Source organism: Sardina pilchardus, chromosome 21 (genome assembly GCF_963854185.1).
Source record: "Sardina pilchardus chromosome 21, fSarPil1.1, whole genome shotgun sequence".
NCBI lineage: Eukaryota > Metazoa > Chordata > Actinopteri > Clupeiformes > Clupeidae > Sardina > Sardina pilchardus.
The window spans coordinates 16550818-16622906 of record NC_085014.1 but is presented as its reverse complement, the minus strand read 5'-3'; the positions used below and the strand labels follow the sequence as shown (position 1 = coordinate 16622906).

The window sequence follows — 72089 nt, the reverse complement described above, 5'->3', positions numbered from 1 at the left end:
TAGTGTGGAGACACACACACACACACACACACACACACACACACACTCCCTCTTTCAGTGTCTCTACTTCTCTCCCCCCCCCCCCCCCACACACACACAGACACACACAGATACACACACACACACACACACACTCGCTCCCTCTTTCTGTGTCTCTACCTCTCTCTCCCCCTCCCCCCGCCCCCCCCCCCCACACACACACAGACACACACAAACACAACCATGCAAAAGTTTCCTTTTAATTTGGATCAGCTCACGCTTGATTGCACAGCTAATTGCCTGCCCTTTACGTGCCGTTTTCATCGGCGGCTGCACAAGACGGAAATCTCTCCCAGGGTCTGGCTTTAGAGAAGTCCAGTGTTTCTTTTTCAGCCCTGTGATTTCCTCCACTGAGATATGATTCAAAGAAGGTTGAATCTGTAAGAAACCTAATTCTCCCGGAAAGGTTTATTTTTCGAGCTGCCAAGTGAGACCGCATGGCTTTGTGCATAATGCAAAGCTTTTTTTTTTTTTTTTTTTCTTGCTTTCCCTCACTAACAAAAGGCTTTCTACCTCAGATGTTCACTCGACAGCTTTGTCCAATCTGAGCGCTAAGTAGCTCTGTGATGGCATATGGTCCGGGCCGTCTCTTAGCAACTCAAAACTCACGGTGCCATACACAGAGAGTCCGTAAAGTTGATATTCTGGCCGGTGGCTCGGGCCTTTTCTCTCTGGTTCAAAATAAAGGTCTCCTTGTCTCAGAAATTCCAACCGCTGGACTAGACTGACTCACTTGGCCCTGCGGTGTGGTGTTTCTGATGCAACGCTGCCTTTTTCCACTTTTATTTGCTGCAATATCTCTCTTAAAATGCTTTCATCTATTGGTCTTGGTGACATGACTTACAGTACTTTACCTCGTGTTAATACATCAGTTTAATTGTGCACATTACAGTATGTTAGGCTAAATCTGAATCGGCCTCATGGCAGCCATCCAGGTCTTTTGAAATGAATTTTAATGCTTGCAGCAAACTGCAGATATGAAATCCATACTCCGAGATATTCAGCCCCGTTCATTATCACCCTTTTGAGGCTCGGTCTTTGGATAAGTTGAGGTGAACTGTAGCTGACTTAAAGGAGAATTCCGGTGTGAAATTGAGCTTAACTGTACCGAAACATGTTAAGGTGTACTCACACGTGTTTTAGACGCACTTTCACTCACCCCCAGCATTCCGAACTCCTCCGTTTTCAGCCTAGCTTACAGTAGGCTTGAATCTATTAGATTGGGCATTACGTAGCCTATGCAGCTAAATCGCTATTTTTAAACCATTAAAAAGGTTCCAAGTAACTCCACACTGCATTGGTTGACTTCTGAGGGTCCTGACATTTAAAACGAGATACTTAGAACTTTGGAAGTGCACAGGAAGTTTATTAAAAAAGACTGTTTATTCAAGCAGTGCCTTCATAGAATCTCTCCGCTGGGCGCCATCTTGTGGTGAAGTCGCGATAAGTCGACTGACGAGCACAAACGAACAGGAAAGACAGGGGGACATATTGCAAACATTTTGAGCTTTGTTACTCATCATGCTCATGTAGACAGTATAACTATATATTTCCTATGGAATTACTTTAGCAATATGTTCCCCTGTCCTTCCTGTTCGTTCGTGCTCGTCAGTCGGCTTATCGCGACTTGATTCCAAGATGGCGCCCAGCGGAGAGATTCTATGAAGGCACTGCTTGTAAACAGTCTTTTTTTAATAAACTTCCTGTGCATTTCCAAAGTTCTCAGTATCTCGTTTTAAATGTCAGGACCCTCAGAAGTCTACCAATGCAGTGTGGAGTTACTTGGAACCTTTTTAATGGTTTAAAAATAGCGATTTAGCTGCATAGGCTACGTAATGCCCAATCTAATAGATTCAAGCCTACTGTAAGCTAGGCTGAAAACGGAGGAGTTCGGAATGCTGGGGGTGAGTGAAAGTGCGTCTAAAACACGTGTGAGTACACCTTAACATGTTTCGGTACAGTTAAGCTCAATTTCACACCGGAATTCTCCTTTAAGAGTGCAGCGAAAGTTCTCGTTTCTGAGCTGTGGTTCTTTCTGGTTGACACCTCCTGTTGTCTTCGAGAGATACAAATGTCTAAAATAGGTTTCATTTCCAAACATGGCCTGTCCTCGTGGTCCCTTTCAGAGCATGTTGGAGTAAGAAGAGACAACTTGGGTCTAAAGAGACGACCAGCGGTCCAAACGCTAACACGCCTGCCAAGCTTTCAAACAATGTGCAGGGAAAACAAAGAGACTTTAGTGGGTCAAGCATGCAGATTTATAGAGGCTTTTTTTCCCCCCTCCGCGAGACAGATATTTCACTGGCTGTCAGCCGGGCTATGCGGGTCTTTCCGTGCGCAACCGGTCTCAGATCCTTTAGGAGCCCAAACACTTTTTTTAACGGGTTATTTCTGCCATCTTTCCTCGGCTAAGCTCGAGGCTCGAGTGCCTCAATAGGACCGAGGCCGCTAAAGCACGGTCTTAAAGAATAATGTCACCGCGAGTTTAATTGGGTGAAGGGAGCCTGTCTGTGGCAAAGATTTACGGAGGAGAGGGCGATATATACAGTTATACACCAGGGAGGAGGATGTCTCGTGGAGGGGTCTGCAGTGTGTGCTGTCGACTTGTGGACTCATTCCTCTGTAATGAATGGGTGCTGTTGCCAAGCGCCCAGGGGGGGTTTGCTGCACCAAAGGTGTGAACTGAAATCTGCAGTGGGAGTTGAGAGGTGAAAGAGTAATGGAGTCTCATCCAACCGCCACCCTCTTATGCCACACACACACACACACACACACACACACGCACACACACACACACACACACACACGCACTCAGACACACGCACACACACACACACACACACACGCACACAGACACACGCACACACACACACACACACACGCACACACACACACACAGATACAAACGCAGACACACAGATTGTTCTCTCTCTCTCTCTCTCTCTCTCTCTCTCTGGCCTTCATTCTCACTTCATCTGTGCGTTCTTGGACACTTTTCACAAAAGCCCCATGTTGACTGGGTGGGGTATCACATGGGCTTAGCCTTTGTCAAAAGGTATGTGATAATAAATGACATTGCATCAATCAAACACTGTCATGAAGCGGAACTTAATTCCCTGGGTGAGTGACACCTTAATTGCCGTAAAAAGTGTCATTAGTGGCTTGATGATATATTAGCTGACAGCCAAAATGATCTGAGGCATATTTTGGGATGGATTAATTTCATGTGTCCCTTGGTTGCTCGGAGGGTCTAAACCAGGTGGGTGTCCCCATAAGACTCCATTTTGTGAGATTATTAATATGCACCTCTGTCATCTAATATGGCTACTAAACTGGCATAATGACCCATAACAGCAGAACAGTCCAAGAGTTATTGGGGAATTTTCTTTTTTTAACTTTTTTATATCTTTTTTATACAGACCACAATATATATCTCCCATCACCAATTATGGTGATTTAGATATGCCATGTATAACTGCAGGGCTGTAATTATGATATACTTTGATATACTCCCAATATTCAAAAATCCTCAAAACGCAATACCTTCTTTCTCCACCATTTGCCTCCTGTTGTATTTGATCAGCACTCTTTTTAAGTTGAACTAGGGTAGTGTTTAAGAACTAGCTACTAAAAAGTATAGTTAACTATTGTCTTATGTCATGGGGCAGGTCATATGTGATATTACAGTATGTGATCATAATATCACATATGACCTGTGTAAGCATAAACAGACTCCAATAGAATGGTAGGAACTGATTTCACCCACCATGTACATTTGGTCCCATCCAGTGTTCAGCCTTGCATGGCTGAAAGAGGGTGTTTTTTGTTCATTTTTTAGTTTTGACTTTTGCTTCAATTTTTTCCAAGTTAATATTTGTTATCGTTTTGATTGGTTAACATTTAAGCCAGAATCTCAAAATGCATTTGCATGAATGTTCAGGCTTCAATCACCCTTATCTGAAAACAGTGAGTTTGGAGTTCTGCCTGGTTTCGCCGTGATGGGTCACGAATACTCTTTTGGGGGTTTCTGTTACATGTCTGAATAGCAGGATTCCTATGCAGGGAAAATACTTACATTGGCCCCATGTATTCCTCAAGCAATGCTGCTCTATGCATTAACTATATGAGCAGCTTGCCAGGCTAACTAAAGGGGCTCTTGTCATTCACTCTGCATGCTCTGTCGGTCACACACGTCTTGTGATGAATGAACGCGTCCAACTAGGACGCCGATATTAATAGTCGCGCTTAACAGGCCCACCTGACGGTCGACTCATATTTTCACACTTCTTGTCTCTGCTGCTTCCAATCAACACATTGACCCACATTAGGGCTGGCACCCTTAAGGCCTTGAAATAGACACGAGATGATATCCTGCTCCCTCCGAGGAGGATGGGTGTCTGTGGGTCACAGATGTTCGATGAAGACAAGGCTATGCAACCCAAGCTACAGCAGCAGTACTGTCATTATACAGTGTTAAAGTGTATAAGAAATTTCAGATGAAGACATACTGGCAAATTGGAGCAGGAGGTTCCACAGCAGAATCGTTTGAGGTGATCTTATCGTTTTGGGAGCAGGATACGGCACCTGATCCGCATTATCAAGACACTGGTTTCATTAAGCACTTGTTTCGAGTTCATGGCCCCCGGTAGTGATTCACAGTTCCCCATCTCCTCCTTAATGGCCGTTCACATGAATTTACAGGTTTCCCTGGGGGTCAGCCCTCTTGGGTTTCCCCCCTGCAGAAACCCCCTCCTGCCCCGTGTCCGCTCTAGATACCCCCGGAACATCTGGAATTGCCATCTTGAGCCTTTTTTTTTTGTCTTTTCTTTTTCTGCAGGGGCAGTTTTCGCCTCCATGGCCTCTATGGGTTCTCCCTCTCTCCCTCTCCCTCGCTCTCTCTCTCTCTTTCTCTCTCTCTCTCTCTTTCTCTCTCCCTCTCTAACTTTATGACTGCGTTCTTGGTCAGGCTTTGATCAAAGCGGTAGTCACTGCACCCCATCTGAGCCGACCCTCCCGCTTTCATCAGATCCCGTAGACGAGTGCACCTCCGCTAGATCCCCCCCCCCGTCCCCCGTCCCCCCACCCCACACCACCAGAGTCGACGATTAAAGCGCAGCACTCGCCCACCCTCGCTGGAGAAAAGGGCAAAAAAAGAAGAAGAAAAAGAAACGTCATGGCGGGTTAAATATAGCTCAAAGGAACCTGATGCACCTCTGGCTTCACATCTTTGGCTTTCAGAAGTTTCTAAAGTGATGATGAAGATGTGTCCTCTCCGTGTTTGAGGATATTCAGATGTGAAAACCTGAATTTGCACTTTTGCACTGAATTTGCAGATCAGAACAACACTCGCCCCTCATTCATCTTCAAGTTTCAACTTGGGTGTCTTTGATTTTGTTTAATGCCAACTTTGGACTAATGTCGCTAGTCGAAATATCATTCTTTCTTGACACTAAGTATGAGGGAGAGCTATCTTTTAAAATCTTTGAGATTTATCAGCGGAAAGTGAAGTGTGAGGAAGATTAGTTTTCAGCATTAGCCTATGATTTACTTTGACATAGAGCCATTATGTTTCATTGTAATAGTGACCCATAATGTTCCCCAGTGCCAGCTATGCTTTTGGGAGGTTTGTAGCTCTAACACTCAAGACAAGGTGAATGAGTGCAGTGTGCAGCCAATGGGTGAGCTGTGGATGGGCCCTGCGTTTATGGTCTGACTCAGGCCAGCCAAAGCTCTGAAGCTGCTCGCCGATGCCATCACCCCCTCATTCATCGCCGCATCACTGCACCATTGCACCCAGAAGCCCAGAGACACTTTGAATCTCTCTCTCTCTCTTTCTTTTTCTCCTTCTCTTTCTACCTCTCTCTTCCATTGTTCTCTCTTGTGCTCTACTTGATTTTTTCTTTTTGCTGTTCTCCTCCACCAACTCTTTTTTTTATCCCCCCACCCCCCCACTCAGGGCCTTTGAAAAATGGGCCTTGGTTCAAGCTAGCTGCTTTCCCTGAACGCTGTCGAGTGACATAAGACAGAGGACCACAAATCCACTCCTTAACCTCCTTTCAAGAAGAGAGAGTGAGTTTTTACCATCCAAGCCAGAGAGCTTAGAAGTCATGGCTTTGAGATAGCACTCACTGGCAGAGGCAGCTACTAACTAGCATGTCGTCAACTGTGCATTACAGTACTTACAGTATATGTCACGTGACGTGGACAGTGCTATTATACTGCTCATAGAGTCAGATGAAAGGAGCCCACATGATAATATGGGTCATAGATTCATTTATAAACACATTTCAGAAAATAAATATGGACACATATCCAAGGAGAAGTGTTTCAATTGTATACTAGTACTTATAATAATCATTCATTATCATTATTATACTACTGAAACAATAAAGCTGGTCATGGTCAAATACAGCCATGATGATTAAGATCAAGATAAAGAGTTCTGCACATGCAGAATGGACAGCTTGGAGATTTGCCAGAAGTGTGTTAGATTTTGACTAATCAGACTGAATCTTTAAACAACCGCAGAGCTATCCGGAGAGAGAAAAATAACTCTACTGATCCTAAAAAAAAAAAAAGAAAAGCCCTGCTCATCAGCCAGTCATCCCTGTCTCATATGCTGTGTGCAATGCTGATGTAAATTCTCCCAGCCCACGCTCCCTGAGACTCATCAGCTCATACCTAAGCTGGCCTTCGTCGGCAACACAGTGTGGCCTGTCAGCATGCTCCGAGAAGAGTAGTGTTGACTCACGATCTGTAATGAGTGCGATCGGAGCCCTTGCGTTTATCTTTCCCCCCGTGAGAAGGAGATAGCGCCGAAGCTGCAGGCCTTTTAGTAATGGTTAATAGGTCAATGTTTCACCCCCCCCACACCAGATAATGAGCGCTTTCTCCTGATGATGCATGCTATACGAAATGCAAAGCCTTTACTGACAATTTTATCAGTCAAAGGGATAGATAGCACGTGTGTGTATGGCACATGAACATTTTTCGACTCGCTGTAGGGCAGTGAGTGGCAATTCCATTAGCTTCAGCTGTGCCGCTGCAGTTTTCGAGAGTTGCGCCGGAGAAACCTTTTGACTCCATGTGTGGTGTGCTGGGAGTGGTAATCAAGAAGATTAAACCAGCAAATGACGTGGGGGGGATACGATCTTCCCAAATGGGTAGACTCACAGCAGAAGAGTTGGTATCAGATGATTTTAATTGGCACTGAAACTGCTTATGGTGTACAACGACAAAAGACACCTAAACGAAGTTGGCTTGGCTAGTTGGTGCAGGGGTTTACCCAGGGCATAAATTATCAAATGAAACGACTTGGCATCGACACTAAAAGATGAGTGTGTCCCTGCAAATAGCACCTTACATAACCTCTCATTAACACCGATACGCTTTCCCCCGGTGTGATCGTTAGTAGGTAGCGGAGCTTCCCTCTGTCTTTTCACAAAACAGCACGACTCCCAGGGCGCTTGTCTTGAAATAGAACCCTCGACGACGTGAGAACCTGAGAACTGTTGCCGACGCCTCTCACTCTCAAATCCCTTCCTCCAGGTAGAGCTTGCCGCGGTAACTGAAACCTCCGGCTGCATTGTGCCGCCGTCGTGACTAAAAGGAGCGACAGGAACACTCTCTCCTCTCCTCGTGTGTGTGTGTGTGTGTGTGTGTGTGTGTAATGATAATAAAAAACGAGGTCCTCGAATAGAAGGTCCTGTAATTAATAGAGGGCCCGACATGTGAAAGAGAGGAAGTGGACACAAAGACTAGGCAGGAAGTGAGTGATCAGTCTGGGCTTATCCCATGACAACTGTCTGCTCTTCATATGGAGGTGTCTCAGTGCACAAGGGGTACTATCACTTGACCCCAGCACAGACGAGCTGCTGACTGACTTACTGTAATCTGGCTGGTGTTGATTTGGCGACACAGCTTGAAACAGAGTTGTTTCAAATGTGGCTCGGCTTTTTGTCAGAACACAGTTTGAATCCTCTTCTAATGTCATGGATGATTACCGCACTCACTTCTAAATCAACCTTAATAAAGCAACACTAGTTCTAATCCTGTGAGTTAGAAGTTAATGGAGACATTAAATATGAGTCTTGTAATTGCGACACATCAATGTAATCTATTATCTCTTGACTGTAATTTTTAATGATGCTCCACTGAGCATAATTGCTCTAGTTAGGCAAAAAAAAAAATTGGTGGGGGAACGAAAGGTTGCGCGGCATTCGAAGCGCTCCGAAAATGATCAGTTAACGCTAGAATTAACGGCTTGACCTTTGACCTTACGTCGGCGGCACTGGGAACAGTTCTCAAGATGATGAGATCGCAGAGCGTCAGAGTCGGCGCCTTTTACACATGGGGGGGGGAGGGGAGCGGAGGGGGAGGGACACACGACGAAGATGAGGCGAACAGTGAGCCATGTGTTAGAAATGGCAGGTGGGTGTAGAATGTTCTGGCAACGGTCACATGGCTAATTGGCTTTTCATGGCGCATCTATGTAGACCTCAGCAGCCATTACGAGAAGCTACGCAAAGCCATGCAGTGCAGTGTTTTTTTTTTGTCTTTCTTTTTTAATGGTTTTCTTCCCTTGTGCCTGCTGCTGGTTCTCTGTAGTCTAGAGTGTAACAGGCAGGGAGATGTGGAGGCAGACAGAGAGATAGAGGCAGCACCAGAAGGCAGACTGTGGCCTGGGGAGACAGACAGGAGGAGAGAAGAGAAAGGGTTTATCAACATCAGGTTAGATGAAGTTCCACATCGCAGACAGGTTAGCCTGATGTCCTCTTTATGTGTGTGTGTGTTTAAAGTCTCCTTTAAATCGCTGAATTATCAAGATTCATTTCAGTCAAAAGTCGCTGATGCAATACAGCTGGCGACTTGAAAGTAAAGTCCTCTCCTTTGAAGTGGATCGGCATATTTAGAGCTTGAAAACCCCATTTCAGATCGACTGAGAGGAGATATGACTTGTACAACAAGAGGGATATTCTCTGAGACGAAGGAACATTAGGACATGAAGTGCATCCGCCTGGAACTAGTCCAAGAAATGCATTAACAAACAATTATCACTTTGTCAGTGAATTACATTAAAGCGGAGATGGCGTGTCAAGATGGCCGCGTGTCTCCGCGACTGCGTTTTAGACTCTCTCAGTGTTTCTAGGGCTCCTCCATGCGTTATAATGGAAGGTGGTACTCGAATGAAATAACAGGGTTGCACAATGGATCCAGGAGAAAATGTTCCATGCACGGTTTCACGTCATGAATAAGGTAAGAAGGGAAGGAAGTGTACAAAATGAGCCAGCCAGAAAGGAGAAGATGGAAAGGAGTGAAAAAAAAACAGAAAAAAACATGACGTATCTCAATTTAGCAACCTATATAGAGGGATTAATGTGCAAATGTTTTTAGTTACAAAATGATGTTTATAAAATGATCCCAGTGCAGGTGTGCTTTTGAAAGACGAGTGAGTGTGCTCTTTAGCAAATGATTCAGTGTCACTCCAGGACATAGCCCTCAGCACTGCGGCGTTGCCCACATAAAACCTCCCCGACCAGGGGAGCAGGGAGCAGAGAGCCCAGGGGCTGTAGGTACTTAGCATGGGTGCACCACTCTGGTTACAAGGGTGGGCCTTTGCTAAGCTGAGGTTTCATTTCATTACAGGAAGTGTTTTTTTAGAGAGGCAGACACTCAACTTTAAATGACCTTTTATGTAACAACAAAAATCAGCTACTTTGCTTACTAACACTGTTCAGCGAAGGTGCTCTGTTTCATAGACCTTATATCATATAGTATTATAGTAGTATGTATATGAAATTATACCATATAATACCAACAATACGATTCTGTATACATGGCCATATAAGGTTTGCAGCTGATTGGTAAAATCACAGCAGTGCCTGTTGACAAACATTTCTAGTTAACATTCAAATATGAAGGCCAAAAATCCAAATCATGAAATCATAGAAAGCCTCTCCCAAGTCCATCTTGTGAAACATCTGGCTTTGAATGCAACGCCTAGATGGCGCATTACAACAGGCCTTTCTAGGTCTCGTTATTCATGGTCAGTAATTTGACATCCTGATGTTACATGTTACATAATTACAGATATCCAACCATAGCCCAAATGCTGGGTTTTTGGTTACGGGGGTTACGGTTTACCACACAAAGTAGCAAACAAACTGACTCCGAGCTTCCTGTAGTGTGAGCAATGACCCGCCTCCCTAACACAACCCCCCCCCCCCACACACACACACACACACACACCCCAAACACACAAACACACCACCACCACCCACCCACCCCCATGTCCTAATTGCAGTCAATGCACTCAGGAACCGAATTGTCCCCATCTGCAGTGGTCTTGACATGTTCCATATGAGCTTGGCTATTGTGCGGAGCTTTGTGCTCTCCACTAATGGGGTGGGGTGGAGCGGAGGGGCATCTTCAGTGTCTCCGGCACATGAATAGCCTGACCTCCACCCTGGAAAAAACTTAGCCAAACACTCAACACAGTCTGGAGCTTTTCAAGGCCAATTGTTAGTCTTTCTTTCTCTCTCTTTGCTCTCTCTCTCTCTCTCTCTCCCCCACTCTCTCTCACTCCCCCTCTCTCGCTCGCTCGCTCACTGAGCACATTTGTTGTATGGAGCAGCGAAGCACATAGACAGTGGGAGGCTTCACTCGAGACAGACAGACAGACAGACACACACACAAACACACACACACACACACACACACACACACACACACACACACACACACACACACACACACACTCATACACACACACAGGGAGCAGGGAGGCAGGAAGGAAGGCAGGTGGCCGGGTGTGGGGTGTGTTTGTATGGTGTGTCAGAGAGAGATTGTCTAAACACACTCACGTGTGCAAAGCGGTTCCGTAAACATGGCCAGTGTTGGTGAGTATCCCTTGAGCGCACGCAAACGGAACAGCACACCAAGCACAGTCACACAAGCGAATAGGAGAAGGCGACGTGAAGAAGACATGTAGCTCGACATGTAGTGCACAGATGTACAGTGTTCGCACACACTGAACTGTATACACACTCCCCCTCAGTCTCTGTCTTCTTTGCTGTCTCTCTTTCTCTCACACACTCACAAACAAACTCACGCATATTTTAATACTTGCCTATAACACCTAATTCATGTAAAGACATGCCCCCCCCCCCCCCACACACACACACACACACCTGGCATAGACAAAATACACCCATGCCGATATAAACACACACACACACACACACACACACACACACACACACACACACACACACACACACACACACAAAGCTAAACCCCACAGGAGGAGGGCTAGGCTGACATGGCCTGGGGACAAGCTCGCACCCTGCTGCGGTCCACCCCCTCCCTCAGCAAAGCTAATTTACACCAAACGCTAACAAGTCAAGTCTCTCCTTTCATCCCCCTCCCTCTTCATCCCTCTCTTCCTCCCTCCCTCCCTCTCTTCTCTTCTCTTCTCTCATCCAGAGGGGGAGTGAGTGAGTGAGTGAGTGAGTGAGTGAGTTGGGGGCAGGGTGCAGGAGAGAGTCTGTCTGTACGCCCACAGATGTCCATGAAATATGTATGGGAGCGCTGCTCTGGCCAGACCCCCCCCCCCCCCCCCCCCCCCACCCCCACACACACCCCCCCACACACACACCCCTCAAATTGATCAGCAGGGCGGTTTTTGTAACAGAGGTTAGAAAAAAAAGCACAAGATTGGGCAGCACCTGAGAAGCCGTCCATCCACCTCATTACCTCAGCACCCCTCCCCCTCCCCCTCTGCCTCAACCCCCACCTCCCACCTCCCTTACTCCCTCCCCCACCAGGACAATCAAACAACAACCACACCTTGCAAGCACTATTGTGCGGGCCAGGATTTTGGTAGGTCGGAAAAGACCAGTGAATACTGTAGGTAGCAAGACAGCTACATCTTAGATTGATAGATGATGATTATTATTATTATTATTATTATTATTATTATTAAAGTTAATGTTTTTAAAGTTTTGCTAATTGGTGGAGACATGATGTGTCAGTTTTGAGTGAAACTGGTTGGTGTGATTTCGGATCACTGAAGTGTTTGCACAAGGGACTTGATAATGTAGTGACATTTAGCACATCTATATGCACAAAGTCGATCCACCCAGTTTTAATGGCATATGTGATGACTAGTCTTGAAGCACTCAAGAGGAATAGATAACTCTAAAAGAGTCGGTCCTCAGGAGTCAGAATGTCAGTGTTTTAATTAATTTCATGCATTTTCACTCTACCTTGATAAGAGCAGGTCTATTAAATGACTTCATAATTCTCATCGGAAAGGCTCGTAATTGGGGGAAGAGTTCTATGGGGTCAGACTGCGTTCTATGTGCTCCATTGTCTGTCTTGGGGGGTTGATGGTAATCCGTCTCGACGTCTGAATTAGGTGAAATTCCCCAGAAGATGCTGACCCCCCCAACACACACCCCCACTGCCCCAGCCTTTTCCATGCACAATCAATGAGTTACAGCTGCGGTTTGAAGCAAGCACCAGGATATTTTCCTCTAAAGTAACAGGACACAGGAGGTTGATTATCGATCCACTTCAGACCACATTATGGACAAACCACTGCAGGCAAACGGCATCAGACGGTGACAAAAAGCAAAACATTATCGCTTGCCTATTGGTAATAAACCATGAAAATGACAACTCCTCTTCCCAAGTGATATAAGCCATCGTTGTGGTGATTCAGGGTAATCATCTAACCTCATCATTCACAGCAAATTCTATTTCCTGTGCCCAGCAGCTCATCACTCGACTGGTCCTCGAGCTCTTGAGAAGCTTGCTCCTGTTCTGTCGAATGTCCTTGAACAGCATTCTCGGTAGTTATTGCTCTGATTGCAAATTGATTGCAGGTCCTCTCTCTCTCCGGATTAAAGGTTATCACCCCCTGGCAAGCTGTGCTAATGTAAATATGCTGTCAAAATGTGTCTTGGAAAGGTTAGCAGGTTGCCCTTTGTTGCTTGTTAATTTAGAAGGACAAAGGGAAGCAGGAAGTAATTAGTTCATTTATTCAATGTAGTTTTTGCAAAAAACGAACAAATTCACGTTGCTGTTTGTTTATTTTTTTATTTTTTTTAATGATTTAGCAATTGGTTTTGAAATAATTGTTCAATCACCAACACATACGGCAGAATAACAACAATACACAGCTTCCTGAGAGCTTTGCTCTCCCACTGTGAGAAGCAGCCTTCTGGTGACTGACATTACTGCAGCCGACCTTGGCTCTAATCTGGCCCAGTGTTGTTTCTGCTGTCTGTTTGTGTATGTGTGTGTGTGTGTGTGTGTGTGTGTGTGTGTGTGTGTGTGTGTGTGTGCACGACCTGTGGGCCTGCATAAAAAGAATGAAACACAAAGAGAGAGTTCCGTGTGTGTGTGTGGGGGGAGTCTGTTCCGTCGCGTTTTGGCCAAGATTCCAATATTTCAAAAGGCTTTGAAACCGCGACATTCTATCAAGGATTCCGACTCAGAATGAGGCCTTGACATGATAAATTGAATTTCTCTGGCAGCTCACAGGAAGTAGAACACTCCCCATTGTAAATGCTAGTTTCCTGTTCTTTAGAAAAAAAGGAGCGGAAGGGAAGAAAGAAAACAAATATATGAGTGTACAAATAAGCGGCGAGGAAATATGAATTAAATAGCCATGATATGGACTTCAGCCGTGTGACTGTTACACAACTAGCCCAAAAACACCAGGGGGTGGGGGGGTTGGAGCCACTCACATCTTCATTTCATGCACGCAAATGGGTTGGCGTATAAAATCCATATAAAACAGCTCCTTTCATGCTTCCAAACATGGGTGACAGCTTGTAAAAAGCAGAAAGAGAGAGAGGGAAAGAGAGAGAGAGAAAGAAAGAAAGAAAGAGAGAGGGAGATGCCTGTGAAATGGCATCTCTCTCTCTCACACACACACACACATTGGTGGTTATTTCTGTAGCGGCGTATTTATGCCCTGTCTAACTGCAGCTGCCTGTGCTCATCGCTTTGAACAGGAGACCAAATCCCTGCTGCAAATGGGTGAGCCGAGCGGAGGCTCCTGGAAAACAAACACGACGGCAGACCCCACACCGGATCAGCCCTGTGAATGTCTACAATGGGGGAGCCTGTTAATGAAGTCGTCGACATGTTTATTTATTTGCGTTCTCTTTTTCAAAACCAAAATTTGAGATACATTGACCTCGAGAATGACACCGTGGCCCTCATCACACTCTCTGAATGACTTGGCTAGGTAGGTTGGCAGGCACTGACTGTACCTTTGACTAAAACCCAATCGGCCAATTACAAGCCCTGATGGTGAATTTGCGATGTCCTTAACCATGAGTAGAATCCCTGAGCTTTATACACCATGAGTTGCCTCACACAGAATATCTCATCCACTCGCATGGCCTTCACGCTGGCAGAAGAGGATGTGAGTGTTTTTTATCTTCTCTTTCTGCTCTCTGTCATCACTCTGTGCATCGTTCCGAGTCATCCAAGGTTCTCATCACAGTCTTGTGCCTCTTTTAAACTCCATTCTTGAGCAGACCAGCGAGGCCACGCTGTGCTGTGCTGTGTCATTGTGAAGGCGTGCTCAAGCTAGAGTAAGAGAGCAGTACCTGAATAGATAGAGAGTGTGTGTGTGTATATGTGAGACAGACAGACAGGGGTCTGCAGACAGGAAGAAAGAGGGCATGCTGACTTCCAAGCTCTCTGAGATTATTCTATTCAGAAGTACCAGACCCACGCAACGGAAGTGCTCTCAGAATTTGATTTCTTGTGCATGGCTGACCGTTAGGAGCACTTAGCGAACAATCGAGAGAGCTGCCCAGGACGCCTCGCGTGGGGATCAGCATTAGCTAGCGCTTGGCGTGAGCCTGCCTATTGCCAAGGTTACTGTTACCTCCCTTCACTTCTTTTTTTTTTGACTGTCGTTTCTATCCATCAGGGTTAATGGGAATGTTATTATTTCACTTGAATGGATACCCCTGAACATGATGGTTTCATTTATTTAAGAGAAGAAAGGAAGACAGCCCATTTCTTTATTACGAGCACATGCGAAAGAGAAATTAGACCTGCCAACGCATTTGGGGCATTCTGTTAACAGCGGCGCCGATTGTGACGCTAACACATAATGAAGCCATCACTTATACCTTTTCATTTCCCATGATTCATTTGTGCCCATTGTACCAGGCTTTTTTGCTTTCTTTTTTTTTTTTTTTTTTGCCCGCCAGGCACATCACAATTTGTGATTAACAGCCCAAGTAAACACAGGTGAATCGACAGGGCATGAGATGAAAGCTTAATGAAGAGCAGAGAAAGGTACAAAAAAAAGAATGGGGATTTTTGAGATGAAAAGCACGTCATTCAGTGATTGAAACAAAAGTTGCTCAGTAACTTCTCTGGGGGAGGAGTAAAAAGCCATTCATTTTCCCCCCCCAATGTTTACACATTCTCCATTGTTTTGAAACTCATACCCACTGGTTGTGGCTTTTACTAGTGTGTTTGTGTGTGTGTGTGTGTGTGTGTGTGTGTGTGTGTGTGTGTGTGTGTGTGTGTGTGTGTGTGTGTGTGTGTGTGTGTGTGTGTGTGTGTGTGTGTGTGTGTGTGTGTGTGTGTGTGTGTGTACATACATGGCATCTCAGTACGTGATGCTTTCATGATAACGGTTTCTTTGGGGCAAGTCGAAACAAGTGGCAGGCCGCAACCACACGGGCTAAGATCACAGAGAGGAGGACCGGATTCATTTGGGCTTGAAATGACTTCTCAGCAAACATGAGATGCATTCTTTTGGGGAGCGCTCACCTGTTCCCGTGCTGAGATCACGATCCAGACGTTTCATGTGGCTCTCTCCGCAGATGGTCAACACGACTCCAAAAGTGCGGTGCATTTCCTAGGGAAGGAATTTGACCAGTGCAATTTGTGTATGCTGTAGCACATGCCTGCTGTGGAGTCCTACCGTTGGAATTGTCATTCGAAACAGGGCATTAGATTATGTTGCGTGAGATGGAAACTGAAATTTCGACAAAGTGTACAGTATATGCATACTGGTCTGCTCACACCTGAAGTAAAAGAATCCACAAGCATCTAATTTTGCACTAAAATGGCCAGCCAAACTGGGTATCACATGCCTTGATGTCCAGTGGTTTGAATTGCTTGTTCCACTTATGAAATCTTGCGGCCTTGCAATAAAATTGGCTTAATTTAATAATAATAGTAATAATAACAATAATAAATGATGAAAAAAAGCATTTAGATTATTATGCACGGAATAGAATGATCAACAACCATCAGATCAGAGGTGTGTCCCTCAAAACACAACACAGTAACCTGGCAATAATCAGACGACTGGCAGGAAAACAGCAAAGCCATTCCCAATTATTTTTTTTATTTGTTCTCAACATGCAGTTTCTGAAGGCGTTGGGAATCCTGTCTCAATCCAAACACACACAACAGACTGGACATGGCAAGGTCCTCATGTGTTTTTGCTAGATTAGGTCGTCCAGGCTGGGAAGCCTCACCCCGAACAGCTGCAGGGATCATCACATCCAAGCCAAGTTTACACAACACATATTTCCACAGAACACACAAGCAGTTGCAGTCCACTGTGTGCTTGTAATGTTTGAATTTAGTTAAGTTAAACAAAACTTCTGTCAGTTTGGTCATGCAAGTAGCATGCACAGGATGTATGGCTATATCGACTTCCCTCAGCCAATGCTACTATGCTCAGACAGACAGATAGACAGATGGATAGACGGGACAGATAGACAGATAGATAGATAGATAGATAGATAGATAGATATCAGACAGATAGATAGATAGATAGATAGATAGATGGATAGATAGATTGATCCACAAGGGGAAATTCATGGTCCCAGCAGCTTAAGACACTACACAACATAGAGTTTTCTATACTATTTTACTGCAGTAAGATGAGTTTGCTATTTAAGTATACTATTTTACTGCAGTAAGATGAGTTTGCTATTTAAGTATGCTATTTTACTGCAGTAAGATGAGTTTTGCTATTTGAGTATACTATTTTACTGCCGTAAGATGAGTGTGTTATACATACAGCAGGTGCTAAATTCTGCCATTAATTGTCATAATCACTAGTCCATGTTGATTGAGTGTTGATGCAATGTCATGTTGACAACGCTAGTTATGATGTCAGGTCTCACTATGTTATGCATGCTATGGTCGCATACCAGCGTGTAATACGACGATAGTACAGCACTATTTAGTACTCATGGCAGTTGTCCAAATAGTGGTATATTCTCACACATAGCCTTGAGTCAGTATTTGAAATAGAACAAAAAAAAGTCCAAGAAGAGGGAACAAGAGTGGTTCTCGTGATTGTGATTTCTTACCTGAGGTGCAGCCATTTTCCTGTGACACTTGTCACACGGCCTTGGCTATAGTGAGCTGCGTAGTCCGTTGCATTAGAAGAGTCCTCGTGGAGAATGGGGGTGAAGAGCCCTGGCTGGGCTTCCATTTATATGGTAATCTGCTGGATGTTTGCTCGCTGGCCTGAATGATTCCCATTTAAGGCAGAGCCATAAATTCAGCCGGACACATTCTGGTGGTTTGTGCGTGGCCTGTGCATCCTAACTTGCTACACACACTCACATACATTATACAACCACATGTATGCGCATGCACACGCACAATCACACACACGTCCACACAAACACATTACATTAGCTCATGCATGTGGATGCTGTCTCTCTCTCTCTCTCTCTCACTCTCTCGCTCACACACACACAAACACACACACACACACACACACACACACACATTAATATCTGTATGGCGCAGGGTCACATGTGGTGACCTCCATCAAGTGACAGTGACATGGAGAGTGGCCTGTGACCAAACTGGCAGCAGCATTCCCCATTCCTTTGCCTTGTTCCCTGCATTCTCATAGCACTAATACAGACAATTGCAGTCAATGATGCACTTATTGTGATTTTTAGTTTGTTTTTTAGAAGTGCTCTATGTCGTAAGTTGCTTTGGTTAAAAAGCGTCAGCCAAATGTAATGTAACAAAATTAACAATACATAATTTTTGAAAAGAACAGTACAAAGAAAGAACAGTACAAAAGAATACAGAGTTTTTTGATGTGTAGAAAGCAGACGCTGCACTTGGAATTTGCCAAGCTGTCACTTCATAACGTAAACAGCGTTCATCGACACCCGCCCCCGACCGCAACGTCAATTGCTTGCCCACAGCTGAACCACATGCGCCGTTGAATATTGTAATATTAAAAAGAATAAAAATTTAGCGATCATACATGATACTAAGACGTCAACAAGGAGCGACATACAGAGTAGGCCTAGTAAAACTTAAACTATTTACTGTACATAGACTAGGGCTATGACTTAATACCTAATCTAGGAGATTGGGAAATGTAAGCTATGTTGGGAAAGTACGATATTAGAAAGGCAAACAAAAGTTAATGTTGCTTTTGACATAGTACAATGAAGAAAACTGATGCTCTGAGTACTGATTCAGCTGTCTCTAAAATGTTCTCTAATTGACACATTTAACTGCAATTTGGATTATACCTGATTTTAACAGGCGCAAGTTTTTCACCACAAAATAGACATGCACTGTTTTCATACATACAGTACATGTATGGCAGAATATCAATCAATCAATCACTATTAGCACTTTTCCTTCCCTCTGTTTTCGCGATACTCCCACCTTCTCCTGTCCCTTCTATGAATGCATATGCATGACACGGAAAAGGGCAAATAGCCATTTTCAACTCCCACGACAGGCAGTCTGCACTTTTTCCTCAGAGCGGCCTGAAATTTTACATGCACGTTGTCGATTAAATACACCTGAAATGGGCGAAAAATGTACATCGCCCTCAGTCTTAGTGTATCATACACCCAGCACTAAGGTAAACTCATCAAAGCCCTGGAGGGGAAAAAACATCCTTGATTGCTGTAATTTTGACAGCTGGGCAGATTGCACAGGGCTATTAGTTGTCTCAAGAGTGCCTTTTTAGTTGAATATTACGTAATTACACCTTTGTGGTACCTTTCGTCTTGAAATCCACATGGTGCCACTCCAATCTCTGCGTACTTACTCTTACTTAGCAGTCTGATCTGAAATGTCTGCCACTTAGACAGAGTGTCACGCAGGCTGACAGGTAGGCTACATCAGGCACGTAACTGAAATGTTACGTTCACAGAGTGTATGCTGCAACTATACTATAGGTATATATATTTTATATATATACTGTATAATATGTGTGTGTGTGTGTATGTGTGTACTGTATATGTATGTATATATTAGACTATACTATAATCTGAACTGGAACTGAAACGGTTACACCAGACGTGATGGCGACACGTACATTTGAATAAATTAGACCAGTCTTCTAAAACTAGTCTTACGATCTACGAAAAGAGAGCTTCAATTAGGCACATGTAGCCTGGCTGAGACAGCCTCAAAAGGCTTGTGATATTACGATCCACCACTCTGCTGTGCGATAACAAATGTTTAGATCCATGATTACGTCTCATACAAGACAATGCAGACAATGGTTAAGCTCATGAGGCTGAAATGTTGACGTTCAGTCTAACTTAACCGTAGAAATTCAACAAAAAGCAGCTGGTATTTGCTATCCTACAGGCCATAGAGATAGCCTATCTTCACCCCTTACCCCCTACCCCCACCAACCACAACTTTTTCCCTGCATCCAAAACAACACATATTCGCAAACAAATTCAGATATTTAAATTGTTGACAGATGTGCACGATCCCACCACGAGATGCGGATGACATCAGCTGAAATGCTTGAGTCAAGTCGTCGAGCTTCACCAGTCTTGTGTCACACCAGGCACTTCCCATCCCATCCCATCCCATCCCATCCCATCCCATTCTACTCCCTCTCTCTCTCGCTCTCCCCCCCCCTCTCTCTCTCTCTCTCTCTCTCGGTCCACCCAGTTCGTCGTCACTCGTCCGTGGCCTAATGAGCTCTGATGGATCCCTTGCCCCAGTGCACTTGGCAAGCCCCCCCCCTCCTTCCCCACATGCTCCCCTCCAACTAGCCAGAGGTAATGACCTGGGACGAGGGGCGATAATGAGGATGGCACAGGGGGACCACAGGACTGTTGCGGTGGGCCACAGGTCTCGGAATTGGAGGACTAGGGACGGGGTGGGGGGGGGGGGGGCGGGGCGGTGGATGAAGCAGGTTGAAGGGTCATGCACTGATTGTCGTGAATGCTGACCGGTCATTGGGGTCGGTGGCGCACAAAGAAGCCAGTCGATGATTTCGATGGCGGTTAGCGCACAGCCGAAAAGAGGAGAAAAGAGGGGTTGATGAGAGGTCGAGGGGCTACACCGCACGATCATGGCCACACACACACACACACACACACACACACACACTCTCTCTTTTCATCACTCTGTGTGTGTGTGTGTGTGTGTGTGTGTGTGTGTGTCTCCCTAGCCTCTCTGTGTATGGCAGGGAGCAGAGAGATGGCCTGTTGCTAACTGAATGGCTAGTGGCTCTTTGCCATTTTGAGAGAGCTCCTTATCTTCAGCTCTCCCTCGCTGTCCAGCGAGACATCAGTCTCCACATCAGACGCCTGAAACCTAATAAGCGGCGGGTCATTAAGGGAAGGCTGAGCTTAGTGTCCTCTACGACGCTCCAGCTTTTCTTCATCTTCCCGTCCTGTGAGCCGTTTTCTCCCTTTTTTTCTCATTTTATTTTAAGGTTTTTTGTTTTTCCGGGGAGCTGTTATTTCATATATTTAGTGTTGTTTGGTCTCATGTTGATGTCACTGACTGTCCGCACGAATCTCCCTCTGCGCTCTTGCACTTCCATTCCGGAATGTTCCATCTGTCGCTGGCCTCCGTTACACCCAAGCGTTTTCCCCTCGGTCGACAGGCCGAGCCGTGCAGAGCTGAGCGGCGCAGCAGCAGCAGCAGCAGCAGTGTTGTGTCCTGACGTGAACCCGGCTGCCTCGGTGAGGGCTGTTCTCTCCAAGACAGCTAGCTTGACTCCACCCCCCCCACCTCCCTCCCCCTACACACACACACACACACACTGCGCCCAAATACCCCCCCCCCCCCCCGCCCCCACACACACTCCTACAATAACAGCACAACACTGTACTGTTCACCGCCGCAGCTGTTCAATACTGTTTTTTCCACCGAGCACTCGTCGTCAACCAACCTCCTCTTACCTCCCTTATGCACCCCCCAGCCCCTTACAAACACACACACACACACACACACACACACACACACCATAGTCCACTGTACTCTGCATTCAACAGACCTGACCGTGTAATGTGAGCTACAGTGAGGGAGAGAGAGAGCGAGCGAGTGAGGGAAGGGAGAGCGAGAGAGAGCAAAAGACTGAGAGCGCTGAAATATCTGACCATGATCAATCCCAGCTGGTGGCGTTAGATACAGAGCCCCCTGTGTCCCACATGTGTGAGAGGAGCGAGAGAAACAGAGAGAGAAAAATGAGGGACGAGAGGGAGAGAGAGAGAAAGAAAGAACTCATGGCCATCTTCAGCTCTCCAGCACTTTCCCACTCACAGCCCTCCTCAAGCCTGTGAGAACAGGGCCTGTGCTGTTTATTGTGCTTGGATCTCTCTGTAATGGCCCATCACATGGCCTGTGTGTGTGTGTTTGTGTGTATGTGTGTGTGTGTTAAGGGGTGGGTGGGTGGACATTCACTTTGTAAACTGTAACGCCCTTTCTCAGATGGTTTCTTATACTGGTAATGGGAGCAGTGGGCAGTGCTCTTCAACCTTGTCTGATTGAATGTTCAGTACAGGACACAGTGCGTACGTGATTGTGACGTGTGTGTGTGCGTGTGTGCGTGCGTGTGTGTGTGTGTGTGTGTGTATGTGTGCGTGCGTGCGCGTGTGTGTGTGCCCCACATGCACCGGAGGGTCCCCACAGGGAGGCAGTTAGTCATAATTCAGAGATAATTGTCACCTGTGGGGCAGTGAGGGCGACGTGATGTGACGGACTCAGGCAGCCATGACTGCAGTCCCACACATCTCATCTCATCTCATCTCGGCACAGATGCTCTTAAAGGGACGCTCGCTAAAGCATCAAAGCACTCCCCATACTCAGGATAGCATGATATAGCGTGATATGTTCAAGTTCAAAGGTCAACAAGTTCAGAAAAGTATATACAATGTAAATAATAAATGTCTCTAGAAACAGCTGGAGGTACAGTAGCTGTGTGCTGTCACTGTCGAGAAAGCATAGCAATCACATGAATATGTGCTTTTAATAAAGTGTGGGAATCAATTAAGGTTCATTTGATATCAAGCATGGCAGCATCTACAATCTCATTAAATGACCGAGACACAACAACACCTGCATGGACTTTAACCAAGTTGTTGATGTAGGCGCAACCTGAACTAACAGGCTTTGGAATAGCTACTAATTTGTTTCACTAAGCACAATACTGACGCAAAAAGAATAATCAAATACGTCTGTGCAAATGAACCAAAGTGATCTTTTAGTCAAATTATCATTCTCCTCAGCGTTCCCAGCTCCTAAGCTAATAAGACGTGCAGCGTGGTGAGAGTTAAATGCCTCTCTGAAGTTAATTTGCCACCCCCGTCTGCAACAGAATAAATCCTCATTCAAAGTGTTTGAATCATAACCTTTTCCTTCCAAAAAATTATCGTCACGTCGCAGAGCGAAAAAGAAAGAAGAAGAAAAAGAGAGAAAAAAAAAATTTCTTCCAATTTATGGTCATTAGCAGCTGGTGGGGCCACAAGCTTAGTAGATTTAATTTGAAACGCTGGGCGATAAAGTGTTATGCCTCACGGCTCTTTTGTCATTTAAAAAAAATGGAGTGGATATACGTTTCCTCTTGCATCACTCTCTCAGCGCCCCCTCACATTCTTTGCCTCGGTTAAAATTCAGCAGATCGGGTACGCAGTTGCAAGTTACGCATTTGCTAGAACGCCATTAACTGCGCAAGAACACTTGAGTTTGGGTGACACAGCAGGATCACGGCCTAGAGGTGTATGTTATTACTCACTCAACACTCATTGATTTCCATGATTATAAAGCACAACCAGAGGTAACTAGTTATCAGTGTAAGAATGACCTGTGGCAAGTAAGAAATACAACCAGAGGCGGTGTTCAGAGATGACTGAATCACTAACCTATTAGAAAAATAAAACACTCTGCTTTTGGATGAAGGTGGCAGGCTACTGCAGATTCGGCTACAAGACTGCAAAAGCTCTGCATTGCTTTTACGAGGCTGTGGACTCCAGCTTTTGTGAATTAAATATACTTTTGTTTTTATGAAGTGTCATGTGTCAGTGTCATGTGGCCATATTAACTGAGCTCTACTGTATCACCAACATGACAATGGGCAATAAAACAAAACTGAATGCCGTCGCACTGAAAAACAGTCGAGATGAAACATCTCTGTAATGCAGCTCTCATTTGAAACATGGGGGGGGAGGGAATAAAACCAGATGTGCGTGCTGGCTGATGCGCACGCCAAAACCCAGCAGAAGCAGATACTCCTCTTAAACCCGAATGACATCACTGCGGAGCCGCGTAGGTCGTTAGCACTCTCGTACAGGAGCCTCCGAGGTTGAAATTCGGTCTGCCGCCATGTCCCCCACCTCACGTCCGTTTCTTGTCACATCACACGGTAGCTTCAACAGCGACGAAGTCACGCTTCGACTTCTGATGGAAGGGAGGAATTCATGTCCCTAGCAGACGGCGGTGTTCAGTCAGGCAGCCCAGTTGGCCTATGGGGCTAAAACGTTAATCTTGGAAATATCTTTCCCTTTGAGTCAGTTTATCATTGTCAGGACCAGGAGGTTTGTCTCTGTGGGATATTTAAAAAGATGATGGCAATGGTTCAATTGAATATTTCATAGAAATAAATAAATAACTATCCACGCAGCGCTGCCAAGTGCGATACTGCAAGCAGAGCATAACAGCTTGCAACAGACATATTGGTCGCATGACCTGTAAGGCATCACATAAAACACTCTCATTACCATGCTAATACATTAATGCTTTATTTCCTGAGATGTGGCGAGCCAGCCAGGCAGGCAACATGAATCAACACTTACATCCAAATGCACCCTGAGTGCGAAAGACGTCAGGACTGAACATTCTGGGGTACTGCAGAGATAATATGGTCCTGAGTAGGCATTTTTTCGTAAGCCTCAAGAGCTCTCAGCGCCAATCTCTCCTTCATCCCCCCTCTATTGCTAAATCATACACCCACCACCATCTTGAATCCACAGACCGGCCGAGGGACATATAATTACAACTGTCACCACAGGACTGCAGAGCGCGAGGGGAAAAGAAAAGTAGTACCATCCGCGCGCGGCGCGCACAGCTTGTTAATAATACCGCCATAAAAATCAGTGCGTGTGGAGAGCCGGCTCTAGGTGAACCGAGTGAACCGAGAGAGCACTGATGGCGCTTGGCAAATTCCTCCGTTCCACTTCAGCTCCGGCCAAGAGCCGTGATGCATGTGGTGTCCTGGCTTGGCCCTGCCCCATCAAATACCCTATGGGGGAGAGAATGACAGCACCCTGTGTGTGTGTGTGTGTGTATGTATGTGTGTAGGAAGCAGGTCACATAGAAGTGGAATAAAAAGGCATCCTTCTTTCATACTTTTGCTGGATAGGCCTGCTTCTCAAAATACAACCCCCAACACCCCAACACACACACACACACACACACACACACACACACACTAGAGAGCACTGAATCAGATCTTTATTTGACTTCTATCTCCTATTCAGATATATGGCGGTGTCAGTACCATATCAAATTGACAGGACTTCATCCAAAAGGTACTTTTACGTTTGCTGCCAGAATCACTTTTAAGTGGAAGCAGAAGTGGGAAATATGAAAATATGTTGAAAGGATTTGCTTGATTTAGTTTCTTTTGACGTTAGGAGCCATACAATAACTTAAGTTTAATGGAGGGTGCTATGCTTGTACGTTAAAAAAAAAAATAAAAAAAATAAAAGGGATGCAGTATCAGCTTTGGGTCATTAAATGTTACATGAACAGAGGACATCATCTACTACTAATGAAAAAATGTCAATTAAAAACACAGCCAATCTTTTCTCATAAATCATGAGCACAACATGTCCACGTTGACTTGGCTTGGTGTAATTTGCAAGGGTCAGCTAAGGAGACGTTTGTCTTCTGATGACACTGCCGACATTTATTGCTGTGAGTGACGCCCCTGGTGTTTTATTACGAGTGGGCCGTGGTGTAATCTAGTCTTGTGTGAGCCTATTCAGATCAAAAGTCAAATGCATGTAACTCTAACCTGCTGCATGTAACTCTGAAGTAATATGTGTGGAAATCTACCCAAAACATGAACAATCACACAGGAAACACATATGATTTGAAAACAAACAAAACAACAGGCACTACCATGGCATGCCCGTAGATCAAAAGTGGGTCAATGGTTGCTAGGAGCACTGGGCTGTGCTTTCTGGATAGACCTCTCCAAACTGGGGAACAGACCTGCGAGGAATGAGGCCTCAAAGTGAGGGGGAGGGTAGAGAGGGAGAGGGAGAGGGAGAGGGAGATATGGTCCACTTCTTTCTGAGAGTGGCCACTACTCTCCCTGCTATCACCCGGGCACAGGATACTAAGAGTGCAGATAACCGCAGATGCCCTAACACTGAGGACCACTAAGGATCAGAACCCTCTCTCTCTCTCTCTCTCTCTGTCTTTCTCTCTTTCCCCTCTCTTGTTCCTGGCCTGTAGGTATGCAGCTGTGGCTCTGTCTGAGGGAGAAAGGGACAGCGGTTTCTCAAATGTCTCAAGGTTCCAGCCATTTTGATAAAGAGGATAAGAGTTCAGGGCAAAGAGTTTTATTTTTGTTTTTCTGCCTTTCTCTTCCTCTCTACTGGTTTGACCCTTCAGTGGAACAGATCGTGTTTGTTTTGGATCAGTTATAAGCTGAGAAATCTCTCGTCATAGTCTTGTTTCAGACAAAATAACACACACTCATACTTGCACATGATCACATACTTCCTAACACAAGCACACTAAAACACAAACACAAAATATGTTAAACACACTCTCTCTCGCTCCCTCTCTCTCACACACACACACACACACACAAGCACATTTAATCATATTCACACACTAAAACAGCTGCACACACACACAAACACACACATAGAATAGATACCCTATACAAACTCATTTGAGACTAAATATTTCTCAACATGATGAGCATTTCTCCCTATGAGGAGTGTTGGGAATTAGTCAGCAGATGTGCCGTGTCTGTTAAAAGAGTTAATGGTTAATCATTACTTCCTTACATACTGTGGTAAAGAAAGCTTTAAAGAGTGCAAGCCGAGTAGTGACAAAATGACAGTGCTCCTGCAGTAAAGCAAATATGATTTATTAAGCACTTTTAATATACGTCGGAAAATTCAGCTTAATATAAGAAATAAAATTTCAAAATGAGGGCTCAATGTACATGGTAAGCTATTTACAATCAAATTCTTTCAATGTGATCCAAAATATGACAGATGCTTGTTGGGAGACAGAAAAACATACCCATGACAGGTTAACAGATGGCAAAATGTTTTTGAATACTGTCCAGGGTAGATCTTCAAAGAGTCAGCCTTCCTTTTTTCCAACCTTCAAAGCCGAGGCCTCATTGAGAAAGTCTCAGGCTCGAAATAGTCTGTCATGTGCACTTGCGTTCTCAGATTTGCTCTCACCGTTATTGTTCTCGAAAGAAACACTTCGCCGCTAACAATGTGAAAAGCCAGCACAAATATGACATTACACACAAAATGCTCAAAACGGCCTCGGCCAAGCCATGAGAAACAGATGTTTGAAATCCCTCGGCACCCGTTCCAAGCACTACCCCCTCTCCCTTCCCCCCCTCTCCCCTGGTGAAAGGCTAGCGCTTTAGGGGTATCTCTTTCGGGCCTCTGAAACCAATACATTTCAGTTTTATTTTTCTATGTTTCAACTTTGGCTCAACAAGTATACATATCAAACAATTCCTTAAAAACCATGATATTATTTAAAGTCTACTGGTTGGTGGAAGTGTGAGGTGTCAGTCATACTGATTTTTTTTTTATACTGCCACAAAAATAAGATATGTCATTATTACCAACATAAAGTCAACATAGAACCATTAGGGAGAAACAGCCTGAACCTTGAGGTGTGCACTGCAAGGAACATAAGTGTTCCTGTTTGACTAACACACTGAAATTGCTGCTTTCACTTGAGAACTTTGCATTTAGCACCAAACTGCAGTTAACCATTACACTGTTGGTTGTTTAAATACCCATTGAAATGCTCACGACAAAAGAAGAGAGAACTAAACAAAAAAGAAAACAAAATCAACAAAACCAAATAAAAAGAGTCCCACAGGGACAAAATGAAATGATCTGGGCTTCAGTTTCCAATGAACTCGCTCCCTCTGGCATCTTTAATACACATAACAAACAAACAACAAATGGATAAACAAACAAACAATAAGAAGACCACCCAAAAGGTGGCCAAAATGACTACAGGCAACCTCTGAACACAGCACCATGGTATAAGCATACAATAAAAATGAAAGTGGCTTTTTTCCAAAATAAATATGGTTGATTACACTTGTAGAATAAATTGCCATTGCTATTAACATTACACACAACATGTTTAGCACACCGAAGGAGATCAATACAGAGTTTTGGGTCTTCAGAATGGCAGGTTATCAATGCACAAAACATTACCTCATAATTCACCAGTAAGATGTGACAACGTACTCTGTGGTACATTGCTGTCAATATGTATGGTTGCAGGCAGAAAAAAATACACAGAAAAAGACAAAAACTCAAAATGTAATGTACATTTGTTTTTTTTTTTACTGTTACTTTGATACCAATTCAAGAGGCATTAAATGGAAACCGAAACATACATGTCTGTTTTTTTCCTCTTTTTAGAAAGTGCATACACTGCATATTAAATACGAATACATTAAATAAAAAAAAATGATAGTGTGCATGGTTACACTAAGAAGGCTGTAACAAATGTAGGCACGTTGAAGTATCAGTTTATGTGAGCCTTGTGCAGCGGTCAACATTCTTCCCTAGATTTTTTCTTTTTTCTTTTCTTTTGAGGTGTTCCACTGACGAAAGAGAAGAAATGGATATAGTACTTTTGCGGATGAAGATAGTTGCTTTGGCACTTTCCCTCATATGTCAGGCTGACGGATACAATCCAAGACATCTGAAACGCCAATGGAATGATTTGGTTTAGTATTCAGTTGGAAAAACATTTTCTTGGACAGATCATTGCATGCTTATGTGAAGAAAAAAAAACTCCAATAAGTAGTATTAACGTCAGTGTAACAGACAATGGAAGAGGAAAACTTTAGCACTGCTTTCGAGAAAACTGCTTAATGTGTTCCGCAGCTGGAATGGCTTTAGGCCAGAACATGTTTAAGAAGACAGCCTAAACATCCAAATTATAGTGTTCTTTGCTAATGTATTTCTGAACCCATATGGTAATTTGGATGACAATGTGAAATGCATGGCATATCTATAAATGCAAGCCAGTGTAAAGTACTCTACAATCTTGTATGCATTTCTGTTTTTTACCAAATAATCATGCAACTCACCAGTTATAATGGAGTTTCCTTTTTGTAGTTATACCCAGGGTCTGATCCTTCAATTTGCAGTTTGAGGGCTTGTTTAAGGCTTAACTCTGTCTCCCCAATTGGGTAATTGTCCAAGACATCCTGATGCCCTCTATTCTGCAGAGCTCTGGGGACAGACACTCTCCCAAGGAAAACCTGATTGCCCTGTAGGTGATAGTTGGGGTTGGTCATGATACCGTTCCTCTTTTTCTCAGCTAAGCTCTGCTGTTGGATGTAGTACTGTTCTTGGGTCTGCCCCGAGTCTAGCATTGGGCCACCAACCACTATCTTACAGTGTGGGTCCTTGATGCCAATGTTGGACACGGGGTTGTTGAGCGCAATCCTCTTGTCGAACTGTGTCATCTCATACTCCAGAACTTGACCCTGTGCAGGGCCACTGTTCTTGGACTTCTTCTTGTCCCCTGAGCCCATTTTGTTGGAACAGTTAGATGTGCTGTTTTTGGTGCCTTTGCTTTGCTTGAGCCCTGGCTTGATTTGCCCCCAGTCAAACTCGCTGGTAGGAGAGCTAGGCTGCGGCCCTATGGACTTGGTTGTGGACGAAGGTGAGACAATGGACTGTCTGCTTCGACTGCGTGGAAGAGAGTGCTGCTGAATCTGCTCGGTGAAGGAGAGCCCATGAAAACTATCTATGGGCACAGTCTGGGCGGTTGCAGTGGACGAGGTGGTCCTCAATGAGGAGTTCTTTGAGCTTTTCAGGGAGTTGTTGGAGAGAGACGATTTCTGACGGTCCACGGTGGAGTCTGGCGACTCTGAGGGGGAGCTGAAGGCGTGCACTGGCCCGTTTTGCAGGCCACGTCCTGTCGATTGCATATCACCGGCTCCTGTGCTCCCAGAGCTGTTAGACTTGATTGTAAGGGACTGCATCTTCCCCGAGACAGTGAGAGGAGTCTTCTGTTCCATGGTGTGTATTGGAGAAGGATTGCAGCCATTGAGGCTAGAGGCGCCGTATTTCTCCAAGAGTTTAATGATCATCGTGTGCCCACCCTTGGCGGCTACTCTCATGGCTGTTCGGCCAAATTGGTCGGCATGGTTAGGATCTGCGCCGTGCTCCAGCAGAATCTGGACAACATCAATATGACCTTCCTGGGCGGCAATTCCAAGCGCCGTGGCTCCCTGATTGCAAGTGTGATCAACATGAGTCCCGTTGTCGATCAGAAACTGGACGACCTTGGCGTGACCCTGCCATGCGGCTGACTGCAGGGCAGATCGCTTCTCATTATCACAGGCGTTGACGTCGGCATGGTAGTTGATCAGCATCCTCACCATCTCTACGTGTCCTTGCCAGCACGAGACGTGCAGCGCTGTTCTCCCTTCCGTGTCACTGGCTTCCACGTTGGCTCCGTTCTCCAGAAAGTACTCCGCCATAGCCAGCTGATTCTCAAGTGCCAGTATGTACAAGGTGGGCCGCCCGTCTGCGTCTTTGTGGTCTATGTCTGCCCCATGACTTAGAAGCAACTCCACTATGTCTCTGTGACCTTCCAAGGCGGCCACTCGCAGAGAATTCCTCCCGTCGTACCCCCGCTGGTCGAGGCAGGACTTGTTTTCGAGCAGTATGTGCACACAGTCGTAGTGGCCCTCTTGTGCGGCCAGTATGAGGGGGATCCGCCCGTCGTTATCCACCTCTATGCACCGGGCACCTTGCTCAAGGAGTGCGTCGCACACTTGACGGTGGCCTTCGAAGGAGGCCATGTGCAGGGGCGTCCAACCTGCATCGTCCCTGTGGTTCTCGTCCAAGCCTCTGTCCAGCAGAGTCCTGACCACTTCCACGTTCCCCTGAGCGGACGCAATGCTGAGCACTGTTCTTCCTTCACTGTCGATACTGTCCACAGCTGCGCCCCAGAAAAGCAGTGTGTTGACCACAGAGGCGTGGCCCATTGAGGCAGCAGCGAGGAGTGGCGTTCTTCCATTGTTGTCTGTGTGATCAACATCAGCGCCACCCTCTAAGAGTAAGTCCACTACATCCACATGTCCTTCATAGGCAGCCACAAGCAGAGGGGTCATGCAGTCTTTGTCACAATGGTCGACCTCTGCTCCACGGTCTATCAGGAGGCTGACGACCGACGCGTGGCCTTTGCTGGCCGGCACACAGAGGGCAGCCACTGAGAGAGCCGTCCTGCCGTCCACATCCTCGTGATTCACCTCTGCCCCATGGTCCAGCAGGTGCTCCACAATCTCCCTATGCCCCATGTAAGCTGCCGCAATCAGGGCTGTCCGTCCTTCATTGTCTGCCTTGTTCACCTCGGCACCGTGCTGGAGCAGGTTGAGCACAATGTCCTCGTGTCCTCCCCAGGCTGCTGCCCTGAGAGCCGTTCTGCCATCCGCGTCCGCACAGTCCACTTTGGCGCCAGCGTAAAGGAGGGCCGAGACGACCTCCGAGTGGCCACCCCACGCTGCGGATCTGAGGGCAGTCCAGCCGTCGTGGTCAGTGTGGTTGATGTTTGCCTCAAAGCCAATGAGGCAGTTGACCACCTTGGTGTGACCTTGCCTTGCTGCCAGTGTAAGGGGCGTCTGACCGTGGTTGTCTTCGAGCTCCATGTTGGCCCTTCTGGTAATCAACAGGTTGACCACATCTAGATTTCCACTATACGCAGCGTTAGCCAGAAGTGTTCGCCCGCTGGAGTCTGCCTGGTTCACAGAGGCCCCGTTGTCAAGCAACGTGCGGATGGAGTCTTCCCTCTCGAGGGCTTGCTGCACAATGCAAGAGGCGTGATCGTCCTCGTTGTTGACATGAGCCCCAGCTTTGACCAGGAGCTGCAAGACCTCCTGCTCTTTTGGGATTGAGGTTGACAGAGAGTCTTTAGCAGGGGTGCCATTCCACACCATCCACAGAGCAAGGTTAAAGGGTTCTATCTGCAGGTTGGAATTGATCAGGTGGAGAGCAAACTCTTGCACCTCCAGAGGTTTGAGCTGCTTGGCCCTGCACGTGTAACTCATTGCCATCATCCTGTGCCCCTCGGCAGCATTGCACAGGTACTTTTGTGTACAGTGCTTCACGTCAAGGAGCCATTCCGCAAAGCTGTAGTGAAAAAGAATCTTCGTGTTGCTGAGTCCATCAACAAGAAGTTTGGAGAGGATGTCCATTTTCTTCTGGAACTCCTCCATGGTCAGAGTCATGTTTTTAGTCCAAACAGCATGGTAAAGCTCTTTCACGGTGAGGGGTCGGCAGGCTGCGAGCATGACGTTCAGAATGGGCTGCACTTTAGCAAACTGTTTCCGCACAAACAGCCTCTGGCAAAGCCAAAGGTAGAGGCCGTTGAGGGTGCCGGGAATGTCACGGATCTCCCGCAGCATGATGAAGCTCTCTACCACTCCGTCCAGCACACGCTCCAGGTAGAGGAAGCAACCGCTGCTCTTGATGTGCAGCTGGTTGAGCATCTCGGCCGTCTCCTTGGTGAGGTGTTGTCGTAAGGCCTCCTCCTGGTCCAGCCTATGTAGGATGTACTGCTGGACATCCTTGACGATGTACGCCTTGCGCAGGTCATCCAGACTGATCTTTCGGAACCCTGCAAATACAAGACACAAAAGAAAACAACAATTAGAACTAGTTTGATGTTCCAAACAGAATACAACACAATCATTATCTTTATCTTTGATAAAACTACAAAAGATGACATGGCTATTATTTATTCTTTGAAACTAAATTAACATCAGCACACAGGAGTGCACAGCCTTGCTGGGAAGGGCAGGCAGACAGACTCATTTCACCATTGATCTTTTGATCCTTGAAGCAATGCATTGTTTGATCCATTATGGTAACCTTTAATTTCGACATGTAGAGGCTAATAAGCTGTAAACACAGGATTTTTATAGCCCGCGTGGTACAAGACCACGTCTGAGAGTTCAACATCACTTGGTATTGAACTATGTTCCAAGTTCAGAATCAATGCATACACAACTCTGACAGTGGGCTGGGGAAAAGGCTTTTGTCCCCATAATGATACTATTGAAAGAGTTCTATATAATTTTACAAGGATAAAATGCTTTTTTTTAATATCAAACCAAAGACCAAGACCAAAGCCACAAACCAAACCTTTTTATGAGATAAACAGAATGCCCCTCCTGAAATAATGGAAGACAAAACCCATCATGAAGATGTTCTTGATGATAAAGCAAGTTTAACCTCTGAAATAGTTCCATATTATAGCTTCCAGATGCATTTTTCAGAACAAATTAAGCAGCAAAGGGAAACATATGTTCAGCCATATGTCTTTACTGTTAGGCACGTTCTCAGGCGTTATTCTATAAACTACATGGTCATGGTTTGGCATTGAAAAAAAAAACCTTCTCTTTCACTTCAACAGAGAAAAGGCATATACGTATGTTATGCAATGTGTACCTGAAATACCCTTCACTTTCTTTGTTCTGTCTACAACGGCTATGCACACAAGGACAAGTTACACAAATAAGGCAAGTTGCACAAGTGAGGTCTGTCTACATACCACCCTTATCCACACCCCTTGTTTTGTTTCCCTGCTGCAACACTATGCATTGCCAGACTTTTCCGAGGGGGGTGGGGTGGGAGATATTTCTGTGTCTTAATTAATAGACATTTATATCAAGTAGCTCCAAGCAAGGCAGTGGCTTCCCAGATACTGAGAATTCTGTTTTTTTTCTGTTTTATCTCACATGCCTGCTACTGCTAATAGCGAAGGGAACATTCTCCTTGCTAACATACTCCAGCGTGGTTGAAAGCCCAGGGGCAGGGAAAGCATTTTACGCATAGATCTATTTACTGTTCCCATGGTCTCTGGCTTTCTCAAGCGATAAATGAAAGGGGGAGGGTGGGAGGGGGAGGGGGGGTGTTCTACATAGCCCACTCTAAAGTTGTTACCATATTTCTCATAGCGAACTCTGCCTCCCTCAGTAGGAAAGATGAGCAACATTCCAGTGTTTTATTTAATTGTCTGCCAGATCGGAGAGAGAGAGAGAGAGAGAGAGAGAGAGAGAGAGAGAGAGAGAAAGAAAGATATAAGGAGCAAAGGAGAGAAATGGAGGGAAGATGAGAGAGAGGAAGAGGATGAGTAAGAAATTCATTGCTAGCAAGAGCATAAACAATCCTAGTCATACATTACAACTGAGCCTTCATTCACAACAGTTACTCCTCCCTCCTATAATAAAGCAAACAAGCTCAAAATGAGATGCCATGATTTGGGGGGATGGTTTCTTGCAGAGAACCAGACTGATCAGATCTGCTTTGTCAATGTTGTAACATAATGTCAGTAGGACCTTTGTTTGCAACAGATTGTGTAATCTGAATGAGACTTGGCACCATTCAGATAGCTTTGTGTGGAATGCCTAAAGAAAAAACTTCAATTACAACAGCATATCCAATACCAACTACTAGTCACAGCCAGCAACTTTCAAGACAAACACAAGTGTGTGTGTACACACACACAGCCTACACACCTGTTTACCTTCACTCCACAAGTAATAAGTCAATAGAAGTATTGACATTGACAAAAAAAGTCATAATGAATGTATCCATTCGTGTACCAACAACAATCAACCAACTAATAAATCTTTATGACCACATGTTAACATGGAAAACTCAGACGCTGTTGTAACATGTCCTGCTTTAAACTGGTGCTCCATGTATGACATAGCCTCCCCTGCATAGCGCAGAGTGAAATGAACCCATTCCACTGCTGTCCACCTCCCTTGGCCCTGTGTTGTTTTTATCATTAGAGATTTTTTTCCATGACTGCGACCAGGGAGAGGGGAGCGGAGTCTGCACTCCATTTCCAGGCTCTCTGACCTGGCGCCCCACCTTCGCCGAATCCTTCGGCTAGCGCTTGCTTGGGCCGCCTCCAGCCTTGGGACAGGAAACTAACTGAGCCCAACGGAGGAAGGAGGAAAGGGGACCATATAGGGGAGGGAGGGGAAAAAACAAGGGGGATTCTAGGACAGATGACCTAAAAATCCATTTTCGCTGCTGGATGGCTTGTGCCTGTGCATCATGTGTTTAAAGTAGGTTGTCTGGCTGTTTGGCTTGGAGAGAAGCCATGAGAGAGAGAGAGAGAGAGAGAGAGAGAGAGAGAGAGAGAGAGGTCCAGAGAGTGTGCTGTGCCCCGCACCGCAAAAAGGATTAGTTAGCCATGCCGCTTCCTGTACCTACAGGATATTTCATACTTTCGTTTGTTCCAGCACCATCTCAGATGAGAATGTGTTTTTGCATAGCTGCTTGAACCTGTGTTCGTAAGCCAAGATTGGAACAAAGAGCCCTAGTCATGGTGCGGGCCAGGAGTTCCTTAACACAAGTTCCAAAATAATCTGCGGTTTGCAACTATTTCGTAGGTGCTCTGGGAAGAAGAAGAAGAAGAAAAAGAAAAAAAAAAACAACAAAACAAAATAAAAACAAGGAGGACTGATGTCAGGCCACAAATACCATAGATATCATTGTTAACATTGATCTTGAACATTGATTGCGCATGACGGAGAAAAAGGAAACACACACACACACACACACACACACACACACACACACACACACACACACAGGAGAGCAAATGAACTCGTTCTGCCTCCACTGAAGCCTCCAGTCGGCACAAGCCAAGAAGACCTCTCATTCAATTACAGTAAATGGAAGATGCTGACCTACAATTTCCACTTGAGTCATCAGAGACATCACTTCACAAGCTCTGTGTGCTGCTCAACTGAGTGCACTGGCGACGCCAGTATTGCGGCCGTCATGTACAGTGCAGTCGAGTACACCAAAACACACTGCGAGGGACTCCCAGAGTTTCTGCTCTTCCCAGCGATCGTCATGAAGACATGCCCGTGAGGGTCAACAGCAAGCCCCCATCATCACAGCTCCTCTGACTCGCCTCAAAAAGCACCTCCCAGAGTGGGTTAGATGGCCCTGGCTTTTCCTTTTTTTTAATTCTTGCAACACTGAACGAAAACAAAGGCTCTTTTTTTTTTACAAGAAACTAAGGTTGTCTGTATTGGGACGTTCGAGCTCACGCTGCGTCTGAGATGCGCTAATGCTAATGGCTGCTGTGCTAACTGCAACAACAACTGTGCATTCTTGCCACCGTGTGCATCTGTTGTTGCTTACGTTTCTATCTGGAGCGGATTGACAGGGTAACTCGGTGGAACACGAGAGGCATTCTCGCTCGTCCAGCAACTGTGATATGGTCGCATGGCTAAGGGGGACGCACCTCGCGGGCCCAGCGCAGGAAGCAGCTGCCACTTGTTACGGAACTGGATATGAGCCACGGGAGACATGCCCTCCCCGCACAAAGGCGGACTGTTCAGCACCCGCCTCCTGCCTGCCCCTTTTCAGCCTTTGCCCAAGATTAATTTTTCAGATGACAAACATAGGGGCCACACATTGGCACAGCTCAGCTCAAGATGGTTGGCAGAGAGGGAGGGTTAGGGTGGTTGGGAGGTGGTTGGGAGGGGTAGTGGTGATGGGTGGTGATGGGTGGCAGGGGGTTGTAGGTTTAAAATTTGGACCCCGGGCATCTCCAAGGCAGCACGTTCTTCACAAGCCACAAACTTAAGTCATTAGATCCAAAAGGAAAACAGAAACCCAAGCTCCTCGCTCTCCTTCACTCCCTCAAAGCTCCCCGTTCAACACACCAATGTCTGTCTAGCAGCTGCAGAGGACCTGGCTTCAAAACAGAACAGAGGGAAGGCGGCCACCAAGTTATGAGAGAGAGAGAGAGAGAGAGAGAGAGAGAGAGAGAGAGAGAGAGAGAGAGGGAAGCCATACTTCTAAAGGGACTGCAGACCAACAAAAATGTTCCATCAGTCAAAACACGTTGAGAGATCGGTTTTAAAACAGTGGCGACAGCTTTGTTTGTTGGGAGGTCCTGCGTCTTACACAAAGGCAAGCGAGGGAAAGTTTGAGAGAGGCTGGGAGAAATGATGTTTCCTACAGTAAACGAGAGAGATGGAGAGAGACCGAGACAGAGAGGGAAAGCTAGAGACTCCAGATGACAGTTGTCTGCTTATAATTATACGGGATAGTCCCTCACCAAAGGGAGAGAAATATGCTATAAATAAACATCTCATTACAGTGTCTTTCCTCTTATACAAACTCCTTCAATTAACTCGGAGTCTCATGTTGTTTGATTAAAAAAAGAATGCGAATTGAAATCAAAACCACAAGTCCAGACAAAAAGCTGTTGCAAATGCTTTCATGATTCTAACTGTGGTTATTGTATGAGAGTACCACATTACTGTTGATGTGCGCAACAGTTAAAGTCTAAAAGGCTGGGCCATGGTTAACCATTATAAACAGTCGTTTTTTTTCCCTTCATTTCATACAAAGAGTCCATTACAGGTACAGCTGACAGAGGGAAAGTCATGCCCTGGCATGTCCATGTGTTCATATCGAGCACAACCGATACCAAGAAAGCTACTACAAAGTCAGTCTGAGGAGCAGCAGCACTTAATGGACAAGTTTTTCGACGCCCTTTGCTGATGTAAGCCAAGTTTAATTGAACAGGAAATATACCAAGCTTAACAGTATCAGTAACAGCAACAACCCTGTATTGCTTGCACAGCATTCTTCCATCACCACCCCCCCTCTTCTCCCCTGTATGCCTTGGATCACACACAAGCGTCCTATTGATCTAACTGTGTGGGTCCTCCATCTACCAAAAACACTATCATACCACCAGCATGGGAGCCCTGCCTATGCACAGGCATCCATCAGCAGTGATTTATGCATAACACTGCAGAGCCCAGACAGCTGACAGGAACAAATACTCAGGCCAATGGGGGGGGGAGACTTGCTTTCCTATCATCCAATGAAATGAGATTTTGTTAGCTGTTGGGCGCACAGTGTTGCTGTGAAGAATGCTGACAGGGGCAGAGGTGCGTGTGTGTGTGTGTGTGTGTGTGTGTGTGTGTGTGTGTGTGTGTGTGTGTGTGTGTGTGTGTGTGTGTGTGTGTGTGTGTGTGTGCGTGTGCGTGTGTGTAGGGGCCAGGGGAGGCGGTCTGAAAAGGAAGGGATGGAGGTTGGGCAGATTAATTCGTTTTGAAGCACACCTGGGAGGCTTTAGCAGAGCCCTGTGACATTAATAAAGCCTTACTGTCCCACACATGTGCCTCACCACGTTGCGATGAGGCCCTTCTCAGTACATGCAGCTGTGCTGGAGGACTGCGTGTGAAGACAGACAGAGAGAAAGAAAGAAAACCAAATACTATTAAGTCAACACCTGTGTCAAACAGCCTGGGAACAAAATGTTAGTGGGTACTGATGGATCCTCCCCGAGGGGGGAGTAGACTGATATTAGATGAGGCAGCGATTTTGAGCTCATCTGAGAACGAGCTCCGAAATGCATAGATCATTACTGTAGTATCCCCGGCCAACTCCTTACTCTGCAAACACCGCCGTATCTACTAGATAAGGTATACTTCCCGGCGCTTTGACAAAAACATCATCTGCTAGACAGCCTCATTACGCTACCAGCTCGCGAAAAAGAATGTCTGCACCTGGAGACTGTCTGGGCCGACGGCCTTCGCATCGGTGCATTAAGCCTTAGAGAGGTCCTAAGTATTGCAAGTACCCGGCAACTCCTTTACTGGGGTCATGGAAGGGTTGGGAGGCCAGCAAGGGTTCGAGGTGAGGGAATATGGCTCAGAGGCATGGGACTGGGAATTTCAGAGGATGTCTGAACTTTCAACAACCATGTCTGACAATAATAAATGTAGTTTTTACTGGCCATCAAGTCACTTCAAATAAGCAAGCATGTAAGTGCCGGTGAAGGGCATTACAGGAGAGTCTGGAACCACTTTTGTGGATGTAAGTCACTCGTGCAGATTTGAAGGTCCCATCTGGTCAACTATCAACGAGGATTTGGACTGAGTGCTCAGGTGCGGATAAAATTATTTAAACCAAACACGACAGAACCCGCTTAAAAAAGAAACATCCCAAAAATACCACCTTAACTTTAGGGCTCTTTCTCTCTTTCTTCATTAATTATATATGAACTTTGAGGTTCAGGCAGAGACTACACCGCAGCCATTTTCCTCTCTCGAAATCGAATCACGACATAATTAAGAGCCTTTAATTAAGGCCAGAACCAACATGCCTTATTCTAACGAAGGCCTCGACGACGACGGAGGCAGCAGCAGCAGCAGCAGCAGCGGCAGGGAGCACGGGGGCTAAAAATAAAAACGACTCTTGGCTGCAGAAGTTATGCAGCTGGCAGGAGGGTGCTGTACATCCAATGGCATTATCTACAGAGACAGAAAGCACCGGAGAGAGGGGGGGGGGGGGGGGGGGGGGGAGTGAGGTTGAGACAAAGTGAGAGAAAAAGGACAGGAAGGAAAATAATGGAGAGAGCAAGGAAGGAAAAGAGATAGATAGATAGATAGAGAGAGAGAACTCAAAGTGTATTATTTTCTCCATCCATACTTCCGATCAGTTTTCGCACCTTTGCTTTAACACCACAGCTCCTGGCAACAGGGTGTTTGTGGGGACCCTTTTTAAAATGATCTCCTCTTACATACGACTGCGCCTCCCTGTCCTCAGTCACTCTGACAATGGCTTCAGTTTTTGCCCAATTAACCTTGGGGGTGCCATTATTTTTTGTCAGACTGTTCTGGGCCGCTCCAGTGTTCTCGTGGCACTGTTTAGCAAGGATAGCAGAGACAGACTGTTTAAATGCACTGGGGTGAAGTTTTAAGTGTCACAGAGACAGGCAGAGCCAGTGAAGATAGGCTTTAAAGATAGTGGGGGGAAGAAAAGAAAAAAAGGTAGATCGATAGAAGGTAGACTGAAACAGAAAGGTAAGGAGATCCACAAGCATTAAGATTCTGCAGAAACTGCTAGACCAATACAAAAGGAAGAAAGATGCAGACGCAGATATGTACAGTATATACACAAGAACCATCTACACAGATAAATACAGAGCGGGGGACAGAAGGGCAAGCAAGAATGAGAGACAGCAGTGGTGGGAAAAGATGGTCAACCAGGGACTGAGAATTTGCAGAAATGATCCTGACCTACGCCATTCTTATTCCGCAGAAACAGCTAGACCAGTGAACAAGAATGAGAGATGCCAGTAAGAAATAGATATAGCTATATAATATATCCCATCTAGACATATACACAGCACAGACAGGGGGGACAATACAGGAAGTAAGAATGAGATCAAGAAGTTGGGAGGGAAACGATGGTCAACCAGGGAGCCAGACGTTTGCTGAAGTGTGTCCTGACTCCTAAATGTGCAGCTCTGCACCTGAGCGACTGATGGACTCAGACACCCCGGCCCTGTCATTTGTGCCGTCGTCAGGCACCCTGCAGGCTAATTACAGTATACTGTGTGGGATTACCCCCTCATCTCCAGCGCGCCGTGCCAGGATATCCGAAGGCCGCTCCTTTACCTCTCTCGCCCGCTCCGCTCTCTTCCACGTTCTCTTCCGCTTTGAGAACAAGTGGTGGTGAGGAGGAGGAGGCGGTGTGTGTGACATGCGACCTTCAGACTCAAGTGGCTGGAACTTTTCAGACGTTCGCCACTCGACAACAATTAGCGGACTGCGGGGATCACATGCTAATGAAGAGAGCGTGTTTCTCGTTGGCGATGCTTATCCTGATCTCTTTAGAGGTGAGAGCACACGTATCCTCTTTCCGACGCAAAGTGGAGTGAAGTGAAGAGCGTGCCTCTGTCGCTATCTGCATCTCTCTCTCTCTCTCTCTCTCTCTCGCTCGCTCTGTCATCAAGCGCAATGAGACGTGACACACAAAGCTGCTCGCCGCTGACATCACCTTTCTTGCCTGTGTCTGTGAGGCTAAAAAAAAAGGGGGCCATTCTGAATGTGCTCCAGACTCCTCCATCAACGTCACCCCTCTCACGACAGCGGCGCCTGATGGGAAATTAATGTCCTTCCTCCTCCAATTCCATTACTGTCTCAACCTCCTCCTCCTCCTCCTCCTCCTCCTCCTCTTCATGCTGCTGCTGCTTTGAGTGGATGGACACATACCTGACCCGTTGAGACATAAACAGCCTGGGCCACTTCACGGCACTTTGTTTGTGTTGTCAGTGGGCCAGAATTTCAGAGGAGCTTGAGGGGGGGGGGGGAGGGGGCAGAAGCCTCGCTCTGTTTACCCCCACCCACTTGGCAAAAGGCAGAGAGGACCGAGGAGGATAGAGCAGGAGTGAGATGAAAGGAGCTTTTTAAAAAAAAAATGTAAAGAGGAAACACCCAAGGTTTGGTGACCCTCAGTGGAAAGGGTTAGACAACCGCCACGATGCTGCTAGTGCTTTGTGGTTGGAGGTCATTGTATGTGTTCGCAACTGAATGAGTGAGTGAGTCAGTGCAAGTGTGTGTGTGTGTGTGTGTGGTGTGTGAGAGAGTGTATGCGTGTGGTCAGGACCTCTGCGGGTCATGGTGGTCTGGGTAGCCAGTGGCACTAGAGGAGCAGCTATTTCCATTCGCCGCCAGCGACAGTAAATCCTGCCCGTCACCTGGGAGTGGGGATGTGTACTGTAAGGTCCGATTCAGGGCCAGAGAGATGAGGATGGGAGACGGGAGAGGAAAGGAGTGAGACAAGAGCCCTAGCGAAAACAAGACACGCACCGGAGGAGGAAACAAAAACATGTGCCCCCACCACCACACGCCCAGAGATGCCTTCCCCATCGCTGCCTTGCTGCCTTGCTGGCTCCTTGGCAAGGGAGTGTCATAAATAATCCAGGGGGGCAGAACCACAGAGGGTTTGTGAGCGAAAAAGCAAAATAAAAATAAAATAATAATAAAAAAAAAATCCTTGTGAGTTACAGGGTGGTAACAATGAGTTATAGGGCTCAGGAGACAGTATAAAAAAAAAATGAGGAGGAGGGAAAAAAAACACTGCCATCATTTCAATTTGCGAGGACGGGGGGGGGGGAGAGAAACCTGACTGGGAATGCAAACCATCTGAATGCATGTCTCTGACAGCTCAGATTTTACAGCTTCCTTCCAGTGAGAAAATGAAATATCTCTGCCTTAATTATGGTACCTACATATGCCGAGCCGAGAGGAGCATTCCCTTTATGTAAGCCTGCGAGGCTAGATGCAGATTTCCCTGTTAAACACACAGATGGTGACCATTACGCCTTCCCCTATATTCTTGATAATGTGCTCGGGCAGAGAAAGTGCTTACGCATTTTTGCGGAGATTACAGGGCTCCTTTTCAACGCAACATTTGCTGGCAAGACGTGCTGGCTCTGGCACTGGCACAGGAGGTTTGGGGAAAAAAAGCAAATGAAGACAGGTAGGCACGAGAACAACAGCTTAAAAACGTTACAAATTAGACCCACTCCAGTGAGCCTGTGGTCGTGGCGCTGTGTGTGTGCTGAACTGAAGGCCTCTCCTACCGCAATTCATACCCACGTTCCCCAACAGACCAGTAGACAATAAAAAGCTTTTTGGCTCCGGCGGGACGTGTCTGTCAGGACTCTATTCACTAGAATAAAGAAGAGCCTAGTTTGTCAATTGCCAGACCTCACCGCACACAGGCCCTTCTTGTCCCCGTGGGCATGAATGGCTGATGTTCTGCCCTTGTGAGTCTGATTTCCGCATTTCAGATTTTGTCCCTCCTTTTTTCACAGCCAATGAGGGCTACTCGAAGTGGCCGGTTGAACAATCAGCCCGGATCAGAGACTGACCTCTTGACACGGATGCTCCACTGAGGCAGATGCCCCATGCGTGAGACACTATGTTTGCGTGTGTGTGTGTGTGTGTGTGTGTGTGTGTGTGTGTGTGTGTGTGTGTGTGTGTGTGTGTGTGTGTGTGTGTGTGTGTGTGTGTGTGTGTGTGTGTGTGTGTGTGTGTGTGTGTGTGTTAGGGGGTTACTATCTGGTTGAGTGGCCATTTCTATTTTAAAGAGCCCTGGCAGGGCCCCTCTCCGCCTCACTCCAGTTCCTGCACTCATTCCGCTGGAGGCCCAGTTAAATTGGCACAGTTTTTCCCCCACGCCTCGCGACCACAGCCTCCGCCTAAGTGTTTCCACTTCGCTTCACCCTTCCTCGTGGCCTTACAGTACAGTAGCAGCACTCAAAACACAAGGGAGGACGTGGAGAGTAGGGGGGTGGGTGGATGGTGAGTGTGTGTGTGTGTGTGTGTGTGTGTGTGTGTGTGTGTGTGTTTGTGTATTTGTGTGTGGAGGTGGGGGGGGGGGGTGGATGTGTAGCAGCCCTTTCACCTTTGACTTCACACAAAAGACCTGTAGCGAAACATTAAAAAGACGAAACCCTGGAAAGGAAAGGAAAGGAAAGGAAAGGAGAGGAGAAAGCCTTTCCCCTTATTTCCTGCTCTACAGTAGGAACAGAAACCGATCCCCTCTATAGGATTCCTCAGCATGAGTAGGAGGAAGAGGAAGATGAGGCAGCGGCCTACAATGGGAAAACCAGCTGGGACTGATGGGCTCATAGTGAAAGGCAACTCGTCATACTCCGCAAGAACTTTCCTTTGTCCTGCAGTGCATTTCTCAGTAGCAAAACATTTCTCTTTCTCGCTTTGCCTTTCAACAACCGGCTCTTTATTTGTGAAGCCCTCAACGGATATGCCGGCTCAAGGGGGATGGAATGGTGGGGGGTGGGGGGGAATGACTCGTAGTGCAGAGCTCTTTCCTGCAAAGGGTCTCAGGAGGTGTTTCGACTTCCCCAAGCACATTCTTCACACAGAAATAGACTGGAGGACTGAGAGAGAGAGAGAGAGAGAGAGAGAGAGAGAGAAGAAAAATAGAGAGAGAGAATTCCAAATTTATCCTGGAGATGAAACCCAATCAGGAAGGCAGAAATTCCACTGATGTTGTTATTAGCCACAAAGGCTGCTAGCCTAGATGTGATGAAGGATGTTTTCCATGGCAACACTGGGGTCTGTTGCTACACAGACTCGGAGAAAAACAGAAGCTATGATCATGGCCTCTTGTTCCTGGTAATGCTTACGCCTGGCAATGCTTTGGACATAGTCTCTTTCGCCAGAAATCATTTGCTTGCCACTCAGTCCTTGATGGAAGCTAGACAATGTTTAGTTTCGATGGATGCAGCAGTGTGGTTCTATGGTTCATAAAAAACATGTTGATGCTGACACATACTGCACACAAACACAGTATATACACACACACCGACAAACTCAAAAGAACTTTCAAACAAATGAATGAAAATAGTCAGCAAGCAAGCAACAGACACATATAGACAGACTTCAAGTAGCACAAACTTGAACTCTACGACATTGAACTACAAATACCAACATGCACAGATACGCACATCTGTTGTATTCCGAGTACAAAGGTTTTTGTTCATATCAAAAGCTTTTCTTTGCACCCAGCAAGACTTCGCTGAAGCACTTCTGTGCCAAGAGAAACTGGCCAAATAAACAATATGGAGGTTATTTTTAGTAGCCGTTTGGCCTCAATTCCCTACTTTCTGGCATATTTTTGAAACAAAAGATACAGGAATCATGAGGATTCTGACTGAGGTTATAATTAGGGCCTCCATCAACCACCCCCCTCCTCCCCTTTACCAGAAAAAAAAGAAAACATACGAGGGAGCTCACTGGTGCCTGGAAAGCTTGAGTCAGAATAATAAATAAACTGAGAACCTCAACCAAACCCAAATGGCAAGAAGCTCAGCGAGGAGCAGTTGAGGGAGGACAATGACTGACTCTCAGAGTGGCCAAGTAATCCGAACATGCTGTAGACTTCTCCAAAGACGTTCAGATATTTCAGTGGTCGAATGCCTTCAGTCATGCGTGCTATTTGACAAAAATGACATTTAAGGAAAAACACAACATCTTCTGGTAGGACAAAGTGTTCAATTACTTTTGATGTAACTTTGCTCTTAAAGAGAACACTTTAGCCATCAGAAAAAAAACAACAACAACTTGCTTATTCAATTTCCAGTTGTCAGGGTGCCTCTTGTCTAACTTGCATAGAAGGCTAGATATATATCAAGGGCAATTTAGCAAAAACAAATCCATTTGCTTTTGGGAAAGGCCTGACAATTGCAACCTATCCAGGACATTCTTCTTGTCAAAGAACATGCAGGACAGAGACAGGAGGTCAGTCAAACAACAGTTGATGATAAATGCTATATATTTGGCCATGATCTGTGATAAATCTCTCCCTTATGGAAGTGAGGAAGAAGGGTAAATGGCTGCATTTAAGCTTTATATAAGTGAATTGTATGAACTTCAGTGGTACCATGGATTCAATTCAACCAATCCTTTCAGTAACTGCAGACATTTTTCAGTAATCCCTGTATGACTAAAGTGTAAGTCAAGCTAGTCCGCACTGCATAGACACACACTTTTTTCACTGACATCTCAGTTCAATATTCAATAATCCCTACTTGTGTCACCTGTTCTCATTCACTGCTTGTGAAAAAAATGAATGACACATCAGTGGGAATAGCCCTCTCTGAGGGTGTGTGAGAGAGAGAGTGTGTGTGTGTGTGTGTGTGTGTGTGTGTGTGTGTGTGTGTGTGTGTGTGTGTGTGTGTGTAGAAAAGGGGAGGTTCTGCCTCTAACTGCTGCACAGACTTTAGGCTATGACTGAGTGCTGATTCACAGACTGCCTGAGGGCCCATAACAACCCTCAAAGAGATAAAGCGCGGAGCAGGGCGGGAGAGAGCCAACCTTGCCGACTGATTAAATACGAGTCACCAAGTCGCAACCCTGGCTGAGATTCCAGCTGCTTGACTCCCACCAACATCTGAGGGGTGTGTTCCAGCTCCGTCGCCACTGAAGTATTGATATGAAAGGCACAGATGAGGCTTAAGATCACTGGGGAGGCTGGCTAATTAAACGCAAGATGTTCAACGAATGTTGAAAAACATGCGACGGCGTCTGAGCTGGCTAATTTTGGAGCGACGTGCGGCTTCACGCCCCAACGCTGTTAAAATGTTATCAAAGCATAGTCATCTAGACACAGTCCCATCAACAGCAATTAAAAGAAACAAAAATCGTTGCTGGAGATCCATCAAAAGTGACTCACATAGACATTATTCATATATCTGAACGTGCCTTTCATTACGATGTCGCCTTGGCGAGTATATTCGTTGTGCTTTAGTAGCACAGTGCGGCTAATCAAGCTGCCATTTGGGGGTGAATCATATTGGAAGCATAAAAGGCTGTTTGATTATGTAACAACAGAGGGGATGGGGCCTGGGACCACCCCACACTCTCTCTAACACTGCATTTCTGGAGGTGAGAGATATGCACAGAACAGCAGGTTACCAGAAGGTGCTCCTCCTACGCAGTGGACACACACACACACACACACACACACACACACACACACGGCTTAATGCCGTACCAGCCTTTTCTGTTCATTTTATAAGTGTAGGCTGGTACCCTGACAACTAGATAATGCTAGACAGTTCAGCTTGTCACAGCACATAAAGCAAAAACAATTTCCATGAGTCGCTGTGGTATTTGAGTGTGCTGTGGCGAGACTTAATCTTTCTAACATTTCGCAATGTTTAAAGCACATCCCACAATTTGCATTTAGAGGTCTCTGATGTGGCTGTTGCCGCTGCCTGATGTGCGTTTAGTTCAGCGGTGGCAAGGCAGCTTGACATTTATCACAATGCATTCGTGAAAGGAAACCTTGGAGGAGGTGAGAATATCTAATAAAAGACGTGAGCAACAGCGAAATCCCAGGGTAGAATACAGCAGATCCCGTCCCCTCTCCAAGAAAATGAGTAAGATTTATACCACCGTCATGTCAGGATTTCAAGAGACTTTCACAAATTCTTTATCATTTCACAGAAATTTCTGACAGTTCAAGAAAGGAATAAGAGTGTGGGGTGGGGGGTGAGGCGAGCGGAGGGAGGGAGGGCAGTACAAAAGTCTGTCTTACAATTCTCCAATCTTTCAAGCCCGATAAAGACAAAACGCCTTTTGTGATTTTCATTCAGTACGCACACAGCTCCCACTTGAATGGAGGACCTTTCTAACACGGTATTGTGAAAAATGGTAAAAAAAAAAAAAAAAAAATGACTGTCTTGTTAAGACTAATTAGATAAATCATAGTGCTTGACAATAGAAATGTGAAGTTTGAAGGCATACAAAACCAAATTAACCTCCCTCACCCCAAGGTATGAAGTAGCGTCAAATGGATGTCATACCACAAAGTATAACTCCACCTACCTTGGAATTGGGCTTTCTTTGGCATACTGTAATTTCCCGACTATTAGCCACTTATACATTGATTTAGCGACATTTCTTCAGCTATGAGGTTAATACAGGGGGGCAGTTAAGTAAGGGATAACGGCCGACGAGGTGACCTGTTCGATTGAAAGTATGGCTAGGTAGAGGTTTAGAACTCTGGCGATGTGCCATCAGCCAATCAGAGAAGAGAATCCCATTGTTGAGGGAGATAATATGGTGTTGATTTGGTTTTGTTTCTTTTAACTTGCATAAAACACTGCCCTGCGGCTTATACACAATGCGGCTAATATGCGGGAAGTTACTGTAAGCAGCAGCAGGCAGCTCTTTTGCATGTCCTCCTGAAGGCACTGCTTTAGCCCTACTTAATGGCAGCGCTGGCATTTCAGATTGTAATAGCAGCATCCATCATCAACAGAGCTGATGCTACTCGGCGTAGCAACCGATGTGAAATGGATAACAAGGCAGATCAGTCACTGTTCGCTACCCATGACGCCACGCTTTCGATCAAAGACAGAGGGGTCGGGTGAGTCAAGTGTAGAAGACAAACACACACACACACACACACACACACATAGAGAGAGAGAGAGCGAGACACCGTACCAGTGAAGAGTTTGGTGATGGCCTTATTCTGGCGTCGGGCGGAGCAGACGAGGAGCAGCCAGGGTGGCAGGAACTCGTGGTGGCTGGCCAGGAGCTCGGCGATGGTCCTGGGGCTGCCCGAGGCCACGCGCTGCTCGCTCTCCCCCAGCTGGCAGCCCTCGTCTATGGAGTCCACCAGCAGGAACAGGGCCTGGGGAGGAGGCTTGGCACTCAGCAGGGGCAGGAGCACACACCTGAGGGAGGGGAGGAGAGAGAGAGAGAGAGAGAGAGAGAGAGAGAGAGAGAGAGAGAGAGAGAGAGAAAGAGATGGAGAGAGAGAGAGAGAAAGAGATGGAGAGAGAGAGAGAGATAGAGAGAGAGAGAGAAAGAGATGGAGAGAGAGAGAGAGAGATGAGTGGAAGAGAACAGAGAGAGAAAGAGAGAGATGGCAGAATTGATTAAATAAGCACTAATTAACCTGCATGTTCATACAGCCATGTCCTTATCCATTTATCTCTCTCTGCGCGTGGGTCTTTCAGCCACTCTTATAGGAGAACATTGTTGTTTGCATATTAAAAACCCTTCTCCCCTACAGTACCTCGCAGGAAAACAAAAATAGACTGAAATGATTACCACTTCTGAATGAGAGTGCTCTGTGCCAATATTCATGTCCGACTAATATTCCGACATAATGTAAACTAGAAGCGTAGCAACGGCCTGGGGGCAAGCAGAGCAGCAGTAATTGACTGAACATTGCATTCAGCATCTACAAAAGTGTTTATCTGACAGTGAGCCACACCAGCGTTCTTCAGAGCTGGCCCCCTACAGACAGACACACACACACATATATATACACACACACACACACACACAAACACACACCAACACCAACTCCTCCGAGGTCCTTACATCTGGAGGCTTTAAGTGACATATCGACTCACGAATCACTTATGTATGCCAGACAATGGAAGCGGAACAGGACAGCCGCTGGATCTAGAGCATCTCATTGGCTGACTCGAGTATGTGCTTCTCATGTGAAGCCTATGGTTCACTGCCCCGTTCTTCTTGCTGGGTTCATGTTTGTTCTGGCAGGACATCAGTCCATGTCTTCCGGGGCCTCTGTGTCTTTCACTTCTCTCTCTCTCCCTCTCTCTCTCTCTCCTTCTCTCTCTCCTTCTCCCTCTCCTTCTCCCGTGGGATGCCAGTGCTGGCGTTCAGACGTATTCGGCAGTTTGTGAATTCCCGCGACCACAACTGAGGCCGGGCCTCTGGGTTCGCGCGTGCTCCCGCCGATTTCCCGAATTAGACACAGTTACGAGGAGACGAATTTAGATCGACCGCATGCCTCTTAAATACAGACCAACGTCTCGCCCCCAAAACCCACCTCCACACATTTCAATTTCTGTCAATAAGAGGGAAAGATCTAACCCGAGAGAGAGAGAAAGACAGAGAGAGAGAGAGAGGATTCACCACAGCATAATATACAAACCAGAGTATTTTAATAGATTCATTTCTTTTTTAAGTTTTGAAATGATGTATTGAAGTGAAAGTCTGTTTGGCATCGCACCACATGTAGCTAATGAATTATGGGTAAGTAAATTAGCGATATTAGCTTGGTGCCTAACCAACAGTGTGAGCCTATAGCCACTACACACATACAGAGGCTGAGAGTCTCTTGACACTGTGATGCTAAATTACCCATGCTACCCTGAAGATTGAGCCTAATCTCCACAAATTCTCAGTGAACAAACACATCCATTAGCTGCTGTGATTGACTATACACAGAACACCACTAACACATCACAACAAAACCAAAATCCCACAGAAAAAACTTTTCTTTTCTACAAATAAATGACGTTAAAATTATTCTCAATCCCAGCCAACACACATCAGATGCCACTGGCAGTCAGCACCGGGAAAAGGACCCGGGGTCTGGGCAATTTGGCTACGTTTGGCGAGCGAGTTCTTTCCCAACGCGACAGGAGCCAGAGACAGCACAGAGGACCGGTGGTGACAGCACAGAAGTGCGGCTCCTGCTCTGAGGACCAACTGTTTAGCGGCTCCCTGACAAACGTGTGATGGAGGACACAGCGAGGGCAAATTACAATCGCGGAGGGTGGAAAAGGGCTGCTCGGGGGATGGAGAGGAGGAGGAGGAAGAGGGGGAGGTGGTGAAGAGGCAAGCCTGGCCTGCCACCCTCGCCATCTGCCGCAGAGCGGTCACCGTCTTTAGCAGCCGAGCGGCGTCGTCGTGTGAAACGCGCCCTTTCGCGGAGACGGTTAGTGAAGACGTCGGCCGCTCGACAGGGCAGGCGAGCGGCCGGGCAACGTGCCCGCACCTTACAAATTCGCCGAGCGGGATCTATGGAGCGGGCACCGGGCCCGAAAGTTTTCCCATCATGCAACGGCACACCAAGGCCGTGGCAGCCGTCCAGCAAGCATGTCCAGCAATGACACTGCTCTGCTACGGGGAGGTAGAGCAGCAGGTGAAGGGGAAGGCTATGGAGGACATTTAAGAAACAATACACAGCAATCTGCCTCACATACGAGCATAACTGAGAGGGATTTACAACTGCCTGCACAAGCCAACACACATTATTCATAGGCATGAAAGGAATGATCCAAAGGCTTCATTATGGTAGCGTCATTATAATTACGCCAATATTACATTGTTTGCTGTGTGTTTACATGGCAAAATTAAATCTGTACTTTAACTCTATGCATGCTCGAAAGTATGTATACTACTATGTATACAAAGAGTAGTGTATGTTAACCAAAAAGGAGGTAAGCAAACCAAAAAAGAAGGCAATATAGGAAATGATAAAAGGCTGACTGGGTGCTGTGCCAACTTTGGTAAACAGTGGAAATGTTTCAAACGCAGCAGATGATGGAGCATCAGGAGAGATGTTGCTTTGAGGCATCTGACAAAAATCACCAATGCCGAAAAACACCAAAAAAACAACAAAACACTGTGGAACAAAAATATATGCTTTAAGCACCACAGAAGCACTGTGTTGAAAAAGTCCACAAGCCCCTGCAAGTTTGGGAGCAATTCTGACTTTGCATTTTATCAAGATCTGTCCTTGCAAAAAGATGCACAGCCCACATTTCAAATCTCTTTAGGGTCTGTGCTCGCTCTCTTTCTTTCTTTCTCTCTCTCTCTTATTCTCTTTCTCTCTCCATCCCTCTCTCTCTCTGACAGGGTAGTAGTAAAGCCAGCGTGTAATAGATGGTCTGTATAGTCTGTGTGTCTTATGACTTGACTTGTGATAGAACAACACGTCGAGGGAGTCTTGGAAATCAACCATTTCCTCAATTTAATTAATGTGAGCCCGTTGTAATGTGGAGACTGAGAAAAGAACCCTTTTTTATTCATGAGTAATGGATTTAATTATAGCTTCCCCTCCAACCCCCTGTATTTAAACTTTAACAATTCACTCATTCCAGAAATTAGGCATCTGGGGGACATACTGGAAGAATGCCCGCCCCCCCCCCCCCCCCCCCCCCAAAAAAAAAGCGACCAGCTCCAGAGAGTTCCATGCGAACCCAAAGATTGGAGCCATTAACGAGAACAACAGGAAGTTGTTGGTGAGTGATGGTTTATGGTGAGAGAGGGAACCCTGAGGGGTTCCGTGGTGGGTACCGTCGACTCTCTCGGCTCTCAGAGATCTCACTCAGCGACCTCGACCACCTTGCGTCAATTACCACAACTCTGCTGCCAATGCATCACACTGCTGACAGACAAACAGACACACAGCAGGGATGAGAGCACAAAAGTGGAAAGTAGAGGGGTTTTGATGCTCTGGTCCAGAGGGATCAGATGAGTGTTTCCTGACCAGACTCAGGCACTATTGTCAATATACTTCCTATGTATTGTACTTCATTCATCACAGTACTGTAGGACCATCCTTTCTGCCTCACCCGCACTTTTGGCTATGCTACATTCAAAGTATTTGTGATAGTTCTAGAGTTCTAAGCTAAAGAGTTTAGAACAGGAATGTTCCACCCCATGCTCACCAGCAGGGCTTTGCTCGCTTTGCTTCCTACAGCCTCACATCTCTGACTGCTGGACTCAGCGTCCAAATATGCGTGTGTGAGAGAGAGGAGCTGAGAGACACACAAGTGGGATGTATCAGCTCAGCCCACACATTCTCTCTCTCCCACTCTTTCTCTCTCTCTCTCTCCCTCCTGGTTTCGGGGGCCCGGTCTCCTGCCAACGCAAACCAACGTGGACAGGGGCAGGCTCCACACTGCTGAGTCATCGTTGCAGCCACTCTCTCCCTCTCTCTCTCTCTCTCTCCCTCTCCCTCGCTCTCTCTCTGCCGCGTCGCAGCGGTCCTAGCAGCAGCAGCAGCAGCAGCCTTTGAAATGTGGACTAATCTGCTGCGTCTTTCGCAGCCCTGCACCGAACGAAGGAGGTCCGGCACTTTTCATCCTCCATTTGTGTCCTCAGCCTGGCCTCTCTCTCTCTCCCCCTCTCTCTCTCTTCTCTCTCCCCCTCTTCTCCCTCTCTCTCTTCTCTCTCCCCCTCTTCTCGCTCTCTCTCTCCTCAACTTAAGCAAAAAAAGAAGGAGAGAGGGATAAAGAGAGAGAGAGAGAGAGAGAGAGAGAGAGACACTTCCTGTGTTCATTCTTCCTCTCACTTTCCCTCCCCCTCTCTGTTTCCCATGGATTCAAGCCTTGTCTTTCTCCACTGTCTCATTGCTCTGTTTTTCCATTAGAAAGACACAGGCCACTGATCAGTTAATGTATCCAACGTGGAGAATGAAAGGAAAGGGAGGGAGGGCTGAAAGAAGGGAAACCATGGAGTGGAGGAGGAGGAGGAGGAGGGGGGGGGGCACTACATTGTGGGAAAACAGGCCAAATGGAGTCGGATTTTTCTCATGTCTCCGTAATCTCCAGCGTGTTTTCTTGCGGGAGTTTGTTTTCGGCAACAGAGAGCGAGAGAAAGCGAGAGAAAGCAGAGGCATTGAGCATTCTCCAGATGCCAGACACATTCTTTTCTCCCGGACCTCAGATCAGAGTGACGCTTAATTAGGTTACGCCCATCTACCCGCCATTAAGCTGCTGTGAATTTTAATCCACTTGCGTATGCCTTTCTTGCTCCGGTCCACTCTCCTCTTTTATTTCTACCAGAGGACGGCCACTCTCTCCCGTCCGGCCAACAAAGCTCGGCTGCTACTTCTGCAGCTTAGGCAGAAGTTCATTATCGATTTGGCCTGTGTTGCCGAGTTGTGCAGATGTCCTCTGACAGCTTGAGTTCAGCCGGGGAAAGAAGATGACAAAAGCCTAAAACTACAAAGTGCTAATTAGAGGTAGAATTGAAACATGGAAATCTACGGAGCAAGCTACCAAACTCCCCAACAGTACAAATGACAGATGTCATAATCATATCAGTTTTACAGTTGAAAGCTTTATGCCTCGATCCCTTTAAGAGAGCTTAGAGCTTACCAACTGTCCTCAAAAGGAACTGGCCCCTTGAGTGACCACCTCCCCCCCCCCCCCCCCCCTTTCACATTCGTGAACACACCAAAAAAGTGAAATAGACATAGCCGTGCAATGCGTGCATGTGCACAGGCGGACACACACACACACACACACACACACACACACACACGTGTCGTGCACACACACACCTAAGCCTAATGCAGCCTGCTTCCTCAGCAAAAAAGCTTCGGCCTCACTCACAGTGGCCAGACTGGCCACATGACCTGGTCTGCGTACCTCCCCCAACCTGTTTGCACTTGTGCCTTTGTCTCAGAGGGAAACGAGGGGAGGCCGGCCTGGCCAGACTCTCTTTGATAGCTTCAAATCACACGGGCAAATTAATTCCACCCCACTATATCGAAATAGAAGAAGCTGTTTCTAAAGCAATTCTGTACGCACACACACATACACACACAGAGATGGAGATACAAAAAAAATGTACGTTTTTGAGTAAAGGAGCATAGAAGGAGGAGAAAAGTTCAAAGCTTCATGCAATATGTAGACAAATGCCTTGTCAGTTTTTCCTCCATATCGCAAACTAACAGAACAGAACTGCTCTGCAGTATAGCATACCACACAAGCCCGTGGGACTTTCTGCAAAGACACTAAAAGGAGAAAAGCACATCAGATGGTGACACAGGAGCACAAAGAGCAGAGGGTGATGACCCAACACACATAAAAGTGACAAAGGGCCAGTGCTTAGCAAGGGTTAGCGAACGTACACACAAACGGCCTGTTGCCTACAACAAACACGCGTGTTTGTATATTACCCTACAGAGGAATTTTGCCCACATGTCTTCTGTTGCAGGCAGTGTTTGAGAAAAGGTCAAGGATATCGTATAGACTTCTTTTTTTTTTTTAACCAAAAAACAAAACAGAACAGTGGAGCTTAATGTTCTCAGAAATGTTTATCCAGTCTTATCCAGTAGGAATTCATCACATGAATTGGACACAGCTAACCCGGCCACACCGAATTCACTGACAAGACCAAAACATTCTCAGTGAATTTCAGCCAAGCATTTGGATAACAACCCAGCTGCTGCTGAGTAGATGGAATCATATCTTCCCTCCAACAACTTCAAACTGAAGAATAAAATAAATAAATAAAAACGAATGCTACGGATCCTCCTCCTCATCCTCCTCCTCCTCCTCCACACCAACAGCCGGACACATTTGTTGTCCTTCGAGCAGAAGGTTTAACAGAACTCGACATGTTGGCTTAAGCGCACACATCTCCTACATTCCATCTCGGAGGGGCTCGATAGCATCTGCGGCACCAAAAGAGCTTCTTTATTTCTGCGCCCCGGCACCCACAAAAGGCCTCACATGTGAGAAAGAGGTGATAAAATAGTGCTCCGAAAAGTGCATATTCCCCCCCCCCCCTGCCCAGAGCAACAAAGAGACAATGATCTTGATGCGATAGCCTCGCCCGGCCTGTCTGCTGTCTAGAAGGCTCTGGTGAGGGCCGTGCTGTCAGCCCCTGGGAGATAACCTGTTTGGCAAAAGCCGGGCTGTCGGACTGGTTTGTAAAAACAAGCCGTTTTTTTTGTTGATTCACACGTGCACACAGACCGAGCACTAGACATGGCTCTCTTTTTCTCTCTCCGTATTTCCCCTCCTTTTTTCGCTTTCACTCCCTCTCTTCCTGTCCTCTCTCTCTCTCTCTCTCTCTCACTCTCTCTGTGGTTTCCACCGAGAGCCTTATCTGCAGGGTTCACACACACATGCAGCGAGGCACCATTATTCCTGATTGGTGGGAGACCGATATCCTCTGAAAAGGCCTTCTTTGGGCTAAGGTGTGAAGACGCGGAATAAATCAATAACTTTGTTGACCGTTTAGAAATGATTTACCTTACTGAACGTTTGACCTACTTTCCCCTGCATGTGAGCATGTGTGTCTGTGTGTGTGTGTGTGTGTGTGTGTGTGTGTGTGTGTGTGTGTGTGTGTATGTGTATGTGTATGTATGTGTGTGTGTATGTGTGTGTGTGTGTGTGTGTGTGTGTGTGTGTCAGTGTGTGTGTGTGTGTGTGTGATGTTGAAATGGCGCATTAAGTGTCAGCAGATGGCCAGACAGAGGCCCGTGTGTTCAACGCTGCATTCCTGCCTCCCAGTGCAGCAGACTCGACTGCCCCCCGACTTTGGCCCCAAACAAGTCATGCAAGCAGCCACACACACACACACACACACACACACACACACACACACACACACACACACACACACACGTGTCGCTGCCACCCCAGAGGGTGAAAGCCCCTTTAAAACTCTGCCCCACAAAGAAAGGCCCACATCTAAAAGCTGAATTCCCAGGCCTGATCACACTACATGATGCAGGTCGCTGATTCCCCCACTAAGCACTAAGCTGGGTCCCGTTCCCAGTGACTGCCAGGCTATGAGGATGGGTCAAAAGAATAAAGGGGACGGAGAGAGAGAGAGAGGTGGGGGGGAGAGAGACCTTTGAAACACCTGAATCTCAGTGCCACTCAAAATAGCTGACCTTTCTCTTCCCAGGGACCGACTGGGGAGAGTTCCCAGCATGTCACACAGCAGGAAAACATCAACAAAAATTCCAGCCCTGCAGGGGTATGAACGAGGGAGGGCAAGTGTGTGTGTGTGTGTTTGTGAGTGTATGTGAGTGTATGTGTGTGTGTGTGTGTGTATGCTCTAGGGGTAATGTAAACAACAGAGAGGTTGGCTGTGTGGGTGTCTGCTACCGGGCGACTCCAAAAGGCTTTGGCGCGCGCGTGCGGAAGATCACCTACCTCTTGAACGCCTCGGTGGGGTTGCGCTCGCACTCGCCCGGCTGCAGGGCGCTCTGCACGGCCGGCTCGCGCACCTTCTCCTCGTAGCCCGGCACCAGGCCGCCGCGGCAGATCTGCGCCACCAGGCCGCGGATGAAGCCGCTCACGCACAGCGTGTCCGAGTCGTCCGCCCGGCAGAAGTGGAAGGCCAGGCTCTGCTGGTGGAGGCCGCGGTGCAGGCCCTGCGGAGAGCTGGGCCACAGGAGCTCCGTGCACAGGGCCGTCTTGCCGCTGCCCGGACCCCCCACCAGCAGCACCCCCCAGGACGCCCCTTTGCCCGACCCGGCTGCGGCGCCACTTCCGCCGCCGCTGCCGCCGCTGACCGGGTTGGGGGGCCCACCGGCGGTGGGGACAGCCTGCTTGCCGGGAGTGCTGCCGGTCACATTGCTGAGGCTGTTAGTCTTTTCCTGGAGGCAATGCTGGATCTTGTGGAAGACCCACTCCCTGCAGTAAAAGCGCTTCCCCTGCAGCAAACTGGTTTGTGCCATTGTGAGATAGCTACTGGTGTTCAGGCTATTCCTCATAGGGCTCGTTTTGCCCGCCACATCTCTAACCCCGGGCAAGCCAGCTGCAAACACAGGTATCCATTTCGTTGGCTCCACATGTGTCTTCCAAGTCGACCGCAGCTGTCCAAAGTGTTCTGAATACGATTAAGTGGTGTGGTGGTGGTTGTTGTTGTTGCAGCAGCAGCAGCAGCAGCGCCTTTCCTACGGAATCAGATGAGGCTGCACAGACACAGTTGATGCTGGAGCTGGTGCTTGATTTTCTCAACAGCGAGGAGTCACTGTTGGGGCTTAAACCATGGATTTTCCACCAACTTTTTCCATGGCTTTCTCCGTGGCTCGACAGCTATCTCGGTGTGTATCCAAGTTTGCGTCTTCGACATAGCGCACCACATAACAGGAAACGTCGCTCCTACAACATCCCTGCATAAATCGTCCCTTTAAATCGCGTGGGCTAACGTGGACCAGCACCGGAGGTCCGTGATTTGTTTCCGTTGATGCGTTGCAGCTGTATGCAAGAGTGGCGATATTGTTTCCATTACATTAACTGATGAAAGTCTGCCAACGGAGCGTCCATCTCTCCAATAACATGGCCCATTGTATGTCTTTCCTGAAATAAAATATAAAGCCAGTGTCAAAAACAGCACATGATACATTTTCCGAGTCTAACCAGTGGTCAGTGACCTGTTCTCGCAATAGGTTTCCCGGCGGTCTCGCAACAATCTAGCCAACTTACTCTATGCAATCGTCTGTGCTTTTCTAAGTGGCATCAAACTGTTTTCTCAAAGCACAGTCGTTCATTCTTGGCAATGGTTAGCCTAGTTTCTCGACCCACTGATCCCCTTTCCTTCCTATGGGGCTTTCCATCGCAAACAACCCCCGTCCGACCAGTGCAGAGAAAAGGCAGCCTCCAAATAAGAAGACCCCTTCCTCCGCCTGCAGGATCATGGGTGCCCTCCACTTCTCCAAGCCATGGGCTACTGACCGAATGTATCGAGTGACTAAAGCGACTGCAGCAAATTAGCCCATAAAGTGCTGGTATCTTTCTCAAACTCACGCTGTATTGCTTCTTTTATGATCACACAGTTGAAATATACGAAGTAAATTCCTGCTCGGTCACAGAGAAGCGACAGCGACAGAAAACAAACGACAAAAGAAGCAAGAGTTTTTTTTAACCATTCGGACTATCCGACCGGGAAACCTTAGTCTAGACTGAACATACCCTCGTTAGTCTCCATCCATATTCCATGGGAATAATGTTCAATGCGCCCACGACTACTCTGACACCTATCAAATTATCATAAGAAATATTGCCACGCTATTTTGTATGGCAAAAAAACCTCACCCCCTTTCAGACAGGGTTGAGGCGTTCAATGCATTTGGAGAAAACATCATCCAAGAGATTGCTGATGACTGAGTCTGTTTAAAGAACGCGATTTTACACATCAAGCGATGCCAACCAACAGAGATAGCCTACCTTCTCGGTGTGATGGGCGACAGTGTTTATAACTTCAGTCAAATACGGTGCGCTGGAGGATTTTTTACAAGCTGTTGTGTGGATGAAATGTCTAATAGCCTACACAGCTTCTCACCTCCTGCCGGTGGGCTATTCCTTTTCGATGCTTCAGACCTTTTTCTCTTCAACCCGAGTAAATCACGGAGAAAGCAATCGTTGATTTACTAATATGTAATTATTCCCAATGCTGATCTCCTTCTTACATTTTCACTCCGTTCAGCCGTGTCTTTGCATTTCTTTCTTTCAACGGGGGCTCCTCCTGCCATCTAACGCAGCCCGACACTCAAAGCTTCTCTCCGCCTCCAAACATTCTAAAATTTTGCATTTGCATACAGAGCACACCAGAGCCGTAACTCCCGCAATACCTCACGGGAGTTTGAGTCTTATGGAAGACGCCATTATCACCATATTTGATAGCCCTGCCTTTACAGTTACGTCCGCTGTAACATTATTTCTAGCGCAAATTAGTTGTTATAGAGTGTCTATAACTTAATTTCGGGTGTAATACAAATCTAATGCTTTTTATAATATTCTCTAACTCGATTTAGAGTCAGGCTTACCATAATCCAGAACATCTGCAGCTCAGTGGCCCTCATTAGAGGATAAAGAATCATCATAGGTCTACTATAGGCCTAGGCATATATTCATTTATCACCCTTATTGTGGATGTAGGCTTACCTTAACAGAATTAAGCCAGCCAGCAGCAGAGGTTTTTTTTAAATTATTATTTATTTTGTATTTTTAATTGTCATTTAAAACGTGGTCAACAGCTATTGACAGATGAATTGCTCAGTTGATTTTCATGCTATTCCCCTTCAGCTATGACTGTAGGTTAGTCCTGTTACATGATTTTCAATAATTGTTAGATCAGTAGCCGAGGTAATACAGTAGAGAGGACTGGGAGAACTCCCAGTCAGTCGGTCACGTCTTGAGGCCGGGCTTATTACTGTGCCCTCCAGCAGCCTTGATTGTGTGTGATCACAGCCTCTGTCTCTCTGCGGCACTGGTAATAACATGGTAACAACTATGATGACCTGACATGTTAGATAGGTAGGCTACTGAAGATTTTGCGAGTGGCTGCGACATGTTTTAAGTAGCTTTCAATTCCTCCCCTAAAATAGGAATCAGGCCAAGCTGGGCCACACTTTCATCTCCCACTCCCCGTCAGAGAGGGGGGCCACCAGAGCTTGGAATCTCCCAGCAATATTATACTCCATCCCTGGACTAGATAGTTTAAAGCTCTGTGCATAGGTTAGCTTAATCAATATGCATGTCTGAGATGGATTGATGGTGCCTTTACTGGGACCATTGGCCCACCCTTTGGCTACATGACTATACCTATCCTGACTGTGTTCATGACAGTGTCAGATTTTAAGTTAAATGTTAAGTTCTACCTGACTCACACACCAATGTTGCCGATGCAAAGTTTAGGGTAGCAATTTACACTCCTCACTGGTTGGATTAAACTTTGCATCGGCAACATTGGTGTGTGAGTTCTCTTTTTCGACTGAAAGACTGAGATACTGTTGGAATAAACGCACCCACCAGGCCATGAGTCGTTGGCGCGATACCCTGTTTGCTCTATACAAGTTCTACCTGATAACAGAAAAGCTGGCACAGGGAAACTATTTCCAATGTGTGTTAGGATCTATCTTTTAAAAAATGTCAAGGTAGTCCGTAATCTTTAGTGCCACGCATTTGGGTGATTTCATGAACAAAACACGTTCTGTAAAAATAATCAGCAGTTACAAATAAGATTCAGATAATTGTACAATTTTCCGCTCACTCAGCAGAAGCCCACCATTTGCTAAATTGCAGCTTAAGTAACAGCCTTCAAGGGTCATGAGAGGGCAATGTAATCATGTTCTTTGCCCCTCATGATGCTTGTACAGGTTCCATTTGGCATCCGCAGAACTATGCATGTAACCTGTCCAGTTTAGATTGATGCCGACCAATTCCATTGGATATTGACAGGCCTTTCTTCTGTGGTGGAAGGGCATTTTCATAAAACTAACTGGCCAATTCTGAGACGATGTGGCATTAATGTGGTGTGCTGGCAGCATCTCTGAAGCTCACATAGTAAAGTACACTTTTCCACCAGAGTAGACATTTCTATTCATAATTCATTTTTAAACAGGTTCTTGTCTCACTCTGAACTCCCTCATATTGTGTGTGGGTCTGTAAAACCAATACTGTATTTTTCAAGCCTTCAGGGCCACTTATGTAGGTTAATAGGCAACTGTTGGCACCCTGTACCACTTTACTCCTGGCTATGCCTGGTAAAAATTAAGGAAAGAAGGTGACCTTCACTTTGCTGTTGTGCTGTTTTATGTACGGCATTGTTTACGTTGTTGTAATACGCTTCTGGTGCTGGTGTGCTCCGCACAAAATCATTTAAAAGGATGTCATGTTGCTTAAACATTGCCTATATTTACTGTGAAAATATTCATGAGAATTTTAAGCTCTGTTGAAATGCATACAGTGAAGCGAATAAGTGTTGACGGTTGGTTTAGCATATATCTGTGTGAAGTGCTGAACCTAAGCCCACTGTTTTTGCCATTCTACCAGTGAAAAAAGGTTCTCAGACTCCTATTACATTATGCCAGGAATAAATTATGTTGTCAGAGTAGTTCAGACACATATTAAAGTGTGGAGAAAATGATCCCTCTGCTCTGTCCAACCTCCGGTTTGTGCAAGCCCTGAATAAAACATGATTAACAATCACAAATCTCCGCAGTAGGTGAGTGTTTGCATGATAATTAGTGATCCCACCATTTTTGCTGATTTGATGCACCCAGAGGGGAAAATGCTGGTTACACTATTGGCAGGAGAGATAACAAGCAGCTATGCCAGCGCTTTTGCACAGACTCTGTAAATAGAGGTGTGCATGCTGCATATGTGGGGCTCTTTTCTTTCAGATATAGACCGGCAAGGTGTTAAATTCCTTGAGCTATAGATAGGGGATTCCCTACAGTGTGGCCGATAAACAATCAAGCCTATTTAACGTTGCACAATGACGCAGATGCACAACAGCAATGCACAAACACATGGGACATGGGACACAATATGCATTAAATGTCTATAAGTATTCAATTCTAAACAATAATGTTATTGTAAAAACAATTATCTGACATATCAAGTCTTCTGTTATTGACTGGCCATAACAGATAAGATATTGATCCTTTGCTTGGTGCTGTATATGATTACTTCCCAGGCCTTTCTATGCATTCAGTCATTCTTACATGTCTCTCGCCCAGAGACTGATTGGAATATCCACCCAGGTGTCTCAGTCTCTCATCCGTAGCCCAGTCCATGATTGGCACTACAGTCGGGACAAATTCCCTCTGTCTCGGGGGTCGGGTGAAGCCTGCGCTTTGTTATAACTGTCTATATTCTCAGTGATGTGTGTGTGTGTGTGTGTGTGTGTGTGTGTGTATGTGTGTGTGAAGTGGCCTGCCAGGAGCAGAGAGGTACGGTCATGTGTCAGGAGATCAAGAGAGGAGCGAGGAGGAGGGATGGAAGTAGGGAGGGAGGGATGGAGGGAGGCAGAGTGAGTGGGGGGGGAAGAAACAGAGAGATCAAGAGGATGGAGAGCAGGACAGAGGGCGTGAAAGACAGGAGAAAAAAGAGAGAGATCAAGGGGGGCTACAAACATGTGAGGTGGGAGCGAGGCAGAGGGTAAAAAGAGAATAGAGGAGAGAGGGCGTCTGCGTGTCTCAACCTTCTCGCCTGTGAAAGATCAGTTAAAGGTGCTGCAATGGACTCAACTACCTTATAACAAGAAAAGTGTTTTTTTTTTCCACAGGACATTATTTGCATAAACTACCCCTTTAAACGGATCGAATCAGCTTGTGAAAGTTTGCTAAACTAACTGCCAAACACTGCTCATACTGTAGGTCTAGAAAAAAATGGATTTGCTAGGAATGTGCTAGTCCTTGCTGAGGCAGAACCAGCAGGAGACATTGCTGAAATGTGATAAACTATGTTTATTACGGTAATAGTGTTAAATCAGGTCTCCTTGTACCAATTCCACACCAGAGAATCTCTGGATTTTCAAGAGTAATAAAACTATTCCTTGCTAAAATAAATCTACGAAACCAGACTATTTCACATATGTTAAATGTAAAAGATGTCGACGCAAGGTAGATTGTAAAATAACACAAATATTGCCCACATATGATGTTGTTAAAAAAGAGTGCATTGCAAGATGGAGTCCGTCTTTGCCTTGGCTCCGACTCGGCTGAATTGGGATTTATGGCACAGGCAGCAGAACTGTGTGGTGCTGGGATCTGCCCAAGCGCAGTCTTTCTCTACAAGTGTAGGGACGTCCAGCAGACTGTAACTAACAACATCTATCTGAAATATTCATATCCCTGGTGTGTATACATGTGCATGTTTACGTGTGTGTGTGTGTGTGTGTGTGTGTGTGTGTGTGTGTGTGTGTGTACTTTTGTGTGCACTTTTGTGTGCATGTGTTTGTCTGTGTGTGAGTGTGTTTGAACATGTGGGTGTCTGTGTCTGTGTGTGTGTGTGTGTGTGTGTGTACTTTTGTGTGCATGTGTTTGTCTGTGTGTGAGTGTGTGTGTGTGTGTGTGTGTGTGTGTGTCTGGTTGTGTGTGTGCTAGCGATAGAGAGAGAGAGAGAGAGAGAGAGAAAGTGTGTCACTTCTGTCAGTGGAAAGCTGGCAGAGACATCAGGCCAACATGTGTGATGCATTATGAGCGAGAGAGAGAGAGAGAGAGAGAGAGAGAGAGAGAGAGATCTATCCAACCTTCTGTTTCAAGTGCCTTTCTCCTTCCACGTCAGTTCCTTGGGCTACGCTAACCCAGTTCAATGCTAACCTAGCTCAATGCTCCGATCCATATGACAATTTGTTGTTCTATTTGCTCCTGACTGATTCAGAATATTGCACATGAAATGCATGAATGAAATGCATTTGGTCCCCTGACTTTGCATGACTTTAAAGCATTCACTTTATCATTGGTGTAAAAGACTAGCTGCATGGTAGTTGTTCATGCATTTATTTACAAATAAGCTAGTTTTAAAATTCCCCAAGCTAAAAACAAACACAAGCTGCATGTATTCTACTTTCCATGCTCATAAATAACATTTACTTTCACACCCCGTTCCACGCCATATTTATTCCAAACACTCCAGTATTACATTCTTGTATTAAAAGTTGTTTGGGTTGGCATGAGGCTAAGCTAAGGGTTTTTTTTTTTTTTTTTTTTTTCTTCATAAACTACAGGGATCTTTGGAAAGATTATGGAAGCTCATGCTTTGCAACAAGCTAATTGTATATTTATGAGTTCACCGAACTTAAATAATTAATTCTAAAATAACAGAGAGCGGTATCAAAAGCTTGTGTGTCATCTGCAGAAAACTAGGACATGGAAGGAGAATCATAGGCATTGTAAAACAATTCAGACCTAAATAATTCATTAAGGGTTGGTCGAATCAAAGAACCACTGATAGCCCCCTAGACTGCACAAGGCTCAGGAGGCATTTTTGATGTCTGCCTCCCCATCTGTCTTGAGGGACACTTTTATAAATAACAACTTTTGTCTTGCTATCACACTTACGCAACGATTCCAGCTGAAGATGGCACATTCAGAACTCTCCGGAATCACTTCCCAATCAAAGTTCTCTGCTGCTGACGGTCTCCCTAGCTACAAGAGACATTGTGCAAACTTTTTTGTTATATCAGTATAGGCTTTGCAGTCTCAAGTCTGCCGTTGAAACATTTCAGAAAATGAGGGCACTGTAACTGAGTAGAGATTCAAGAGGGATGACATCTTCGTGTCAAGCACATTGTTTACTGATCGCTTTATACAACAGTATCCAGTATCTTAGTACAATAAGCCTCTTCACAAGCTTGTTAACTTGAAGAAACATAGTGCCACAATGCACACTAGATCTACAAGTCATATCAGAGCTGGTAGGGAGAGCAAGCTAGAGTTTTAAGACTATTGTTTTTTTTAAGACTAGAAGGAGAAGAACACAGCACAGTCACAATATTTTCAAACAAATCGTCTATTTGTTGTGGCAATGACTCATAGACTAAGAGGATTGTTTCAGACGAGTCGTTCTTTTCAGCGCGCCATACGGTGACACAAACCAGGCTCAACAGTTGGCAACACAACACTACGAGCAAGCGGCACACACCACCAGTCTTGAAAACAAAAGGACTGAAACAAAATGAGGAAAGACACTTATCCGAGCATGAGCTCCACAATAAACAAACAGCCTTGTGTGTGTGTGTGTGTGTGTGTGGTGTCTGGGTGGAGGCTGACGATGAGCTTAGACTTGAGTAAAATGGCCGCCTCTTCTTGCCAAGTCAGTCCAGCCCAGCCCAGCCCAGCCCAGCCCATGCAGCCTTCCTTCTCTCGCCGTCCCCTCCGAGTGACCTCCTGCTGGTCCGCTGTCCCACTGGCCGTGAGGTGACATGCTCCACGCGTTTAACGACGGTCTCTATCTGGTCCGGGTGGGATGGGGATGAGGGGGGCTGCCTGTTTGCACAGCTCGTAAACCTAATTAGGCCCAGGGTCACAGCCTGTCTCCTTTTATGGCCTTGCTGGTCAGCTTCCTCCGGTGGCCTCCAGTAGGTTAACGCAGGAGGAAGAGGACCCTACAATACCATCACGCCATTCCTCCAGGGCCCATTAAGTACATGGGAGTTGCATGGGATGGGGGGCTGGGAAGAAGGCCGAGTAGCAGGCCACATTTGTGAGTTCTCAGAATCGTCCTCTGTGAGAGGCCGGAGCTGCATAATATTTGTTTGATCCGCTTCTCTCTGTTGGGTTCTGTGGTGGAGTAGAGCGGCCCCCAAGGCCAAACATGGAGTGAGGTATTATGGGTGATGGATGGGTCACGGTGACCTTCTCAACAAATGGCGTCTTTATTGAGGAGGTCTGGCTTGTGTCGGAGTTTTCATGCATTCTGCGATTAACCCCACTTGTGGACAAACACTTACTCGAGGTCATGACACTGCAAGTGTGGAACACACATGGTACAGAGTGACACACACACAAACACACAACCATATACACACACACACACACACACACACACACACACACACACACACAAATACACAAGTACACACACACACACAAGCTGGAAACAGCATCACAAAACACCACTGTGTCTACAGTAAATCATCTATTTGTTTTTTGTGTGGGAGGCTTGTGACAATGAGACACATTAAATAACAATGTTGTTGTTTCTCCATGTCAGGGACATATAAATAAACTCTGTCTTGTGTAACAGCTTAACTTGTAGCGTGAGCATTTTCATTGAAATTCCATTTCAAGATTATTTCACTTTATACTCAAAAAAAAAAAAAAAAAAAAGTATTTCAGATTAGAAGACTCCAAACGGTGGCTGTGCGATAGAGAATCTTCTAGAAGAGGGGGGAATGCGCCGCTCTGGATTGTACTGTACACTGAAGACTACAGTGCATGTGTTGAGGCTGCAGGTGCTAGATTGTGTCAGAACAGATGTAATTTATGTCCCCCCTCAGTGCTGCTCTATTCACAAGGCTTCCCCACAGTGGGCCATTACAGCCACAGTCCTGAGAATCAAGTACACTGGAGGCTTCTATTGGCTGCCAGATGACGAGAGCTATGTGGGGGTTGTAAAGCTGTGCTTTCGCATCGCCCGAGGGACACGTCTTTGGCTTAATATCAACTGGATATGTTGGTTATTATGTATCTGAGCAAAGCTATATGATATAATGGGTTTATTACATATTTATATGATCGTGATTGAATCGTAACTGCCAAGGGTATATGTTTGGCCGTGCTGTGATGATCATTTCCTGAAGACCAAACCGCATATCCCGAGGAGCTTTTCCTTGTTACAATGAAACAAACACTTTAAAACTCCTGAATGAAAAGTCTGTGGATGTGAGTTAAGGGTAGAAAAACAAGACACCTGGCCCCTCGAGTTTCCATTTTCTGCGAGGATTTTTCAGAAAAGCTAAGAAAGATGGTCATGAGGCGAAACTATCTCACAGCACGAATGGGATGAATTCACTCCGGCTCTTGCTGAGGCCCTATGTGTAGTCACTCTAGAGAGCGAGAGAGAGAGAGAGAGAGAGAGAGAGAGAGATATGAGCATCTTGTTCATCTCTTGGAAATGATTTTCCACTGCAGCTGTGTAAAGGCCCCTCTCTTGTCATTTCAGGCTCCAGCAGACGTGAGCAGCGGAGCAAGCGATCGACAGCCTCGATCCGAAACCGCACGTCATTACCAACTTCCCGACACCGTGCGACACGGACGGCCGAGCGCGAGCGCGCGAGAGGTCACCCGACCAGCAGGGGGAACAGAACGTTTCCGTGCCAATTCGGGAATATTGACACAACACAAAATTAAGCCGAGTTTAGCCAGCTATCCGCCACGTCTCAGAGGCATGCGAAGTATGCATGACTAAGGAGTGCTGTGTGAGTAAGGCCCGAGATCACACGAGAGTGTTTTGTGTTGACGCAGTCTTGAGTGGTGCTGAAAAGCACAGACGCGGAGTAGAAGTGCTGAACGGAGACACAAGATGCAGAAGACACTGTTACTTCAAAAGCAAATCGGTAGTTCTCCTTTCATTTCATGGACAGCATGGTGCAACAGGGCTTTCTATTTCTGTAGGCCTGAATCTATGTTTCCGTGAATCTGTTCTGTTTTATTTCGTTCTTGTGCTTTTTTTTTTCATTCTGTCACAACACCATGAGATTGCTTCGCACTGCAGTGAGAGTAGTTTGTGATTCAAGAAGAAGGAAAGTGTGTGTGTGTGTGTGTGAGAGAGAGAGAGAGAGAGAGTTTGTGTGTGTCTGTCTGTGTGTGTGAGAGAGAGTCTGTGTGTGTGTGTGTGAGAGAGAGAGAGAGAGAGAGGGAGAGAGAGAGAGTGAATATGTGCACACGTGTGTGGAATCAGGGATGGAAAGACAGGCCATTTGATTGACAGCTATTTCACCCTGACAGATTCCATGCAGACCAGAGAGAATTCCCAGGCATGTGGTGGACCGGGAGAGAAAGTGTGTGAGGTGAGAGTTAAGAGGACAAAAAAAACAGAGAGATGAGAAGAACATGAACAGCAGAGCAAATAAACTCCCGAGGGCTTGGCGCACGAGGGCCCACCCAGACGAGAAAAAGAAGAGGTCCTCGCCGCGGTGAGGGTAGTGTTGTTGGGGTAGTGTTGCTGGGGTAGTGTTGTTGCTGTCACAACAAACCCGGGCCGGCGAGTGACCCGTGGCATTGCTGAGGAGTCGCCGAGATCAGCTGGAGGCGGAGAACAATGGGTCACCTCTCACCTTGAGTCCGACTGAGACTGCTTGAGAGTGCTGCTTTAAAGTCCTGTTTTAAGTGCTGACCGCTTCGTTTATGCGAACCAGTCTGACCTGCAGTCTTTCTCTATAGGGTAGTGTTTCATTGTTTAAGGGGAAAACTCCGGTGATTTTTGTAGATCTCCGGAGGTTTCTGGAGGTCATCGAGCGCTGAAAAGAGAAACGGTGCTAGCCAGCTCGAGTTGCTGCAGACAACAGCTAGAGCAGCCAGACCGCTACAGTGCTACAGGCTGGGGGCCTGATCATGATCATGATCAAATTCTTCAATAAAAACTGTTAAAGGTAGTGAGTACGAACCTTATCCTTGCTGCAATAGTTCATCGTCTTGACCCATATAAGTGTATGCTTGTGCGAGTGCATGTGTATCTGTGTATGTCTTTTTGTCTCCGTGTGTGTGTGTGTGTGTGTGTGTGTGTGTGTGTCTACAGTGTGTGCGTGCATGAATGATGCCGCTTGCAGAAGACGGACTGTATTTGAAAGACAAGTGGAATAGAGTAGGGAGAGGAGAGGAGAGGAGGGGAGCGGAACGGAATTTGTGAGCAAAGCCAGACCTGAGGCTACGTGAGGAGCATGGGCATGGACCGCCTTTAAGGCCCCATTGACTACGCAGTGATTTGTAGTGCACGACCTCAGATATAATGAGTGTATTTCAACATTGTCGCTGCAATATTACACATAAACGCCTAAGTTGGCAAAGTGTTGGTCATCGTTAGAGTAACTGTGTGGCCATTTAGCCTGATAGATGGTGACAATAGTAGTCTCACTGGTGCAACACTTCAAAATGAAATCCTGCTGAAATAACAACTGTGCTGGTCTGTTCCTGCCAGCATCAAATTAATGGTTTTTTTTTTTTTTTTTTTGGCTGGTGGTGGGGGGGGGGGGGGGGGGGTATTTTTTGTCATATTTTTGAATTGGCTGTCTCAGGTATTTTTTTGTTTTTGTTTAACAGCGTAAATAGATCACAGCCTTCACCATACATATTAGGATGCTGCCAATCATATTCTAAAGAAACAAAGAAAAACTGAATAAAATGGTGTTATTGCCACGTTAGACTATCTGCTGTTTCCCATCTAGCAGAAATTTGGAAAGTAAATGTGACAGTGTTATGATGCCGCGTGTGAGTACAGAGGCACAACTTTTAAGCAATGAAACAAGCTGTCTCCTGTAACTGTTTTTGACTTTGCCATCAAAACTAGATGTGCTTCCACACAGATTTGTTTATACCCAAGGCAATCTCCCCCCACCCCAAACCCACCAAAAATGAGGAAAGGAAAAAAGAAAGAGCATATTACACACCGCACCACTGCAGGGAAGAGATGGCTAGACGTCTGTTGGAGTCCTCGCCAGCTGTGAGACAGCCCGACGTAACGGTCCATCCACCGAGGCAGGCTGCCATCCCGGCTACATTAAACGTGATATAATTCATCAAATCTGTCTAGCAGGTGGCTCAGGCCCGCCACTGACTGACTGTGCCTGCCGCGGAGGCTGCGAGAGTAAAAATGGCCCACTAATAGGACAGATAATGCTTCTGCATTCTGCATGCCATCAACTCTTTGACAGGTGCAGTACTGCCTACCCCTCACGGTCCTTAACACATATACCCTCAGCACCTTATAGAGATGTAGTGGTTCGAAACACATATACCCTCAGCACCTTATAGTGATGTAGTGGTTACGGTCCTTAACACATATACCCTCAGCACCTTATAGAGATGTAGTGGTTCTAAACACATATACCCTCAGCACCTTATAGAGATGTAGTGGTTCTAAACACATATACCCTCAGCACCTTATAGTGATGTAGTGGTCACGGTCCTTAACACATATACCCTCAGCACCTTATAGAGATGTAGTGGTTCTAAACACATATACCCTCAGCACCTTATAGTGATGGAGTGGTTCTAAACACATATACAGCACCTTATAGAGATGTAGTGGTTCTAAACACATATACCCTCAGCACCTTATAGAGATGTAGTGGTTACGGTCCTTAACACATATACCCTCAGCACCTTATAGTGATGTAGTGGTTACGGTCCTTAACACATACCCTCAGCACTTTAGTGATGATGTAGTGGTTACGGTCCTTAACACATATACCCTCAGCACCTTATAGTGATGTAGTGGTTATGTCACAAAACCAGAATTTTGACACGCTGGCAGGAAAAACGGCATTCTGGTCAGAAGCCTGCCGTTTATTTGCAGCTTAATATCAGTCAATCCTCTCTACCACTTAACCCACTACCAAAACATACTAATGTATGATTAATCTATTATTTTGGATAAATACACACACGAGACGCAAAATCTGACTTCACTTCATCCGAGGACAGATAAACGCAAAAACGTTGTGGAAACGCCCAGCGAGGGGAGTAAACACATTTCCTACATTAGGCCACAATGCTGTGATAACCCTGATAGGATGCTACCTGGTCTACTCCTAGTGCATTTAGTCATCAAATGCATGCCATTCTAATATTAGAAATGTCTTAATGGCAGTATGTGTATTTCGATTTTAAAAACAGTATTTGATAGTTTCTATATGGATGTGTTTGTCATGTTATGAGAAAAAGTCTGTTATGACACAACTCTGGCCAAAGTCATTTTTACATTAGCCTTTTCTAGAAGCCAGGTTTAGCACAGCAACCAGACACATTATAATGAATGGATAAAGCTTGCGCTGACTCCTAACATGGAGTAGGCTACCCTTCGAGTGCACAGGTGAGGTGTTGATTAACATCTGTTGATTTCGAGGAAGGTCTTTTTTTGGCCCAAAGTGTTCAAAATCCCCCCGGTGGCCTATTAGGCTTACATCTCCATTTTATATTTGCCTACACCTTCTCAGACGAAGCACAGTATATATCACAGAAAATATTTTGGCTAGGCCTGCTGTTGCAACAAGCAGTTTAATTAAAACTAGCCTACTATTCTATACAATAGGCCTAGGCTGTGTTTTTACAGGTAGAGTTTCAATGAATTAATGAATTCAACTGACAACACATACATCCACTGATTAGGTCAATGAAGCTCTATCACATCAGTACAGAAGTTTAAATACGGGGTACAGAGGCCTAATATCCTAATATCTTGACATATCTTGGGCACACTCTGAACTTTACTGTAAGTACAGGTTTCTAACGTCAGCCACTACATCTCTATACCACCCCCCACCCACTCCCCCTACACACACACTCACACACGGCCATGCCTCTGCTCTCCTCATGCACACACTCACACACACTCCTACACCTTCTACTCCCCCTAACCCCATACACACACTCACACACACTCCTACACCCTCTCCTCCCCCTTAGCCCCATACACACACTCACTCACACACACACCTACATTCTCTGTTCCCTCTTTCCTGGTTCCCACCCCCACCTCCAGGTCAGGTCTCCTCCAGTGTTGCCGTGGTGACCGTGGCCCAGAGGGAGTGGTGTTGAGGCTCAGTCTTACGCCGGCCCTCAGCTCCGTCCTCCTCTCCGAGGTCCGTCGATAGCCGGGCCCTTTAAATCTGTCTCTGCAGCACTGCTGACCAGTCACACTCACTCTCAGCTCCCTCAGACAAGAGCCATTAGGTTTCTACTGATGGGTGATGTGAGCTTGTCTCTCTGTTCTCTCTCTCTGTGTGTGTGTGTGTGTGTGTGGGTGCGTGTGTGTGTGTGTGTGTGTGTGTGTGTGTATGTGTGTAAGAGAGAGAGAGAGGGGGGGGAAGACAGAGAAAGAGAAAGGCAGACAAAAGACAGAGAGAAATGGAAAGTGTGTATGTGTGTGTACGTGTGTGTGTGTGTGTGTGCATGTGTGCGTGCATGTGTGTGTCTGTGAGAAAGAGAGGGATCAGGTTTCTGCTGGAAACAGTGTGCCTCCATTTATTCACTCCTGAGTCAAATCCATCCTCTCTGTCACTACACAGGTGTGTGTGTGTGTGTAAGAGTGTGTAAGAGAGCAAGAGAGGTAGTGTGGGGGGGCTGTTAGACTCCTATATAGCCCCTAAATATAATCAATGCAGGCATATGACAAGTGCCCTGCAGCAGTGCTTAAGTCCAGAGGTGGGAAGACTATAGATGAGCTTCTGTAAGACAAGATAAGACAGCCACCTCTCTGTCTGTTCTGTTTGGGTTGGTGGCGGCAGGGTGGCAGGAGGGTGAGGGTGGGGGTGCGGGTGAGGGTGGGGGTGCGGGTGGAGGGTTTAGGGCATCCAAACCAGGCCACTGGCGGGCTCAAACCACCACAGGAACAACAAGGCGAAACGAGAGAACCGCAACTTCCTCAAATTCACCTTGACAGCTGTCTCGCCAGAACACCAACTCCACGGCAGGCTCCCTTGTCTTGTCCGTTCACACCTTGCTCTGTCCGCTCGGATTACAGGCTGCTTTAATATCCACAAACATGCACAGCTGCCACCTACTGTAACAACAAGAAGGTGTGAAACCGCACTGCCGGACTGGAAAATAATAATTTTTGGTCAGGACATTCTGTGCGCCGGGTAAAGTTTCGCGTATTGTGTGTCCGTCATTTACCCGACTAGAAACGTCGACTCGACTGATGGATAATGAGATGCAAATTGCTACCATTCGATAAGTAGTCATTTTCTTGTGTATTGGCGAGTTGCTCTGCAACCAGACATGGCGTACACGATGAAGTCGTGTCTTTGGCTGAACCGGATCACGCTAGGATTAGACATGATGGCAGAAGGAGTTCAGCGCAGCACACGTGAGACATCACAGCTGTTTTAGCGTTCAGGGATTGTCTTAAGCAAGAGGCCCCAGGCTAACGATACCACGCTGAAAATGTGATCTTTTTAACACGCACACATGCACCCACACACAGACATACAGTACAGTGTGCTTACAGGCTATCATACAGAACAGCACACCCACTGCCGTTCACCTAATACTCCTCGGTCACATGTGAACACACATACACGTGTACACACACACACACACACACACACACACAGCCTACAGTTGCTCCAAACACATTTTTTTTACACACATTCTCACACTCCAGCCTATAGCAGCAGGAAGTAGACATGTGTAGCT

General features: G+C 46.2%; 1 protein-coding gene across 2 annotated transcripts; it reads right to left on the bottom strand.

Moving 5' to 3' along the window:
* Positions 1–26436: 26436 nt before the first annotated feature.
* On the bottom strand, positions 26437–57994 carry ankrd50 (ankyrin repeat domain 50). Of its 2 annotated transcripts, none has more exons than XM_062524441.1 (5): positions 57673–57994; positions 55654–56805; positions 47426–47658; positions 28676–32217; positions 26437–28284 (listed from the first exon to the last, which is right to left on the bottom strand). In XM_062524441.1, exons 2-4 carry the CDS (start codon positions 56214–56216, stop codon positions 28679–28681), a joined length of 4335 nt encoding a protein of 1444 aa, XP_062380425.1. In that variant the 5' UTR covers positions 56217–56805; positions 57673–57994; the 3' UTR covers positions 26437–28284; positions 28676–28678. The 2 variants fall into 2 exon arrangements, with proteins under 2 accessions (XP_062380425.1, XP_062380424.1); XM_062524440.1 differs by having other exon boundaries at positions 57788–57994.
* Between the last annotated feature and the right edge of the window lie 14095 nt (positions 57995–72089).

Bases quoted from the DNA above. Each gene is read 5' to 3' on its own strand.
- ankrd50 (XM_062524441.1), bottom strand. From the start codon at position 56,216: ATGAGGAATAGCCTGAACACCAGTAGCTATCTCACAATGGCACAAACC. The intron at 47,659-55,653 runs GTAGGTGATCTT...CCCCTCCCTCAG, and splicing joins CCCACCGAGGCGTTCAAGAG to GTGTGTGCTCCTGCCCCTGC. The intron at 32,218-47,425 runs GTACGGTGTCTC...TTGTATTTGCAG, and splicing joins CATCACCAAACTCTTCACTG to GGTTCCGAAAGATCAGTCTG.